We start from the raw sequence: 61,720 nt of genomic DNA, 5'->3' as shown, positions 1-61,720 counted from the left end.
TGACACTTGCGAGGCGCCTTCATATATGCACCCAACTCCCTGGTGTGGCTCTGGGTTCCTACCACAACCACCGGCCTTTAAAAGAAGCTTCTTACTCGGTATCACGGTCCATATCGAGTCCTTCAAAAAACATCTCCTGGCAATTACGTAGTTGAGCCTGTTACGCCCTCTGAGGACTTGCGTTGCCGTGGACGCGAAACAGTTCATGTGAACCGAATCGAGCCCTACTACGATCCGTCTGTTCTTTCGGCTCCATAAGTCGCCAGGATGGCTCCTTCTCTACCCGGAGGGAAAATGTAGTGTGGTAATCTTCGTCTTCGTAGCCACTGCCATGCATCGCGTGCTGGCACACTCGAGGACGAAGAAGTTGGTCGCTGCCTTGCTGATTCGCCACGCCTGACGCTCCGCAGCGAGTTCCTCCTGAGCGGCTGGATCCATTTGGGTTTACCGAATAAACACACCCCTACAGAGCATACTCATGTTCATGTGGAAAGGCGAATTAATTCGCTGCACTTCCGTATTGCAGACTCGCAATCAGTTACAGATATGAACGTGCGCCATGAGGCCGAAAGACTTGCAGCGATTGTTGATTGTAATTACCGCATGCGCTCACAGGAGCGCATGCAGAGATGAAATGCAAAATAAACTTTCATATTTCATTTCATTCAAATTTGAAAAAGGCTTTTTTAATCCTTGATTCAATTTAGCTGGGACACCGCATGCGTATATCAAACTTTGCCTTTTCAACCTTGCATAAACAAATCCTGATTAAGGAGCCCATCCAACTCCTGTATCATGGTACACAGGACCTATTCACAACTCCGATAACTCCTAATGTATATCCCACATGTGATATACAGGAGTTAAAGGAGTCTGAAAAGGAGACTGTGCGTCCTCCTACTAGTCCTGAATGCTTCTTTATGGGTCATTTATGGCCCATTTCGGCTCCTGCATACTCCCAATTTTTCAACAGCCTATTTTTACTTTTTTACTCTCTTTCAGCACTGCCGATCGCATGTCGCTTCCGATCGCAACGCAACTTTTGTAAAGACCGTATAGTCACGCGTACGTTGGTCGGTCACATTTGCGACTCGCGAAGGACGCGCGACCGGCAGTGTGGCTAGAATCTGTACCGGCCGTACCGGCAGTCAACGACTGTCGCTTTTCGACCAAAACGGTCGCGCGACCGCTGCGAGTCGCATGTGTGAACGGGCCTTTCCAATCCAGTGCTGTAGAAAAATAAATACAGACTATTTTTATTTTTCCGCTTATTAATGTCCACAAATGCATATTTCAATATCAAACAAATGCGTGTGACAAAGTGTAACATGGTGTGACATTACAAGCGCTACTCTAATATCTGCTTCAAACACTTTCTCTAAAAGAGGGTGTACATATCTCTATGCAGTTCGAAGCGACTCAGCTTCCATTAACGTTGGCTTCCATCTAGTACTTTCACGTAGTTTTGCACCGGCACGTGGTTATATCCGCGCTCTTTTTGCTCTTTTCGCCCGTCACCGCTGCAAGCTCGGCTAGGTTACGTTCCTAACTTTTTTTCTATCGCATTCGTTGCTTGCACAGTACGTGGGTTGCTACTTTCGTGGTTTGCTCAACGTGTGCCTCGCATGGCAAAGAGGCAGTGCGCAGCCCTTGGCTGCATGAGCACCAATGATTCTGCGGGAGTCTCATTCCATCGCTTCCCGACCGGTGCTCAGCAACGGAAACTGTGGCTCGACGCTCTTGGTTTGCCGAGCCAAACTGCGCGCAGGGTCTGTTCCTTGCACTTCGAACAGAGCGCCTTCAAAGGCGCGCCCGAAACTTTGAAACGAAGACGGCTTCGTTGCGGCGCAGTTCCTGGCGCACCTTATTGTGTTGCTGCTGAGCAACCAACCAAAGTGGTAGAGGTGAGTACCAAATTTTGCAGCTGCTGTGATCATGTTGTTGGAACATAGTACGACACCTGCACACCTGTACCTGCTTGTGTTTTGCATGATTGCTTTGAATAATTCATATAGCTCCCAGTGTTCTGTAATAGCGTGGAAAATTGATGTTTTGTTAAACTTGGTGCAATGGTTAATGCCATTAAAAAAATATATATATATTTTACCATCGATGCACTGCCATCATTCTCATGATCAGCTAAATTTGATTGCAAAACATTGTGACAGCCGATTGGAGTAGGTTTGGAGAAAATGGAGCAGCACTTAATTCCACCCCTGAACTAGCCCAGCATGAAGTTTTTTGTTTCTTACCTGTCCCATGGGTAGATTTTTTGTCCGAGATTTTCGTAGCGTAGTCATGTAAACGAATGTGTGGCCCGGTAACGCGTTGCGTGCTCAACGTGTCAGAAGCCGATTCGTTGTGACTGAGCTAAAGACATTTTAAGTCTAGTCTCACCGGCATGGCGGTCTTGCGGCAAGTAACATTGTTATTTGTGGAGGTATAGTTTTCTATATTTGTTTGAGCTATACAGGATTTTAAGATTAGTAGGCATGTACCAACTGAAACCACTGAGTCAATGAAAAAGAAGAAAAGATAATTTCATGACATATTGCAAATGTAAGCATATATGGTGTACAGACCGCAGTGTGTTACCTCTGCATGGCATATTTTATTAATTAAATGACAAAATTATATGTGTCTTTGCAACAGAGGGAATGTATACATATTTTTTCATTATGCATTGGGTAATTAAGGCACTGAGATAATTTACAGTGGTGCTTTAGGGTTGTGCTTATATAGGTTACACATGGGAAGTTTTGTATTTAGTTGTGCTCTTCATTACAATGTGGAGTTGTAGTGAAAAAGGCAGGGGTGGTATAAGTTAACTATATATACATGCCGTAAATGCTTGTCACAAGAGAAATTTAGAGCTATGGACATCTTCCTTTCCTAGATGTGCTGGTTGGTGTGGGTAGTCCATAGTGTAAAGTATAGCTAGAGTGGTACACATGCAGCCCACTATGTACTATCACCGTCCTAGCAAAACATCCCTCTTGCATCCAAGTCTATAGCCTTTATCACAGTCCTAGCAAAGCATTCCGCTTGCACCTAAGTCTATAGCCTTGTGGGGTGTTTCTGTGTTCACTGCTAGTTGAATACCTGTAATGTACGCATAAATTGCAGCAACAGTGTGAGCTGTATCGAATATAAGCACTAGTAAAAATAGCTTAGTATGAAAGCCTGAATTCATACACAGAACATTTTTCTATGCTCTTTTTACCTCGATAAGAAAACTTTGAAGATGATATTAGTAAAATGAAACATTCTCATAAAACATACGGCATTAAGATTTAAGTATGTTATTTTGGAGAATGTGGTTGATAGACACATTTTATATCATATTGCAGATGTTTCTCTTGCAGGTGTCTCTCTTTCAGGGGTCTCTCTTGCAGGAGTCTCTCTTGCAGGAGTCTCTTGTGGAAGTCGAACTTCATGAAGATGATGATGCTGCTATATCACCATCTGAAGATTTTCAAGTGAGACAGCCTGTGAATGATTATTTCTGAAGCAATACAGGGTTGAACCATGAGGCTTTTTTCCAACAGGAAACTGACTCTGAGTGGGCAACATTCGACTATGGCACTGGTGCCTGTGAGGAAATTTGTGCTGACCACCTTCCATACCATGACGTGCGTTCAGAGTCACCTGACGCAAACCAAGTGGGTAGAGTCACTGGCAGAGTAATTAAAAAAAAATCGCGAGTCATATTAACACTTTATTGCTTTGATTCTTATTCAGTTTGTCGAAGTTGCTACAGGAGACTACACATACTGCAAGAAACAGTGTCACAGTGCCACACAAACTGATGAGGAACCTGCCCGACAAGTGAAGAGCAAAAGTAGGTACTCATTCCTGCCTTCTATATTCAAAATTTGCATTGCCGTATTAAGTATTCTAATACAAGCACAATGCCAGTGCATTTTGAATGCAACCTGTAAGCTGTACTCTACTGCTTTTGTGGCAACTGAGCTTGCACAAGTATGCATTTTTTATTGTCAGCACATATACCTTCTTGGCTATTGCAGATCACTGAAGAACAAACTGCACAGACGTATCATTTGATTTACAGGTCTCATGAATGCAGTAAAGCAGTGTGTGCTTTACTGTAAATTTCTAGAGTCTACGATGGAAGGTTGTAACAGATATTGCAGTTGAGAATATGACAGAGGTGGTCCCGGGGATTGTTTCAAACGTGGGAGGGGGGGGCTTTTCTACTTAAAAAAAAAAAAATAGAAATGAGTTTTTGTTTGTTTTACTTGTACAAGAACTTTCATGCACTTTATTGTTGAAGAATGAATCATGAACGATATAGATACATTACCATAACTCCTGCTTTGAATATCAATGTCTACGTGAGCACTATTCATATATAATCATTTTAAATTTATCGTATTTCATTTGAATGATAGTCTCAGGAAACACGAAAGTAACTAAGCGAGAAGTAAATGACACGGGCATGTTTTCTTATAGCTCTCGTTTTGAACAATGTCGTATATACAAGTGGTGTGCTTTCCATGGACGCTGATATCTCAAAAGAAAATTAGTCCTGTTTTTTTTTTTTATTGTAATGCATCTATGCCACAAGCATCCAACTTTTTATTGTGTTTGAAACACATAATTGCATTTCATCGTGCCACTTAAGCACTGACAGCAAGATTAGAAAGAGTTTTTAATTGGCTTACTTCTCACGATTTTAAAAATTGCTGCTATTGTTTATTTTCAGGTGTGCAGGCTGGCCTCTCTTTGAAGTATGTTACGTCAAGGAGAACACAAACAAAGTTGCCACGATTGCCACATTTTCAGGTGTGCAGGCTGGCCTCTCTTTGAAGTATGTTACGTCAAGGAGAACACAAACAAAGTTGCCACGATTGCCACATTCTTTCTGTGTAGAGGAGGACACATATTGGGGTTCTGGTATACCTTGCAACCATAAGCTGCTCTACACCAAATGCAGCGGGTGCTCTTGAAGAGGCCAGAAACCATGAGCCCTCATTCGAGAAATCGTTCATGTAAGTCTTCTGTTTGCACCTTATTGATATAACAGAATAACTTGCTGAAAGGTACACAAGTTATGCTTGTTCAATGCATTTCAGGTACTACCTGTAAATGTGTAGCAGTCCCACTAAGTAATGCAACGCTTTGCATCAGCACTGGATTAAGGTGAGTGTTAAGGAGGCTGCAGCCCAGAGCCTCATCTTCGAGGGTAAGAGGAGGGGGCCCATGCATTCTGACCTCCTTCATATGTAAAACCACAAATAATGGAACTTCGAGAAATAGGTATAAGAGAAGAAGCCAGAACAAAGAGACAGCTTCACTTAGCTTTTGGGAGACCTTGTCGAGCTGCAAAAACAGGATTTTCCCTCCACTCGTGGAGGTCCCTTTCATGTGAGGTTATCTGTACTTGCTTAGGGACTGGAAAAGAGTGAGACACCCTCCATCTTGTGGTGGAGGGCAACATCTAAAAAAATGTAACTGGAATAGTAGATAAGGAGGAGAATCCTTTTCCACCTCCATCATCACTGTTGCCTTACATCTCTCAAATTGTTCCATCACCCCTTTTCTCTCACTTTGAGAGAGGAAAATAGGCTGAGCCAGAGTGAATCCCAGACTATAGTCCCTTAATTGTTATTTGTTACCTTCTTGTCTGAGCATTAAGTGCTGTGGTTGTGTTCTGTGTACTGCCAAACTAATGCATCACTCTGGCACTAATCACAATGATCACACCTTGTTCCTTTTTTAGGTTGGTGTAGTTAAAATGAAATGGCATATAATTGCAGAAGTGTAATATAGAACAGAAAATGGAAGAGAGAAGGGACTACGAAAGCGGGGAGGGGGTGGGGGTTGCATGCGCTGCTCCCATTTTTCTTAATTTACCCCTGCTTTTGCATTTACAGAATTGAGCCTCCTTCTGAACCCTCAATGCCAGCTCTTGCAGATGCCGATGACCTGACCTATATGAGCCCTCACTTGAGGAATCATTAACGTAAGACTTCAGTTATTTGACTTTGCATACGCAGCAAACTAGCGTTATGACAAAACGCATATGGAAAACATAAATTCACACGTTAGACAAAGGAGTAACTGAAATATTATTTATTACGATCAAATTTTTGCATAAACCAAATCACTTAAAAAACAAATGCGCTTCTCTGGGCTTGTGTCCGAGAAGTTTCACGTGGCAAGAAACTGGCGGGTTTTGGTCTTCGTGATCTTCTTGGAAGCACCTGCGCTGCAAGTGCTTCTAGGAGCCCCTCCTCGGACGCTTCGCATGTTTATGAGGGTCGGGAAGTACAGCTGCTATTCTTTCCCCATTCGTGAGGCCATGAAAAATGCCTCAAAATCCTCAACCGCTGTACTTAAACCAACAATCCCACTGTCTCACATCATGCCCCTGGATTGAACACTGTTGTAATTTTCTTCTGTCATCAAGAGTTCACGGTGTGCTTGAAAAGGTACTGACCTTTTTCGGTTTAAACCGAACCTTCTGAAATGCTTTCGGCGTACCTTTATCAGTGTTTTTCGGTTTAAACCGTAAAGTTTAACCCCTAACTATAGCCCTCCAGTTCGAATATCTCGGCCATTCATGCTTTCGTCATGTCCATGCCACTTCACGTAAAGCGCAGGTTATGCTCATGCCGCGAACGATTGAATGCACGCGCAGTTCGAAGCAATAATAATCGCAATAGCATTCAGTTTCCATTTCCATGGTTAACGATGGTAGCAAAAACTACAAGTTGGAACAAAAAAGAAGAAACGAACCGAACGAGAGCTTATGTAAATCCGCTGCCTCACTCCCTCCCCACGCTCTTCCCTGCAGCTTTGGAGCGCGCTGCGGAGGACGATTCATTTTTCCGTCCAATTGCGCAGTCTAAGCTACTGCGATGGCAAGGCCGAAAATTCTCTTATTGCTACTATCCAAATGACTTGCTTCGCCTAAGCTTTCACGGCTGCGCAAAACCGGGCTGTTTGCGACAACAATGTCCGCTCACGTCTATTTCATACCGAAAAAAAAAAAAGCCTTCGACCAAAAAACGATCTCCATAGTATTGGTGACGCATTTCCCCCACTCCTAAAATATTTTTGCAGGATTGTCTGCATTGCTTTTAGTCATTCTGTTTGCGTACAGTGCAGTGATAATAGAGCAGCTTTCTCTCTGTTGAATGTCTTTTGATGTAGGGAACACAGATGGGCCGTTAATATGACCCCTGTTTACATGAGCGAATTGAATCGTGCACAACTTCTCTAGAGGCTTTGCATGTCCTATGCATTTTTGCCTGTTTAATTTGAATCACGCTGTCCAGACAGTCAACACAGCAAATGTGCTCTTTTGTTACTGAAGAAAAGCTTTACTGATGACGGGATTGCTCCAGAAATTCGACGTTAGCTTCTATAGCGTGTGAGCAGTCCCAGTTTCTACTTGTTCAAATCCCCGAGTCCAATTTGCCTGTCTTTGAGACTACAGCTGTTACATTTACACAACACACACACACACAGGTAAAGCTCACCGGTCTACTTATGCTGTCCAGAGTGTAGTGCAGTGGGAAAGTGTACAGAACATAAAATAGGCTGTATCTGATCGTCTCTTGGGTGGCAGTATTGGTGGCGTAAAAAGCGGCCTGTAACTGCCGGGTCACACGCACTGGCAAAGAGGAGCTGTAGAGTCAGACCTTTGCGCTGCTCACATTTAAATACCTCAAACCAGGAAAGTATGGGATGATGGCTGATATAAGGATGGAAGTTTTCACTGTCACACTTAGTTGAGGGAAGCTGCATTAAAGGAAGACATTTTTCGGGGCGCTTCCTCCTGATGTCGTATACAACAGTGAAATCGTACTCCTGTAGACGGAGAGCCCTGCGTGCAAGGTGACTACTATATTGATCTTGGAGATTAGCCAGCCAAAAGGAGTGATGATCAATCATAATGGCGAATGAGCGGCCAAACATGTATGATTGGAACTGCTGCGCAGTGAAGATCACAGCTAGGCATTCCTGTTCGGTAGAACTGTAGTTGCACTCTGGCCTGCTGAGAAAGTGGCTCGCATATGCAATAACATGCTCTTGGTAATTGCTGCATTTAACAAAAAAGTGCCGATGCCAACACTACCGGCATCAGTGCGGACTTCTGCAGGGGCAGAGAGGCCAAATGTTCGAGGATAAGATGCGAGTTCAAAAGAAAGTTCAGCTGGTAGAATGAGGCACACTCGGGAGTCAATTCAAGCAAAGGTCCTTCGTTGAAAAGGCACGTCAGTGGATAGGTATCGTCTGCAGAGCAGTGAATACAGCATCAGAAGTATGAATGAAACCTCAAGAAACTGCAGGCCTTTTTGACATTCTGGTATGTTTTAACTGACTCCACAACCACAGTTTTCTGAGGATCTGGACTCGCACCGTGTGCATCGACGAGATGGCCGAGCAACAACGCTGGATGCTCGGCACACCCTTAAATTGAAAGCTAGGCTGATTTTACGCTAGTAGTCTAACACAGAAACTAAACGCTTGTTATGTTTGTCGAACATTTTACCAAAAATGACGTCATCAAGGTAGCATAGACAAATGTGCAATTTCATGCTGCTCAATATAGTGTCCATAAGTCTCATAAGCTGCAGGAGCATGCAGATTCCAAGTGGCATCCATAGTGTCTTCAAAAAATCCTTCCAGCACTTTTATCTGCATAAAGGAATGATTGTATAGCTCCTCTATCATTGTGACCATGCTATAATTTTTGCCCGAGTGCCTCTGTTGCTAAGGGAATACTAATTTCAAGGGATCATATCTTGCAGTTGTCAGTTCATTTACCTTCTGTGATTTTGTTTACAGTGATCAAAAAACGTCTCACAACAGAAAGCAAGAAGGCTGCTTGTGCTGCTCTTGTTGACTGGATACAGCCAGTGGTCAACCACCTGTACTGGTGTGCAGCTGTTAGTGTGGGTGATGGACAGTTGCTCGTAGCCATATGGAAAAGTAAGAAAAATTTGTCGTGGCTATGCGTTTAAAAATTTGGAGGAATACTGCTGTGATGTGTATTTTTGTTTTATTTGAGCTGCTGAGTTAGTACATTCAGTATATCTTTATAGGTTTTACATAGTTTTTGAATATCCCCCCCAAGACTCGCAATGCAAACTGTTATTGATCTTCAGATACTACGCTAATCCTCCTCAATTTCCAATCTCTAAAACACACGCTAGAGTGCCAGGCCATGGACGTTGCACAACTGAATAAACAAATTGCGAAAGGTAGACACAGTCATGCTGTTGTGCCTGTTTGGATGGTGGGTCGCACCCACTAATTTCCGCTGTCGGCCGAGCTGCCCAATACATTCAGAAACAAATTTCGCAAATATGGCCGCAATCTTATTCGCTTCAAAAATTTGACTGCATAAGTAAAACATAGGATGTTCGTGCTACTCCTACTAGCTGTCGCTTGATGTTCAGTGCTCAGGTAAGACAGTATTCTGGCAAATGCAGTGTGCCGAAATCGCTTTATCGGCACAAGTGAAGACGCCATCAAATTACCATTGCGTCATAATTAAACTCAATCGTTGACCGATTGATTCATGCAAGGCTTGACGGCTGGCTAGTCGGATTCACAGCGACGGAAGTTAGATATAAAAAAAAATTTGTCAGAGTTAAACCTCGCTAAATTGATTGAGACTGATTAAACGCTGCAAAACTGTTTTAAAGCGCTGACAGGGTTTGCCATGGTTTTGTTTCGCTGCTTAGCATAGAGATACTGCCACACAATTTGGCTAAGTGTTAAATGTGTTTCGATGGTTCGGTTTTTGGTGAAAGGTGCAATATCTGCCTAGCCTCTCAGTGTACAACTACAACGGCAAACAATTCGAGGTACATATGCTGTCTGTTCGAATCCCAATCACAATTGATAGCCTCAAATTTGGCAAGCAGATGGATGCTAAATATGAAGTATATAATGACAACAGCACCCTTAACAGGCAGCAAAAAGAACAGTTGCGTCAAATTTTGATATGAACTAATAATATTTTTGTTGCCACTTCATGCCTACACTTCTCGTTCATGCCACTCATGAGGCAAATAAGAATTTACCTTGGCACTCAAGCCCGAGGATGTCAAATGGCGTTCGTCTCTATGAGCTGTAATAAAAAGCAGTGTTTTGAAACGCACGCCAAAACGTCGTTGGAGCGATGGTGGCTCGCGTACTGGCATGAAAACTACCGCACTTAAGTCAGTCTGGTCGCGAGACAGGCATGTTCAATACAGATGGGCATCTGCAAACATTAGCATATTGGAACAGCATCGAGAGCCAAGGTTACACCTCCCTGAATTGCCGGTGCTTGATTCCATCCAATCAAGAGCTGCCAATTTGCAGCAGTTCGGCGCAAGAGTGGCATCGTTGTTAGTATTTTGTCACAATGGAGCAGCATGTAGCAATCGTATCAGGGCATAGAGTTTCTTACTCTTACCTAGAGGGAAAGCTGTGCTGCCGTCTATGGGAGTTTACATGGAGTTTCCAGACGGCCAGTTCAGCCACCATGGGCGCTCAAAGCATCATGGGCCGGAGAGCTACCGAGTGCAGAACTACAACTTTTGGCCAAAACTAATGCAAAGATAAACGTTGTTCTACCGTAAATAATGTCCTAACATTGAATAGTGTGACTATAAATTGCAAAAAGAGAGAGAAACAGCATGTCAGTGTGAAATTTATCCAATATAAACGATGGCTCTTTCTCCTATTGGCTTAGTTTTGAGCAGCACAAATACCAATATTTCGCACTTAATAGGCAATCTGAAATAAAAAAACATTATGAAAATATTTATAGTTGTGCAATCACTTACGGAAGTTTTTAGTGGCATTACGGGAAACAAACCATTTATTGGCGACGTCTGCTTTTGCGCCTTCGCTACTATGTCTTTCGCGGTCTATGTACGCACCTTCAGATGATGATGATGACGAAAAAGAAACATTGCAGTAACGCCACTCCACGCACCCGAGAAAAACCGACTGTCCCGCAACAAGTAGCACACCTGCCCATGATTCTTAGCGCGCCCATGGTGGCTGAAGTGCAGCGCCCTCAGCTTTCCCTCTAGTTAGTGTAATGAACTCTATGTATCAGGGACCCGCCTTATCAGTGTGTCGGATCTCTCAATTAAATTTCCAATGGCCATTTTTGCTAAGGGTCAACACTACAGTGATTGACAAGGCTTCGGTACACTTTCCTTTTCTTTTGTAATGGCCTTCAGTGCTTGGAAAATACATGCTTTTGAAAGTGCTCATTGTACCGATAAATTATTTAGCGCCCAAGTCGAAATATTCACCTTGACATTATTAAAAGAAAATGAGTACTACAGTAGTGCCTCATTAATATGTACACTTTGGTTTCCGCACAAAACTGTCTATAAAGCGAGTCAACCGTAACAACAAATTCGATTTTTTTTTCTGGAAAAAAGAAAAAGAAACTAAAGATAAGGTCTGCTTTAGAGCATAATGTAGGCCAGAGAAATTGGCATTAGGAGCTACAAGAACATTATTCGAGTCACTGTTATGCTTCAAATGCAATGCAATAGACTGATTCCACCGGCCAGTTTCGCGACGCTGCCGCTGCTGCGGTGCATGCTGGTAGATGTAGTCATTTGGCTGCTCTGCCCGCCTGGAGTGCCTGCGTGCCGCGGAACAATTTTTAGCTCTTGTGTATGCCCGAGTGCATTGGGAAAATTCACCTGTTACGTTACTGGATGCCATAACAATAGCACAAGGGAAAAGCAACTCTGCTTTTAAGTGTAGCTTGTTCAGCTCGTTCACTCGAAAAGCCGTCAGCGTCATCGTCGTCGTAATAGTAGTAGTAGTCGACAGCGCGTTTTGAAAATATTCGGGGGCAGCGAAAAAAAACTGTATCATGCTGATTTTTGGCTGTAGTGATTGATCACATATTGTTGTGTGATTGGTGATGATGAGTTAATAAAATCATTATATTTCATTGAATATTTGGTGAATTGGAGAGAGAACAATTTAGAAAAAGGGGGTTCAAAGGTGCCAAATTCTCAGAATGAAAAGCCAATGCTTGCTGATGCTATCTAAAATATTTAGAAAATGCAATTGATCAATAGTCATTGAAATAAATGCAAAAATGCTAAATACGAAAAAAGTGCTCGGAATAGAAACCCAATGTTTGATGACGTTAATTAAAAAAATTTGGAGAGTGAAAATTGATAAAAATAATTAACGTGCTAGACGGGGTTCTTGCAACAACTTACCCAGGTCACTCTGGCCAAAACTCGGGTAAACTTTCACAATTCCATTGTGTCAGCGGTATCTCTTAAATCTCACCATTTTCGCACACACACAAAGACACGTCACCTAGTCTACTAGAAGTCAGTAGATATCACTGTTGCAAAGGTCTGTTAACAAATATCGGCTATGTGCAAACTGCAGAGGACAATTAAGACACCAAGGACTGACGCCCCAATTCAAAACTGTTGCCAACCTCCATTGCATCCCTATGGCGTTCGTAACGTAACACGCATCGCAAAGCACGCGCGTGCTAAAACAAAACTTCCAAGCAAACGTTTTCCACCTAACTATTCATAAATGGCTCAAAGATAGGATAGCACTTCGTAATCAGTCGGTAACAACAGAAACAAAATTAAGGGATCACTTCAGCTCCGCCGCTACGGATATGACCCGATAGCGTCTCACATACACAGATGTTTTTCGTTTTCATTTTTTATATTGTTATATTTATATTTTTTCTGCTTTTTATTTCTATTTTGTTTTTATTTCGCTTTGTACATTAATACTTAGCATCAGCAAAAATTGATTTTCTATTCTTAGCAGCTTTATAAGTTTGAAAGCATTTTTCATTTTGTTCAATTATTTGAAATAATAAATTCATAACACTCACTGAAATTTTTTCATTAGCATCTTGACGCATTAACTTTTCATTCTCAGCATTTTGAAACCTTTGAACCCTCTTTTACCTTTTTAATTTTTCAATTCAATTATTTCATTATTTGATCAATTACACACACTAACTTTTCTTAATTAGCATAATCAAGCATTGGACTCTGATTCCTATCATTCTGACACCTTTAGGCTCCATTTTCATATTTAAATTTTTCCAGTATTTAAAATAATTTGTTCATAAATTACACAGTCCAAATTTTCTTAATTAGCATCAAGAATTATCTTTTCTTTCCGAGCAGTTTGACGTCTTTGAAGCCCCGTTTTTGCAATATTTCATTTTTGCGACTATTTTAATTAATTGATTAAGCACTGTAAATTTCTGTTATTAACATCATAAACCACTGGCTTTTCATTCTCAGAATTTCAACACCTTCGATCACGTTTTAACAATTTGTCTTTTTTTTATTATTTCAGTGTAAATAATTGATCAATTGCATGCTCTAACGCTTTTTAATTCTGAGAACATTCCCTCCCTTGTCTCTCAATAAAGTTTTTCCGTCAGCCAGTCACCATTCTGAGCATATTGACATTTCTGAACCCCTTTTCTCTAATATTTCATTTCTCAATTATATAAATTGATTTATGAATTACACACTCTGAATTTTCTTAAAGAGCATCACCAAGCATTGTCTTTTCATTCTGATAATTTGACACTTTTGAATGCCCTCATTTCAAATACTTTTGTTCAGTGCTCATTTCTTTGTCAATTAATCAATTAATTACTATAATTTCTAACTCGTCATCGCCTATCACACACTAATCGGTTATCAATCACTAGAACCACAAATTGCCATAATATGATATTTTTTGCTCAGCCCCCGATTATTTCCCACATGTGGTGCCGGCTATGCCAGCGCTTTTTCAACCATACAAAGTGTATATGCCATCGCTAAAAGAACAACAGGATGGTTAGAAAGTTTGCCTTGCATAAAACAGTGCAATTTTCTAAAATAATGACTTGACAAATTTTTCTTGGTGGCGAAGTCCGAGAAATGTGCGATAAGTTTGTAGGAAGCGGTGATTCCAGGAGTGCAGTGCCATGTGCACGCGCTGACCAGCGGACTACAACTAACATGGCGGCGGGCAAACTTCCGGGAAACCGGCGCATGTGCAGATCGGTCGGTGGGATCGGTCTATTGAAAGTATTGTGATGCAGTTGCATATTGTTCTCAATGGCATTTCATTAATAAATTACTTGACTTCTACTTTTCATCTCCCACGAAATCCTGCTACGTATCAGCATTCAGTCGGATGAAAGTTGCTGAATCCAACTTTCTACAAGGTGCAAGCTGCTGTCAGAGTTTTGTTCAAGTGAATTTAAAACAAAAAATCGCAACGTGCATCGACTGGGCAACTTCGCAGCGTAAAATATGAAACCACAAGCGAAGAGGGCAATCAATCAGTCATTGCCACTATGTTCGTGTGGCACCTGTCAACAAAATCTAGAAGAGAAATTATCTTTGAAGCACTGTAACGATTTGGCTTTCATGACTGTTCATATTAACGCAACAAAAATACATGGACTCTAATGGTAAAGTTTGGTACCCAGAAAAATTGTTCATAATTAGAGTTGTCCATATTAACGGTAGTCGTATTAAAGGCAAGACTGCATTCGCTGCAAACAAGAAAAACCACAATTTGCAAACGCCTACTCCCTGAAACACTTATTGACATCCTGTCTTTTAAAGTCATAACTACATCAACAACAGGAGGCTGGCAGGGTGCCATCATCCATGTCGCTGGCATTAGCAATTTGTACTACCATGAACATCCTTGCTTCACAGTGGACACCTCGACCACATTGAAGGAAAGGACGAAGGTTGGAGCAAAAGAGGACGAAGAACATGTTTTGCAGTGAAAGATACATTTTATGTATATGGTGTTGTCCTTATGGTAGTTCATGACCTCTGGCTCACCTTCTATTTTCCTGGATTGCTCTGTTCCGAAAATAAAACCTACACACCAAACTGCTTCGACCAGATTTTTTCTGGCTATCAAGTGGCAGCTGTTCATGTGTAGAAACACAAAAATGGTTCCCTTATGACTCATGACGATACCTCACCAGCTACCAGAAAGTTGCGTGTTAAACAGCAATAACCAGCCTACGATTCTTTTTACTAGATGTTCGACAGTTGAGGGGCTCTCTCGTCATTTTTTACCCAGATTCTTTTTTCTTACCATTAGTACCAGCATTCCTGCTCTTTTCAGCTGAGGATTTCGCAGTGGCACGGTCTAGCAGTGTCTGCAAAATGTTCAGGACTTTTCAGCATTTCTGCTGGCTTCAGTATAAGTGCAGATAAGGAAAAGGTGCCACACATAAAAGTCAACACATTTATTGACCTGAACTCTATGAGTTACATACTGACTTAGGATGATTGTAAGCCGCCCATGCCAACACACAGTTCCTTCTACCATCATGCAAATGCGCCGGCAGCCATTTGTTGCACAACAAAATGAGGATCGTAATTCTGCGTACATCAGGAGGCAGTGCTTGTTCTTTGGCGCTCTGTGCTGCCACACTTTCCGACAGCAAACATCTCCCCACATGCATTTAAACAATTTCATACACGCACATATTCAAAGCAGCCAGTCCACCAGACAACACAACCTACACCCAAAACATTGACAACTGAACTAAACCACTGGTAGAAATTGCAGACACAGCAAAATGAAAACAGCAAGATGTGCCATCAAGCAGGGAGCAGTGGCCACAATGACTGCCTTGCATATTTTGTACAAATGCTCTCACAGCCAGCTGCAAGCAATGACAGCCCAGAGAAAGCACCATTTTTATGTGCTAAGCAATGCTCAAGTGCAATGTTTCCTGAATTCATTGGGCAGCGCATCGCAAAACTGTGGATGAGTGCCGAGCTGAACAGCGGCTTTACAACTCGCGGCTCAGCCATCAAATGTTAGAGAATAATCACTGATTGCTACGAATGCATACTTCGCAGTTGTGCAGTCAGCAAAGTGATGCATCCTAGCTGTCCACCTCATAGCTTCCCATCAAGGTCTACGAGACTCTAATGATCGGCGACTCCTGAAGGTCCTGTTGGTTAATGCAACCTCGATGGGCACATTGCATTATACGAGACAGCACGATTTGAAGATTGCGCGTTACCAAATGCATTTCACCAGTGTGCTTGCGAAGGTAACAATGATTAAAACATGGCTAAACGTTTTTGTTAGTGAGCAGAAATGTTTCGAGGTGCTTATGATCGTTAATGTGTGAGGCCCACAATGCACCACACAGGTAGCTAGTACACAAAAGCACAGGGCCCCGCCCGTGTACATGTCAAGAACAAACATATACAAACATACATATATATATTTATATAATTATGATGAACACAACTAGGCTCCCTGGTGCACCGGCACCTGGTCCGACAGTGCGCGAGGCACAATGAAAACAAGTGCGAAGATTCGAGAAGCCGCCCCACATTTATGTGCAAACTGCATCAAAGCTGAGCAAATCCAGTGACACGCAAATCTGCTGCCACGCATGCACAAGAAGTTTTCAGCCTGACATTGTAAGAGTTGTTTTGATCGTTCCATTGCTTCCTCTAGTGACAAATGTAGCAGTGTTAGCTTCCAGGCTTTTGCAGTGTGCTGGTTGTGATGGGCAAGTAGAAGAATATGTAAGGCCTCTGCCACTATCAGAATGAATGGAATTAAAGTTCTGGCGCAGCGAAGCCAGTCGCACAGAGTGCTACAAGTTGAGAGCTCACTCACATTCTTACTGGAACATGATGCGCAGAGAAATGTTAAAAAAAAAAATCACAAACAAAAACACGTGAAGACGCATGTCCTTGTTTAGTTGACAGAAGTCTTTTGCACACAGAGCCACTCTTGCCCTCACACAAGGAATGCAGAGGGAGAAGAGTGGCACCAGAGAATGCACTTAGAGGGTTTCTAGCTACACCGCTTGCTGCCATGAGCTGTTGGTTTTGACCGGCAAAGGGCAGCATGCCAAATGGCACAAGGAGAGGGGGGAGGGGTGGAACCGTGACGCAACGAGACATGAGGCAAAGCCCAGCACAAATGTAAGGCTTTACCTCACCTCTACCTTTGCCCGCAAAATGCAGTCGTGACACAGGACTGGAAAGCCAGCTGCACTCCTTTCTCAGCTCGGTTGGGACTGCAGAAGATGCCAAGTAGGGGTGCGACACATGAGGCAGTACAACACGCGAGACCAGGTGGTTCGGAAGCCACTTGCTGTCATGTGCTCGCTGCACGTGTCACCTTGTGCGCGGCGATGGCGGACCGATGCATCTCTTCTTTGGTCTAGCCGCGCTTCCCTATTTCCCGAGCCCATGCAGGGTAGCGCCACCTCTGTCCGACCTAAGCTGACACGGAGTGCAGGCATAGCTGCACCCCTATGGGCAATGGGGATGACACTAAGGAGGGACATATGGTGGTGGCTGGCGGTAGGTTGGCGCTGCTTTGGGCCGGCGGTCGGCGCGGCCCGATGCAAACGGTGGCGTTGGGTGCTGGTACGGCGCGGCACTGTCGACTAATTCGGCTCCTCTGGGAGTCGCTGCGCGGCGACCCGTCTGTGGAGTGGCTCCGCGAGGATACTCAGGGGGTGGAAGTGGCGGCCGTTCTTCCTTCATGATTACTGGAGGTTTGGCTGGATCCGGCTTATCTTCCAGCTCATCAGCAAAGATGATGGGGATGCCCTTGTTTATGAATGTGCTGCTGTCTTGCATGCTGAGCTTCCCCTTGCGCTTCTTGCGATAAAGGAGGCAAGCGACAAGCGCTGCCAACAGAAGCATCGCCGCTATCACGGCTGCCGGAATGATGGTGGTTATGTACACGTCGTCGTCGTCGGCTGGTGGAACTGCTTCACCAGAGGGTGGCACACTTGGTGCCACAGCTGTTCCCTGACCCGCACCAAAGGTGGTTGGAATTCCTTTGTCCATGCACGGTCCCAGTGGCATTGTGTCTGCTTTGAGAACGTGGAAATCTGGGCGCATCACTTCTATGAGCCGTTGTGTTGGTTTTTGATTATCATGCACGAGTCGCCGCATCAACTCGAGAATGATCTTGGTTGGACACGTCTCATTGGTCGGAAGCGAGTTGTTGGTCCATGCATACACAACTGAGCCCTTGCTGATGGTGTTGACGGTGATAAACCGTGGGTCCGGATCGCCATACAGCTGTGCCAGCTTCCAGGCTACCGTGACCTTTTGGCTAATATTGCGGCTGAATGCTTCAAAGTCCTCATCCAAGTGCAGGCTAAACTCCACGGACCACTTCTTTTGGGCCCGAGGCTGCACCACCACCACAAAGACATCGGTCACAGTGGCACCAGCGCTGTCCTGGGCAACCATCTGGAATTCGTGCCTCGGTATCTCCACATCCAAAGGCAAGCCATACAATTCCTTGGTCCGTGCATTGAACTGTATCCAAGACGTCTCAGGCAGCTGGAGCCCATCAGCAGAGAGGAAAGTTAGAGCCAGGTACTGAGTACTACCGTCTTCAAAGTCGTAGAAGATGTCATCTGGAATTCTGTACCGCAAGATCTCGCCCACGGTGGCATTAATCTGGCCGATGGAGTTCCGCCGACTGGGTGCCTTGTTATGTAATGGGGGCGCAGGAGTGGTTGGGTCCTGGCACACGCCGGAGTAGTCAGCTAACACAGACTGAAGCTTGAGATTGCCGAGGGCTTTCTTGAAGCTTGGTGTTGGTGCTCCCGAGCTGTCGGCCATCAGGCTGTACAGAGTGTCAAGCTTTGCTCGCGGGCAGGGATGCGCAGGCAGAGAATCATTGCTCCATGCAAGTGTGACGGGGTCAGAGGTCACAGCCTGCACCGTGATCTGGGACTCATCGGGATCCCCAAAGAACTTGGCTATGCGGCGCACAGTGGCAGTCTGCCAATCCACGCTATTGAGATACTCCCATCGCTTGGGCTTCAAAGTGGCATTGAACCTGTGGTGGACCGCCCGGGCACCATGGTGCTGCCAAACATTGACCTCAATAAGGTCATGCACCGTTTCTCCTTCTGCATCCATTGCCTCCAGCCTGAATGAATATTTGCCAATGTTGTCATCCAGTGGCAAGGCTGAGAGCATCTGCTTCTCGGGGTCAAACTGTATCCACGAGCGTGGCTCAATAGCCGTGCCAGCCGAGGTGAGGAACATGAGCTTCAACTTGCTTGTGTCCCCATCTTCCTCGTCGCGGAAGGCATCAGTCGGGATCTGGAAGCTCCACACTTTTCCTGCCGTCATAACAAGCTTCTGGAGTCGTTTGTTCAAAGTGGGCCGCGTGTTGCCAGGTTTTCTGGTCACTGATGGCTGGATGGGTGGAATGGCTGATGGCTCGGGGAAGTGGCTCGTGGGCTGCACAGGGCCGAAGGTGGGTGTCGCTTCCTGAATGCTACTTGGCTGCCAGCCAGTCACGGTGCGAGTCGGTCGGATGGGTGGCAGTGGCGGCGTGTGGCCCGGGGGAAGGGCAGTGGGTAGGGCTACCATGGAGAGTGTGGGCGACGGGGCTACCCCGTGCCTAGCATGCTCACCATGGTGGTGCCGGTGGGCGTGGGACGAGGGCACCCCCATCACAGGCGACGCCATCGTGGGCACAATGCGCGTCTCGGGCGTCGCCATGGGCTGCTCACTCGGCTCCAGGCTGCTGCTGATGACAACAGTGGGAAGCACGGCCGGCAGGAGCGGCGTGCCTGCGACATGGTTGTTAACGTTGTGCGCCCGCGTTTTCCGCGCCTGCACGCTTGACACGTGCCAGCCGACAACGGGATGTTTTAGGATGCGTTTTAGCGTCCCGTCCTTCGCTGCAGTCTCGAGACGGGCCAGTGCGGCTGCGTGTGATGCTTCTATGTCACTGCTGCAGCCCACGCGCCAACGTAGACGGAGGCCTTGGCTGTGGCGCAGCGAGCTTTCACCGGCTCCGGCCAGCAGCGCCGCTTCGTCGTAGGCCGGCTCGCCGGGAGCTAAGGGCGACAGGGCCACTTCGCCGACGGGAAAGCCGAGAAATTGCGCTAAGCCGGAGAGGAGACGGGCTCGTGCCAGAGGTGCCGCATGGTTGGCATCGGCGTCAACTGTAAGCACGGCTACGGCCACTGGATCTCCCGACCCGCAGGGACTTCGGGTGGCAATTCGCTCCTCCTCCAACACTTCGACTGAGAACACGTCCTGGGCTTGGGACTCACCTGCGGCCGAGACAACCATTTCATCAGATTGGCAGAAACAAGCAATAAGCATACTCTTATGACACTAGGACAATAAAAACTCATATGAAACAAAATTGAGGAAGCATTTTATTTATAATTTACCACATGCTGCCGGTGTAGCCTCACAGCCACCCAAGAAACCATTATTCCTTCTATACGAAAAACTGAAATGCTGAGGCATAACACACTGGCTGCGCGTGTGCGTACAGTCATGAGCAAAAGTGGAGAGACTATGCGCTTTGATAAAACTACCCGCCAGCTTTTTCTGACAGTGAAACAGTTATTTCTGAGAAGTGCATTAGGTACCATGCATAAAATACTTGCCTTCTTGCCTAAGCAATTTTCTCTGGCACATCTTTTTATACATTAAAAAAGCAATCGTAGCAGTTAGCGTGGTCTCTCCACTTTTTCTCACGACTGTACATCAGGGATCACAGTACTCTAGGGGTGTGCAAATGCCTGAAATTTCAAGTGATTAGTAAATAACAGTTGCTATTCGATTTGATTCGCACTGCATTCTTAATGACATACACCTCCTAAACGTTTGGAAATTACGAAATTCCCATTCATCGAACTCGTGGCCAAGCATTACAGTGTATCTACCCTCATTAACCACGTAGAATTTACTGCCAGCACGTGGTAATGGAGAGTTGCAGCACAGTGCGATCAGCGATGTGCTACAGTGACACGTTAGCAGATTGGTCCAGAAGGAGCAGGCCTGCATGTCGCCGTCCAGCATATGGCGTCACTTGGCGCCGTCATGACAACCTGGGCACGCGTAGTGGAACACACAGTAATGGAGCACGGTAACGGATTGCTGGTCACTCTATGCTATAACTCTCTAGGATAAGTGCACAGAGCCAATGTGCCAACAGCCACAGCAGAAAACGAAGTGCGCGCAACACGGTGCACTAAACGGTCAACGACTGGCTACGAATGAGTGCCAGCGACAAAAGTGAATGGGAGCCAAGAGTGAGTCTGTCTGTTTCGCACAGTAGTGGGGCTTGCAGAACATAGTGCACAAGGGTGCAACAGGTGAAATAGGATTTGTAGCAGTTTTTGAAGCAGTAAAATCCATATTATGCAGCAACTCACAGGAAAACAAACTGCACTTAGCAGCATCAAATCTTGGAGCCATTAAACGGAGAAAAAACCTTACTGTTAGCACACAGAAAAAAAAAAAAAATGTTGAGATGTTAATATCAGACCGTATGAATGAGATATAAAGAAAATCTAGCAAGGGACATCTATCAGCAGCGCTGGCGTATTTCCTTTTGGAATCTGGTGTGTACCTATTCTTGTAAATAATTTTTTCTACCACTAGGAATGGCATCACACACACAAAAAAAAAGAATGTGAGCCATAAAATCGAGAAAGCTAATTTTTTAAACTTCAGAGTCAAAAAAACACAAAACGCTAGAGAATATGCATTTTGTTTCTGTTTTTGCTTGTACCGCAATTTGACAATCTAAGTCATGGGATCTTCTCGCTCGCAAGACTCGCAAAACAATATTTTACTGTCTGCGAAGTCCAGCTTGAGCCCTGCGAGGGCAGCTCCAGAGGAGCTCAATTCTAAGCCGTGACTGCGATCAGCCTGCACCCAAAAACGAGTGCAGCACAAAAAAAAAAAGAAAAAAAAAAAAGGTGATTCAAAAGAAAATAAGCAAAGAAGTCGTAAGCAGAGAAAATTGCCAAGCGAGCGAGCATGCCTTCGGCCTGTGATTTATGCTTTCTAGGGACTGGTGATGACTCAGCATATTATAGGTTATACATTTTGTGCGCAGCGCAAACATTATAGTTCTTTTAAGGGGGGACGCGGGCTTTGAAAGTCGAAAAATCGCGAAAAAGTCGGCTTTTCAAAAAGTACATATCTCGGCTGTATATGTTATAAACTACCTTTCCTATAATTATAAACGCCTAATTCATCGTGGAACTGCTTTAAATTAAATATACAACTGGGCGCGGCAGCCCCAGAGTCGCGAGCGAACGGCAAAAGTACCCAAACTTCGCGCGCGCGCCATTTCTCTGCCGCTATCTTGGTCTTGTTTTGTTTGTGAATGCTTGCCCTTTTCCATATTGCCTTCGCCGGCGGCGTCTGCGGCGTAGCAGAAGCATGGCTCGCTTGTGATTGGGGGCCTCACAGGAATTGTTGAGCTTCCCGCGTCTCGATTCGGGCTGTGTCACGGAGCTCGCGTTCTCACGGAGCGCGGGCTCCGTGAGAACGCGGAGGATCGCGCGACTGCTATTCGCAACTTTCACGGGCTATAGGCGGCGCCACTGGAAATGCAATATGGCTGCCCTTGAGGGGATCCGGCTGTCACGCTTCAAGTGCGTTGTGCTGGGCTACGTTTTCTGAAGCTCCGTTAAAATACTCGCACGAGTTTTCTGTGGTGCGAAGATATGCACGGTATTGTCAGTCAGCGTACAAGCCCTTTGTGAGCATGCGTAGCAGGGGTGCGATACAAAAGATCCCTCGAGCGTGGCTAGTCAGGTATGTGAAACATCCTGCCGACTGTGTTGTGCGGTAAGCACGACAGGTTCCCAGGAGACTCTAATGCTACGAAGAAACGTTCAACGCAGACAGAATAAGCATGAATATAGATAAAAGTTTCAAGTTTTTTCCATGGATCACTGGCAGTCGCGAACTGCAGCATTTCAAGATGTTGCGCTGTGCATTCACGCGCATAGCACAGGCATGCCGAGCGGCCAACCCCGCATTCTACGTGGCCTAATTTTTCCCTTCACTTCGAAATATGCATAGAAGTACCTACTATACCTAGTTTGGGCACAAGAAAACATCACTACAAAGTAATAATGATGGTCTACTGTGATCACTTTAACCAACTCGTTTTTTTTTTTTTTTACTTTTTTTTTTTTTTGCAGTACATCTGATAGGGATTGACTTTCGCAAGTGATGACCCAGTGCTGACACAAACGTTTTTTCGAGAACAGTTACTTGCAAGCAAGACAGCTACAGTTCTGGCTTCGAGAACAAGCCGCATATGGACTGCGAGTGTATGCTCCGTAACGTTAAATACAAGCTCCTAATATAACGTCCATCTGACAGTTGCTGATTGAAAACACTGCATTCATTCAACCGGGTAGGAAACAAACGTTCTTAATTTCTCAAAGATGTGTGGGCCATGAATTGGTCGGCAATAAAAAATGGTACTATCACGTATGACATCTCCTATCAGAAATGCGCACTGAAAACCGTCATAGCTTTAGTCGCGGTCTATTTTTTTTTTTGCGAAATTTGGGTCTGCTCAGTTTAGAGCTGCAAGGAAAAACGAGACCCATGCATAACATCAGAAATAAGACAGTTACGCCCCTCGTACTCTCATTAAGGGGATGTTTCTTCGTCGAGCAGGATTAGCACGATGCTTTTCACGGTAAAGTAACTGTCTTTCACGGAGATATTAATTAACTTAATTATTCTCTCCTTCCTGGGCATTTAATCTGGAGGTAACGTGTGCAAGCTTATCCCGCCTTTGACCGCACAGTCAGAACCCACCGATGTATAGAAGAGTCGACTGCTTTTATGCTTTCCCATCGTACTGCGTGCCCCACAGACCAAAATAGAAGCTATATTATTAATCTGTTATCATGGCTGCGAGCCAAAGCCAACTCAAAAAGCAGTTACACACTACAAACGCTGCTCGACCGAGCTCCATGCAAGAAGTTCCGCGGGAGACGCAGCACCAAGCTGGAGAAGCACGAGCCGTTCTCCGAGTATCCCCCCAAGGGCGGTACCGGAAGCGGCCGCGTGGCGGCACTGTTCGTGAAAGTTGCGAATTGGCTGCTGCGCGCGCTGACGCAGTGGCCCCTCCCCAGCGCGTCGTTCGCTCCGGCTGCCTACTGAGCTGGCGTTCTTTGTGCGCTCGCTGAATCGCTTCACGTTTCACCATTTTGAGATCGCCGTGATTATCGCTCGTTACGAATTCTGGTGGCGTGTTTTGAACGGTTATGTGCACTTTGTGGATTATTGCACGGTCGGCCACGATGCCAAAGAAGTTCAAAACACTGCATACGTCGTCGTTCTGTGAATGCCGTCCGAATCGCGAAGTTAGCGAAGGGCGTTGTCAACGGGCGCAGAGACGCTTCTATTAGTGCTGCTTCTGCTACATCACTTCTAGACCGCCTGCGCTGCCACTTCCAACTGCGTTTCTTTCGCGCCAACGTAAGGAGCCGGCGTTTGAAGCGTGCCTGCTGTACCGACCATATCAACCTCGGCGATCTCGGCCTCCCGTATCGCGTCTGTCATCGCAAACGATAACGCGTTGTCAGCGTCGTCCGCCGTTCGCATGAAAATGCACTTTCCGAGGGAATCGGGGAGGTGGAGGCACAACGTGCTGCAATGAAAAACAGACTTTAGACTTGAAAATGCTGTTTTAAACTTCAAGGGCCATTTTCTCAGAATGAATTTTTTTCATGGTATGGTTGCTTATTCCCGCAGTATTTTTGGAACCGCTAATCGGATTCCCACCTGGTTTTTTTTATTGTGTGCCTGAATAAATTTCCGAGGGCAAGACAAGCTCATTTTTTCAAATTACTGAGTCTGGAATTTATAATAAACAATCAAAATTAGGCTAATGCAAGTCCAATTAGTAGCACTAAAATCAATGCACTGCTAAAATGTTTCGGCAGGGAAATTAAAAAAAAGGGCTCTGTCTTGACCTGTGGTACCTATTCAGGAACCTTCATAATTAATTTCATAGTGCCAACACAGTTTGCAAGTTCACCAGGCATGGTACAAGGAACCCATGTGAACCATTCTGATATACTTCTCTAACCTGAGTACTAACGTTGCAGTTATTCAAATGGCTGTGCCATGAGTCTACCCTGAAAATTTCATTCAATTATCTCAAGAAACAACAAAGTTGGCATTCAAAGGTAGCCTCCCCCCTTAAAGTATAGCATTTTATAGTATTTTAAAGTTCCGACATCTGTAAATGTTAATTAGTTACCCTAGTTTGGTCTATAGAGTTTAACGCCCCAAAGCGACACTGGCTGCGAGGAATGCCACTACGGGGAACTGTGGAAATTTCAACCCTGCGAGATTCATTAGCGTGCCCTGACATGGCACAGACAATTTCGGGATTTATCCATTAGGTCTGATGGTCTGGCTAATGATTTAGAGAAATAATTCTTCTTGGTTGGTGCCTAGACCTGCTGCCATGGTTGAGAGGCTACACGTGGCAATTATCTTGAATTCTTGTTTGTTTGATAAAATTTTCGATTCCCTTGCAGTCTGAGCTCATGTAATTCAGAATAACAGCGTGAGAATAACAGGCGCAACGTACACAAACACGCGAATAAACAAAAACATGTGCTTGGACGATGTGAGTGATAGACTGGGATGATTGTGCTGCTAATATTTATTGTTGGCTAAACATCTGCTTGGTAAAGAAGAGGTGTGCGAGTAAGATGTACTTGGGTGTAGAAGAGGAGGTTGTGGCCGAGTGTTGAAAAGGAAGTAAATGTTGAGTTTCATATTACTGGTAGTGTGCGCCTGTGTTGGTGTTTCTATTCGTGTGTTTGTGTACATTGCGCCGCATTTCTGGTTACTCATGCCACTGTTTATGGGGACTGGCTAGTGGTTTTGTTGTCATAGTGAGAAAATCAAGCAACCAGCTGCAATGCATCCAATATTTGGAACACTCTTATACATTAGCTCTAAGGTGTGCATTAAGGTGGCGTGAAAAAAGTCAAATAGTCAAGTGTGTCTGAATTTCTTGTTGGCATCCAATACAATAGAACCCCGCTATGGTAAACTTGGATATATTAAAGTGAAATTGAAGTCCCAGTTCGTCTTCCATAGATGACTGTGCATTTTTCAGTGCTGCAGCACTATTACCGGCCTACCCCCAAAAACCCATGTCTGAAGCCGATTTCAGGCATCCAAGAAAGTGTGAGAGATACCACGCCTTTCCTTTTTCGACAGCCAATTATTAAGTCAGAAAAACATCCACCTCTGGTAGCCCTGCTTCATTGACCACAAAATTGTGTTTGCCAAACCATAGTACAAAGTGCGATTCGTATCTAACACCATTGCTAATAAAAGCATCACTTTAAGAAGGTAATATCTTTGAAGCACATGCATAATGTGGTCTGCAAGCATGGCCGCCTGATTAACACCGCAAAATAATGTTTAATAATTGAGACGCAGCAAACACAATCCTGTCAAAATGTCCTGCTGCTGCACAATATTCCATGATTGAGTTAAACCGTCTGTATTTTTTCACCTTTTAAGTTAATACAGTTTAGATAAAAATCGGTTATGGTTAACTGCGTCTGGCCACGGCAACGCGCTCCTTAAAAAATGACATCACCGTACGAGTGCCACCTAAAATCTCGAGAAAAAAAATTTTCTTCTTGAGAGAGAGAGAAAAAAAAAGACGCTTTTGCCACCAGGCTTACCAGCTCTGAGTGGAGGCCAACTTTAAGTAGGCCTTGGAGCCATGAGGGAAAGCATGCGGCATGTAGGAAAAGTAACGCTGGCTATGAATGTGCAAAGGAGGAGGAGCAGTCCATTCAGAAAGTGAAAGAGAATAAAAGTGCAGCGAGGAATAAGGAAGGGAAGAAACTGTAGTACATTCACAGCACTGTGCACCGCGAAGCACAAGGCAATGGTGGCAAGAAGTGAATGTGCGCCGTGCATGACTTTGCTGTACTTGACTGTCATGCGCATTTCTTATCTATTGCCTTTTCGATGACGGCAACAGCGCAAGAATGCGTCTTCATGCAAGGCATTCTTTTTTATATGAAATCAAACTCAGTTGTATTCATAGCCATGTTGCAGTCGTGCTAAAGAGGTATTTGCACAAGATGTAAACTAAAAATGTTACAAAAAAAAAAAAAAAAAAACTGCACAGAGATGATGAGAGGAATAGAAGGCATTTTAGAGCTTTTTTTTTTTTTTTTTTTCATAAAGTGACAACGCATGTTTAGTAAGTAGCCATGTAATTACCGGACAGCATCTTTCGGTCCAGCCGTCAGCAACAACTGATATAGTAGAGATCTTGGTATGGTAAAGATCTTTGCCAGTCTGAGTGACTTTGCTGTAAAGCGGTACTACTGTACGCTATCATACACATAAAAATAAAAACACAGCCCCTGACGGCCTTCCCTGTTTGCTTTAAGTAATGTCAATCTTTGAAGAGCACCACTGCCTTTTTTCCATACCTGTATATGGCTTTTCTGGTTCCGATTTCCGCCTTCTGCTGGTAATTGTCGACCCTTATGTGTCCGATCGGTTCCGCGCCTCTGCGCATCGGCTCACTTCACCTCAGTACTTCAGTTGTCTTGACAAAGTGTACTCCAACATTCAAGCAGACCTTGTAGCATCATACCAATACAATGTTTGTCATCCTCTAGCAGACAAACCAGCTTGTTAGTCGCAGCCATAGACACGCCCTGACAATGTAAAATCGCAGTGCTTCCGTTCAAGACCAGAAACCAGAAAGCTATGTGAAAAGGAAGAGCCATGGTGAGGGGGAGGGGAGTGCTGATGCTATTTAACCTGGTCGATAGAAAATGTTATGGATGGGCTTTAGTAGCTGCCAGGAATGCATATCTACCAGGCTGGCATAGCTGTCCTGGTCAAAGTGATATGCCAGGTATCTTCTCGTACACCGGCCACTAACTTTTAAATATAGATTCTTTGAGGAAAAAAAGATTAATTCTGTGGTAATGTGCCCATGTTTGCAGACATCACAAATGAATTCTACTTTGAGGTTGGTGCATGATAGCCTTAGTTGCTTATGCAAAATAAAACGCAACACATTGGAAATTATATGAGTGGGGCAATGACATAGCTAGTTAACTCATTTCTAGTAAGTAAACTTTTTAACTACATATTTACAATATGTGCCTAAACCGAACAAGGCTTTCTTGTTCAATACCCTTGCATTGATATTCTGAAGCCATCTTCTTCCTCTCGCTCTACCATAAATATGTGCTTGGTATAGCAAGTTAGATTTGTGGTCTTTGTTAACATTCCATATTAGCTTTTATAACTTACAAAATGGTTACCCTTTGCCCCGCGGGGCAGAGCAGTTCTGATCATTTGTGATGCTATTAAAGAATTTCCTCCCTACGGAGCATGCTTGGAGATTTCAAACAAAATGTGTCACGTGATCTCTTTGGCCAAACCTGCGAGCGACAGTGGACACCGTAGCATGGGTGGCACAGAGAACATCACAAGGTGTGTGTCCACCTTGGACCAACACTTTCTGGTAGAGTGTAGGTCACTATTTTCAAATTGCACCAAAACTGGCTGAGCCACAGTATGAAAGTTAACTCCACTTTAGAAATTCAGAAAACTGATGCGGATATTAATAGTGGCCAGCTACAAAATTAACTGCAACTAGGCATGTGTCAGCAATACATAGTTGATAAGTTAACTGTATAAGAATTTAGTTAAACAGCAATCTAGTTGACTTCCCTGCAAGTACTGCCAAGGCTTTTTCTTACCACAAACGTTGATGCTGACATTGTGCTTATGGCGCCATTTGTTTTAATAGAGTGACTCTACATAACACCAACATGTAGAAACAGCCTAATTTTTGGAATTGCAGGGAAGGTGGCCATCACAGGCCACCTTCCCTGCAATTCCAAATCATTTTAGTGAAACCTTCACATCTTTTCGAATGCCATCGGTGGATACCCTGCAAACCAATGTCTTGCTAACAGACCACTCAAACTGACTAAGATGAGTCGTTTACTACACTCTGCATTGCACTCCTTTGCAAAGGAGTTGACCCAGCTTTCATCAAATGTCTGTGTACTACTGACCATGGGCACCTCCGATGGCCTTGACAGCCAGGTAGTGTGGTCCCACGTCGCTCTGCAGAGGTACACCCACTAGGCGTGTGGGGCTGTCACCTTCGTGCACAAGCGACAGCCATGACGGCAGCTTGTCCTCTCCTGCCTCCACCACCTGCATCAGGAAGGGGAAGGGAAGACTGGTTCAGCTTTATAGGGTTATAACGTGCCGAAACGACTCGGGCTATGAGGGACGCTTTAGTGTAAGGCTGTGAAGATTTCAACCACCTGGGATTCCCAGGTGGTTTAACAAGCACTGACATCACACAGCACTCATGTGCTTGCCTTTCGCCTTCATCGAAAAGTGGCTGCCGAGGCAGGAATTCAATCCCGCATTTTCGAGTTCAGGTATGATGCGCCCTAACCACTGAGCAAACGCAGCAGGTGTAAGAAAAGAGCCGGAACAGAGACACCAGCTTAGTTCAAGGCAGGCATCAGCAGCTCCTAGGAATGTGGATTACCTCTTCACAATGCACCCCATATGCACAATAAGCAGCTAGCCAGTGATTAAAAAAAAAAAAAAAAAAAGCTGAGAAAGTAACTCGCTACAAAAGAAAAAGAAAGAAAAACCTTCCAGTCTAGACAGATCAGCAACATGAAAAAAATAAAAAAAAAAAACTTTGCTGCAGCCACTGCCTCTTTTCAAACGGGGACAAACAACATTCCTTGCCCACTGCCAAGGCTGGCGCTACTGTTTTCCAGCACCATATATCTCAATTTGGTCCAAACATGCTCCTGACACCACATCTATGCGCTGAGTTGAACAACTTTCACAGTGGTTAAATTATGGAAGTGCACATTAACTGCACACTGAAGACTGCTGCATACCATCTATGACTGTCCAGCAGAAAAAAAATGTATTTATGGCCTAGAAAATTAGGCTTAATATTGGAGACATTCTCTTCCTGCCGCCCAATTCAGACCCGAGGCAGCCAGACCAATGAGAACTCCACCATCTGGATATGCTTATAAGCGGATTCCAGTGAGACCTGACACATTCAGTTTTGGTCTCGCCGCAGCTTTGCAGGAACGGCCCATGATACTTATCTATAGAATTTCATATATTTCCCAGCTTTTATTACAGCTATTTTTCTGGACAAAGTAGCCGTCCGCCAGTAAGAGGTGTTGTTTCGTTGGTGCAGACGAACTTTAAGTTGTCCTCAGTGTCCTAGAAACGAGAAACTAAAGGCAAGCCAAGTAAGCAGATAGGCAAGAGGAAAGCGCACACATCAGCGACAAAATCAGGCCACATGAAGACACCCCCCCAATCCCCCCATATCTCCCTCTCTAAACTTGAGCAGGTGATATGGCACCAGCTCCAGTCCAACACCTTTCTATCCCCAGCTCACTCTCCCGGGCTTTTCTCCACTAGATGTGCCCTCTGCAGGACATTCAGCACAGACTCTCACCAAGTTCTCCGAGCTCCAGCCACCCTTCATATGGAAACTCACCGACATAGAGCGATGGGAGATAGCTGTGTCCAGCTCGGACCTGGCTGCACAAAAGAAGCTGGTGGTTTGGGCTCTCTCTAAGGGTTGCTGAGAGCCATGTAGCGTCTTTCCACGGGCAACGTTGGTGCAGCCAAAGACGACAAGCGCAAGCAGTGCAGATTCGGCTTCTGGCAGGATGGAACTCTAGCTCTGCAGTCTCATTACAGCCTGACTGAGCAGGCCTGATAAAATATATTTGTTGACACCAGGCAGTGATGTCGGTCTAGTTCTTCTACGCCACAAATTGCAATTTTGTGGACTGTTGTCACATGTGGAATGACGCTACAAGCGCCTGGCCACCCTATGTGATATCAGTCAGTGAGTCAGTTTTTTATTTGCAGGAAATCACTCCTTCCTGCGGGTGGCAGAGATAAAAGGTATGATTGCCTGACGTGGTCTCTGCCCCCGTAACAAACTAAGCAGTCTACAGCAGTACATCAGAAAGCTGGTACAATACATAATAAATATGAACATAGAAGCCGCGATAAAAATACACGCATAAATTCATACAGCATGGCTCTATTCACTCAACCACTATGGGCTGAAGCGGCTTAATTCTATTTCATTTTTTATGTCACACTGAACATTAGCTCATGCCACAAAAACAGAAAAAAGTTCATATTGGCATAATGAAAAGAAAACAAATTTATCAACGTTACTTTACATGTCTACAGAAAACAAAACTGCCCGGAGTTGCCATTTGAACACCTTTGTCGGCAAACAGAAACCCAAAATACAAACATAGCGATTTAGCATGTCTGTTACCTGATACAGTCAACTCCCGATAATTTGAAGCCGCTTAATTGGAATTTTCGGTTAATTAGAAGTGAAATGCTGGTCTCCTCAGTTTTGCATGTAATCCTATGGAAAAAATCTCAATAATTCGAAGTCTTCAGCCAATTATTTTGTTTAATTGGAAGGTTATTTTCAGTCGGGATCCTCGAGGCGACCGTAATTTTTGATGGAACGTGTAATTTTTCAAGCGCTACAACAGCATCCGTGCTCTGCGTTGATGTCATTGCCATCGCAGCAGTTCACAGCGCCGCACGTTTTTCGGCGGCGCTGAGGCCACACAGGTGCCATAGGTGCGCTGCATACTGGCAGTGGCAAGATTGTACGAGATTAGGCGAGTGAACTTTGTGCCGGCATAGTGAAAACAATATCGGCAAGATGAGCTGTTTCCTTTTGTGTGTGTGTGTTTTTTATTATAGAAACTTTAGTGCATCGAGATTAAATCTTTGTTTTTCTAAACAAGACAAAGTTGTATTGCTGCAAGAAAGTATGAGGTGCACGGTACTTTTTTTTTTTTTTTGGCACGGAAAACGAGGCAATCGAGGAGCTCCCCCCCCCCCCCCCCCCCCCCCTCCTTAGGAGGGCTCACGAAAAATAGGCGCGCGTTGCAATCGAGGGCACGTTAGAATCGAGCAAATACAGTATATTCGCTGCTTTTAAAACCTCATTCCTGCATTTTGTTCGATCCCGGGCGCCACTGGCCGCGTTTCGATGGGGGCATCCGTGTGCTGTGCGATGTCAGTGCATGTTGAAGGCCTCCAGGCGGTCAAAATTACCCTGCAGCCCTCCACTATGGCTCCTCTTCCCACTTTCACTCCAACCTTCCTCCCTTTCACAGGTGTTCACAGAAACAACTGTGACAGATCTGAGTCTTTCCCTTCCTGTGATGCGATTAATATTATTATTAGCCCTCACAAAACTGGCAGCGTGAACCCACATAACACTGTAAAAAAAAAAAAAACAGCGGCGCGTTACAATTGAGGGCGCGTTAGATTCGAGTAAATACGGTATATTCGCTGTTTTAGAACCTCATTCCTGCATTTTGTTCGATCTCTGCCGCCACCAGCCATGTTTCGATGGAGGCGAAAGGAAGAGGCATGGGTGTGTCAGTGCATGTTGAAGGCCCCCAGGTGGTCAAAATTACTCTGCAGCCCTCCACTATGGCTCCTGTTTTCCTTCTTCCGCTTTCACTCCAACCTTCCTCCCTTCCCTTATGGCACAGTTCAGGTGTTCACAGAAACAACTGTGACAGATATTGAGCCTTTCCCTTCCTGTGACCAATTATTATTATTATTATTATTATTATTAACCCTCGCAAAACTGGCAGTGTGAGCCCACATAACACTGTTCAAAGAAAACAGCAAACACTTCAACCTTTCCCGACCACTTAAGTGCTGCTTCTCCACACACGTAGCAGTCTATGGACCTTTAAAGAAAACTGAATGTGGTATATTTCTCTTGAGCCATCAAGGAAAACTGGCTTTGCTGACTTCTTTTAAAAGGAGTTTGCAGCATGCATCTCTTCATAGCGCTCCCAGGGGCCAAGGACTACTAGTTCCACAATAGCCAGAGCTCATGCGAAGTCACTGAGTTCACCTCAAGGCGAGAGATGTGCCCTTGGAAAGCGTCAGCTGGTATGGAGTAGTTGAAGAGGCGCCCCACAACCACAGAGGCATCTGGGACGCCCCATTGCCGCCGCACAGCCCCGCTAGCCGATGTGAGAGCCACAGCCAACGCTGTAGCCACGGCTAGCCGCAGCAGTGCCCCTGCTGCCATTGGTTGCCGCCTGCAAAAGAGACATGATTGCTTCAACTTACACAAAAAGTATTTCACAGTACTACAGTAGTATTTTAGTGCACAGGCATACAAACATTATATATATATATATATATATATATATATATATATATATATATATATATATATATATATATATATATATTATGAATGAAGTGGAACTGATTCCACTTCATTTCTTATCTTACCTCCCTTTCATTACTGGTTGTGACTTGATGCCCCCCCCCCTTTTTGTAAAAGGACAAGCAACATTGAGGAGCAGCTACTGTTATGCTATTCCCAGAAAAATGCAATCATACACATGCAATCTGAATGGTCATGAAGTTGTATTGAAAAAGAAATGGGGGAGAGGGCTTTTACCCTCCATCTTAAAGTGTGTAACACTGACAGCATTCGTGGCTCCCATCTGCAGCTCTCCTAGCAAATCCTCATTTGTGCACATGCACATGGCTTCTCACTTAATCGCTGATCCCTTAATTTATGCCTCTACTATTTCAACACATGCTCATTAGCATACAGGCATAAGCTGCCACATTACGTGAAAGACTACCCTGCAAATATATATAGCTGTATGAATGCATCTGCTTGGTCTACGGATGGTGCATCTGACTTGGGATCTAAGGGTTCGGGAGGGTTCGATCCACATCTCACACTTCTACCTGAAAGTAGAAGCCTCAGTTGCTGGCTCTCGCCAATTTGGCCATGTCATGTGGTCTCGTGATTTCACGCAATCTGCTGACCAGTGCTCAGCCACACCACCTGTCAACTGCCACTTGCCAGGGGCATGCTTGTCATTTTTCGCTTGCAATGGCGCCGTCTACAATGCCAATGCTAGATTTTTTGGACGCCAAGGCCTTTAATGCTTTCGCATTATTAGTGTACCGTCAACAGCGTCTGTCGCTGTGATCTTATGGCCATCACACGTGTATAATGTGCTATATACACATTTTATACAATGAGTTGCTAGCTTTCATTGAAGGTCAGAAGTTAGCCAAGTATGCAGACTTACTGTTGAAGCCTGCCTTCGTGTTGCTGCTAATGCTATTAGTGTTTTCTCAATCAAGTGCCAGCGCAACAAAAAGATGAAAAAAAGAGACCAAAATACACAAAACCAAGAATGAAAGGACAGATTTCGAACACAGCTGTGTTAGACTAGGGCCATTGTAATTCCCTCAAAACGGCAGTACCATGACTACCGGGCAAGGTGGCACAGCACACAGTGAATGTGTACCAGGCAGCCCCTACAGTGTAGCCACATGGTGCTTTCTTTGCATGTATTTGCTTTTACATTCACTTCATAAGTTCATATACTCTCAGTCACAAAAACATCAGATAAGGCAGTTGGTCACAAAAAAAAGCAGCAGAATATATGATACACAATTTATATACATCTACAAGTAATTAGTAGTGTGATAAACCAAAGGGCAAGTGAAACGAAACATGATTAAAAGAAGACACCAAAAATATTAAGTAAAAGCAAAGAAAAAGCAGCATTAAAAGAGCAATAGCACCACAACAATGGTTGCACAAAAGGCATTTTATCTGACGTCGATGCGGTAACTGAGGCATGGTAGTTCCAGTATAAGAATGTGTATGCTGGAATCGAAGGATTCATTTCTCTAATGCCTTACACGAGCTGCGACAGTTCCACTGGTCGAGGCCCGAAACGGAGAAAAAGTTTGACAAAATAGTGCAAAGAAGCAAGCAAGGAAGGCTGTACATTTAATTACCTTGTTCACGCAAATCGATACCTACCATAGAGTTAACTTCAATTTGCCACTACATATGGAATTAAAGGTTCAGAGTTTGGCTACTTGGCGCAGAATAAATGTTTGTGACATGGTAACTAACGCGGGAGAACACAACGGAGAGCAATAAGGAACCGACGAGACACAGTACTAGATATCAACGGAAGTTTATTGCACACATAAGAAAGGATTTGTAATTCACATTGCCGCATGCTTAAGAAACATCGCAGTTTCTCATTATCATAAATAGCAAGCGATAAAAAATCATACTAGAATTCACAACATACTGATGCAGATGCTTTGGTAAGGTAAGCAATGGAATTATTTTTTTTCGCCATGGGTACTAATGCTCATGTACCCGAGACAAGTGCGCAAGAAATCCTTCTTTCACAAGTCTTTACCAAAACACTGGCAGCCTGCCCCGCTATCAGGATACTCTTCTAAATCCAGTCAACTCCAAGTTCAGTGAGAAGACCAATAATTTTACTGCCTCCGCCACAGCATCTGTGTGAACGAATGCGCACCTTATTTATTTTTTGTAACTTCATGCCAACTATCTTGGTCAATTATAAGTTCCAGGGTTCGCACAGGATACCTCGCACTAACTGTAAGAGAAATCAAGGGCTTTAAAGATATGAAAAGGCACGAACTAATCAAAGAGGACAAATGTTTTTCAACATTAAAAATTCTTTGGCTTTCATTTGAAGGAGCAGAGAGACCAAATACAGGCCACATGTTTACTACTAGTTATCGATGCGTAAGACATTACTGTACAATGGATCATACCATGGTACCCACCTAGGACCGTTAAAATTGGAATTTTCCCTCTTGATTGGTTCAGTTTTAACAGCAGAGCAACAGCTGCAATGTCGAAGTTGCATATAGGCCACATGAGGGATGAAAAAACTTTCAATATAAATGCTCCTTCATCATTCTGATCCACTAAAACGCTACCTCTAACCTGCCACAAGAGCCAGAATTAAACGAGTAAAGAAGCAGCAACTCTATCACTTTGTTTTTTAATTTCTACTCTATGTCATAGACATCGCTGAGCTGTTGGAACCAAAAATGAAGCAGATGAGAGAAAAAATTCAATTATAAATTATTTAGTGGTCGTAGGCAAGTGCCACACAGTGATCTATGTATAGCAGGGGTCTCAAATTTATAACACTATGCAGGTTGCATTAAGCAAATTTTGGCCCTTTCACGCCAGGAGCTGAAAAAAAACAAAACAATAGAAACGATACACTGAAGGCTAAAATACTGATTACATAAAAATCAACAAAAATGTATCGCCCACAAATCAGACTTCCATTTCTCCTAAACCTAAACCTAGTCCTACACACTGGATGGTCGGCACGTCCAAGATGGCTCAGAGAGAGCTACCCATGATGAAAAGAAAAAAATTCATACATCAAGCTGAAAGATAGGGCGAGTTGTCCAGCACCTTCTGACAGAAGGCAGTTGACGTCTGTCTGAAGTTCCCGCATATTAAGGTGCCTCTTTTTAATTTTCACAAAAAAGGACAATGCATTTTTTTTTAGTTCAAAAAAGACTGGTGGTAAAGCACTCGTGAAGTTGGCACATGCAACAAAGCACAAAATTTTTAGAGCCGGCGCCCCACATCACACACCTCCGTGGTCAGTGTATTTGAGACCCCTGGTTTATAGCAATGCATGCCGCATCATTACAAAGAATAAAACACGCACCCAAAAATTACATGTCCATACTATTCTAACACTGAGTTGCCTCTTCCTGGCCACTACCTGTTCGCTTTTCTCTGGGCTTATGGCAGAAATTGTAGGCCATGACAAGGAAAGTCATGTCATTCTTAATCTCGGCAATCTTGAAGAGATTAACGACTGTTTACACAAAAATTCTAGCATTTCTTGCAGTTTTCTTCAGACAAACTCTCAAGCTCCAAGTGCCTTCCTTTCAGATGTGCCCACTGACCTACTGCTTTTGACTTTCTACTACATTCTCCCAGTCCCGTACATGCATTCAGGGCGACCCTTTTCCAGCAAGCTAGAGATTCTTCGAGCTTCCTGCACTTGTTTTCAGTACCGAATTTCCCTCTGTTGCCATATAAATTGTTGTCAGGCACAACAGGCACTCCACAAATTACACTATGAGTATGGCTCCCAATTCCCCTTTCACCCAAGCAAATTAATGCATCTGCTCAGGCTAGGCAGGCTGGAACTTGCATTTTCCATCCGGCATGATATTCTCATTTGCTCACTATTCTCCACTGTCTCTTCTGAGGAGGATTCTTAGTTGTCATGTGGCCTTGGCTTGATCCTGGCTTCAAGGAGTTTAAATCAAAATTTAAGGGCCCTTGAAATTTTTCAAACTCAATCAAGAATACTGAAAGATTTCTAGGGCCTGTGCAAACTCTGCTTATAACTACTTTTGGTGTTTCCACAAATAACCAGCCATTTTGAAATTCCCATGCATGCGACCTGACCTGAACTGAGAAGAGTAGGTGGGCTGCTGTGTGTCCTAAGGGAGCCCAACCTGAAGCAAGCTGTCTGATATAGTACACCAAACGCCCAGAAGTTCTTAACAGCAAGGAACAAACAAAAGCTTCTTTCCAACAAAGGCAGCAGTATAGCACTGATAAAAAAAGAAAAAAAAAAGACAGCCTGTAGGTAGTTAACTGACTTGAATTACTAGGCAAAAGAAAGCAAAGGTGCTAAGATTAGTCTTTGCAAGGGCACAGTGTTCAACTCAAGGAAAAGGAGTGAGCAGAGAGTACTTGGCTGCCAACTGCCTGACAGCGGCTTCTCAAAGATAAGGCAGGTGCAATGCTCTCTTCACTACTCGACTTGCTCCTGCAAGGCACACACTGCCGGAGACGGCAAGCAGATATTCTGCTCAATGTCTGTTTACTCGTAAGAAACACTAGCATTGCTGTTATTTTGATGCTTCAAACGTCGGTGCCGACGTTGGATTTCCGGTGAACGAGGCATTTAACACTAACGGGTTGGGTTAAACCACTCCGCAAGCTGCAGGAAATTTCTTATGTCGAGCAAAGTCAGACACGATGATTGAAAACATTTACCAAAAGCATTTCCATACACTTCACTCCAGTATTAAGCACCCAGGACACTGAACAATTTCAATTTCGTAAGATAGCACGACACCGAGTGAGCTGCTCTGCTAACTAGAGAAAAGATGCTCAACTGCGAGTTCCATGCTTACGACAGAGCGCACTATATAATTTTGTCGTAGAATGTGAAAAACCAAATAAATGTGAGGCGAATACGCTAGTAAGTGTCATCAGACTGAGGACGTAGTACAGTCAAGCCGGCGATCAACTCGACGCAAGAGCCGGTGGTCCACTGTTACCTACGAAGCTGAAACCGTACGAAATCCCTTACAGGTCGTTTCAGCTTGAACACGTGCTCAGAATTGCGTACGTTGTCATCGAAAGGTAAGTGCTCAGATCCCCCGAACAGCAACAAAAAGAAATGCATAGGCAGAGCCAATGCCCCGCAGTGGTAGCTCGCCGCGATATCGGCCGCGATAAAAGAGGCGCGGCCCAACAGAAAAGCGTGCCCCGCCATGTCGAGATCTTCCGGCCCCGCGCCCACGCCTCGTCCGCCCCCGAATGTTTATTCCCTGGTCGCACTGCAGGCTGTGCTGCGGAAAGAGAGCAGCTGGCGAACTCGGCTTCGGGTTACGGGGCACCCGCCGCGGCGCCTCCCCTCGCGGTCCGCGCGGCGACGGTTGCCGACTAGAAGGGGCATACTTTGCCCGAGGTCATCGCAGCCGCGGTCCCGAGAAGTCGCCGGCGCATTGCACGGCTTCCCCGGAACCGCCGAACTCGGCGGCGGGCTGCTAGCGCACTGGCTGGAGTTCGAAAATGGATCTACTCATAGCGTAAGCAAGCCTAACACGCATGCCAAGGATTGCCGAGGGCGGCAGGGGCTTCGGTGCGGCTCGCACGAGGAGCGCGTACTCCACGTGCATCGAACTTCCCGTTCAAGGAGGTCTATGCAACACTCACCCGCTGCTGCCTCAATCCGTTCGATCCGCCATGAAGCGGTAGCTGAAGCGGCACATTACAGACACAAGCACAAGCCGTCGCGGCGATGGTGACGGCGGGCGTCGGGGAGGACCGGAAGGGGTCCCCGTTTCTGCGGCGAAAGATCGACAGCGGCCCCACTTCGCGGAGAAAAGGCACACCAGTCCTCTGCTTATGCCTCCGCTTGCGCTGGGAGGCGCTGGCCGCGTGGAGAGGATAAGGAGCCTCATGGAGGATGGAAACAACTTGGGAACCTAAATGTTGCGCGGTTGCGCCGTGGCGCACGTAGGTGCGTAGGCCCGTAGGCTCCCTAGGAGAGAGAGCGATACAGAGAGATTTAGAAATGTAACAAATGCTGCCGGTGGCATGCGCCGATGGAAGGAATGAAATGCATTCGTGACTCATGAGTCCCAAAACGCTCGAGTCAGGCGACGTGGGCTACAGCCTACAACTATGTGAAGTAGATTACAGTTAACTGTTTTTTTTTTTTTTTTGCGAGTTCAATATTTCACGAAGCAGATGGAGTTGGCCCCTTCTCATTTTCCCAAAGTCTGCGAGGTTTGTAAAGGTGCAGGTACAGCTAGCCTGCATGTGCGATATGCGCGAAGGATCATCTGCAGTTAATTTCTATCGTTTTAGGCTCTGCATGCTACATAGACATATTTGGTTGGATTTCTAAAATACGTTTTTTTTAAACCCTAGTTAGGGTTAAAATTTAGAAGTTGTCAAGCGCAATGAGAGATGCCTAACATAGGTTCTCCCAATGAGGTATCATTACGTCCTTACCGCAGCTACAGGTAGACTCGTGAAGTAGCTCCAAACGTTTTCGCAAAGAATGAGAGTCCGCGAAATTTAAATGCTAGTTGAAAGCGCGCTCAGAGAGCCCAAATGCACCGCAACTGCAGCGCTCTTGCTAGAAGTGGGAATTTATTTGGACATGGATATCACTGAAAAAGCAAAGACTAGGAATACATTTTGTCCAAACATGCGCACAGCGTTTTACGCGACAGCTCGTTCAGTCGAAAAGCGTCGCCGGCTCCGTACCCTGACTGAAAAACGAATTGGGGAAAAAAAAAAATATATATGTATGTGATTTCGTATCAAAATTGTGACGCAGCCGCTTCTGTCATACTGATTTGCTTCAGCATCTGTCTGGTATATAATCAACCTGGAGGATTCGACGACAGGAATTCAAACCGACGACATGTGTACCTCTAATTGTGGGCCGTTCATTGTGAATGTATATGTGTCCACCGAAAAGCGAAACTTCGAAGATTAACGATGCGTAAAAGGCGTTTCAGACCTTGACGCCCTTAAAAAAAAAAAAAATGCGATTTGCCAATTTACACTGATCGAAAAAGCCAACACTGCCTCCCGTGACCAGCTTCCACGATCTTGAAACGCGTACAGGAGGGAAAACCAATCCGACTAAAGGGGTTTCGCACTTTGCCAAACTGCGAGTACATATTCGTAGTTTATACACTTAGCCGGTCTCTCAAGGCCCAAAACTTGTGGAATGGAAAAGAGGTGTTAAATGCACTATCGCGTCTATTACTAAGGCGTAGCTTAACTGTCTATTTTGCTCAATTGGTTGGTTGGTTTATAGGAAAGGCGTAGCATTTGTCATGCTTAATTCCCCGTGAGCACCTTAACTGCGCTGTAAGGCAAGGGAGGAAGGTGGAAGTGAAAGCTGAAAGCGAAAAATAGGTACCGTAATGGAGGGCTTCGGTGTAGTTTTGACCACCTGGGCCCGTATTCCGACTTAGCGTCGGGGGGCGAGGCGGTGATTGATTGAATGTCCTTTATTGAATGGGAAGGCTCATGGCCATGGATGGGGATAAAGGCGAGTAGACAGAATCTTCATTGTTTAGGTCGTCACTCAAGGGTGTCAGTTCCTGGCCCTACGGGGCTGGGGCCGGTAGGTCAACGCCGCTTTGCGGCGTGGGCTAGCCAGCCACCGAATTTTATTTGTTGTAGGCCGTCATTTGCACCCACCACTGCTTCGGTGGTGGATGACGGCTGTTGTTGCGGCGCGCGTCTTTCTCTCCCTCTTCTTTTTCCTTTCTTCTCTATTTTATCTTCTATCCGCACGAGACTTGCCTGATGGGGCTGGGACAGGTAGGTTACCGCCGCTTGCGGCGGGGGCTAGCCTGCCACCGAATTTTTATCTGTTGTAGGCCGTCATTGCACCCGCCACCGCTTCGGTGGTGGACGACGGCTGTTGCGGCGCGCGTTTTTCTCTCCCTCTTTTCTTTCTTTGTTTTCTCTTCTGTCTGCACGAGGCAGCGGAGGTGGCTCAGCTACAGAGCCAGTAGCAGGCCCGTTCATTTTCTTTTCCTTCGTCCTACAGCCACAACAACAACAGTTCGCGTCGTTATCGAAGTGTCGCTATCTCACGTGACCTCGAGTCATCTGATTGGTCGAAAAAAAAAAGTTAAATTGGTTCACAGGAAGGGAAAGGCGCAGTAACTGTCACACTTGCTTTGTGGACACCCGAACCACGCCGTAGGGGAAGGGAGGAGGGTGGGAATGAAAGTGGAAAGAGAGAAAGAGGAGCCGTAGTGGAGGGCTACGGAGTAATTTCGACCACCTGGGGATCTTTAACGTGCGCTGACATCGCACAGCACACGACGCCTCTTCGTTTCGCCTCCACCGAAACGCAGCCGCCGCGGTCGGGTTCGAACCCGGGAACTCCGGCACAGTAGTCGGGCGTCTTACCACTGCACCACCCCGGCGGGGCGAGGCCGAAACCGGACTTTACCACTGCGGAACTATGGTGGCTAGAAAGGTCACCATAGCGGAACCGAAAATGGTGGCAACATCGTGTTCCTGCATTTCCACCAATCGGATGACTCGAGGTCACGTGAGATAGTGGCACTTTCGATAACGGCACAAACTCGGAATACGGGCACTAGGGATATTTAATTGACATTGTACAGCACATGGACGCCTCTCCGTTTTGCCTTCATCAAAACGCAGCCGCTGGCGGTCGGGTATGAACCTGCGGTTCAGTAGCCGCCCCGGCTACTGAACTCTCTCTTAACCGCTTAACCGCTCAGATATTGTTAACTCGTAGCACAGGAAAAAAAGTTAGCATTCTCTCTCTATCTCTCTCTAGAGGTATGACATAAATATACAGGCACAGTATTTTGTCTCAGAAGCGCGAGTAAAGTCCCGTTTCGCCCAAGAAACGGCAAAAAGCACGGATTGACTGTACAGCTTTCCACCTGCCCTGCCAAGCGCTCAGTGTCCAAACGCTCTAGCATTATGATTTGCGGGTGCATACACTGAGCACACCACTAATATATGCTGCGCGGTTTCCGTAATGGCACAAGTTGAACATCCCGGGGAGCCCGCCTGTGCAGTTAAATGCAAGTATTTTAAGCGTGAAATCCACATTTAAACGCAGTTTATGGATCAAGCATGAATTATGGCGTGGAATTCCCCGCGGAACAGGAAGTGACAGTGTCTGATCTAGTCTTCTGTGACGGATCTTTCAGGTGTCTGGCTGGGCCCATTAAGCCGCCGTCACACTCCTCATACAGTTCGAAAGAAGACACGTGGTATCCGTTCTTGAAAAATACACAACTGTTCGGACGCCATTGCAGTGGGCGTGCTCCGCTTCAGCGTCTGCCTACTCATTTCCATCGAGCCCGCAGTGTACAGGGATCCACTGAAATATCATGTGGCCTTCGGCATGGGCAGGTATAAGGAGCTCCGTGATGTTTAGTGCGCAAACTGACAGGCGGTGTTGCGTAGGAAACTCTCCAGAATCTATAATGATATACACGACATTTTAGGTGTTCCCCTACAAATGTAGCAAATGGATTCCCGAGGGGACACGAGCTCAGCAGTGGTTGATGCATGTTATGGCCTAAAACGAACCGTGGAGTCGTCTTCTGACTCTTCAGTTGATACTTGTGCTGATTCAGATCCGTCAGTATAGACGTTGTATAGTTCTGATATTGTGACCTGATGTATACCAGAGCAAGCCGCTTCAGCCCACTAATTGGCATCATCGATTTCTTCAGTGTCCTGGGTATTTGCAGGCGCACCAAAGGCTTATCCATCATCCACGGCGGTTAGGAAGGATGAAATGGGGGAGCATAACCTGATTGCAGTTGCGACTGATAGCAGCGGGGTGCAATCGAAAATTTGCTGTCCGGCCTTCCATCTACAATATTCATCAGTGGGTGGTAAGGATTGTAGTGTTCGCGGCGCCACTCAGGCACCTTTCCCGCGAGGCCACTCGAAGCCGTACCGGTGCTCCGCTGAGTGGCCAGGAACACGTCCGCTCTCAGCGAGCGAGGAAAGAAGACTCCTCCGTTTATTGGTTCCTCTCGGGATACATGACACGAACAGTAAACACACGTGACACCTGCTGGCTGCTGCACCCAGCACGCATGGAGAGGCTCCCAGTACATTCCCCTTTTCCAGAATTTATGGCGACAAAACAGCGCAAGCATTTCGCGGCACACACTGTCGACCACAGAATAACAGAAAAATTCACTTCTACACATTGATGCCAAATCGTATTGGTTTTCTTGTTATTCTGCCGCCGGACCTTGTCACGGTTTGACTCCGAGGTATCTGCGTTTCCTGGTTCTCTCCTGCAGTCTCTGCGGAAGAGCTTTCGCTACAAGAAACCGACTCGGCGGGCCGATCAGATTCATTTTCGCTAACAGGAAAATCGTACAAGCCGAGGTCGAGGTCCTCCCTTGGCAACTGATTGAGATTTCTCCGATTTTGCCGGATGATGACCCCATCCTCCGTTTCGAGCAAGTATGATCCTGGATTTGGTGCTGGCCTCACGACTTTAGCCTTTACATTAAGGTCAGTTACTACAACTAGATCGTCAGGCTTCAACTGCGGGAGAGCTTTGACTCGGTGGTGTTGGTTAAAGTACCGCGTCTGTTGTTCTCGTTTAGAGCGGTCTTTGCCGTTATGCGTTTCTGGATCTCTTGTCCAGAGGATCCGAGTTTGCGGCAACATGGGCACTCGGGTCCGGAGGCGTCTGCCCATAAAAATTCCAGCTAGACTGAGTCGAAGAATTCCTGGCGTTGCACTGTATGCTAAAAGATCCAGGTGTGTGTCTTCGGATTTTTGCACAAGGTGCCTAACTGTCTGTATCATCATTTCGAACTTTCCGTTGCCTTGAGGATGCCTCAGACTCAGTTACATGTCGGAATTCCATACATGTTCGCAAAGCTCTCAAATTCTGCGCATGTGAACTGTGGGCCATTATCCGTGACAACACGCCCGGGGATACCATGAGGCGCAAAAATGCTTCCTCAGCCGTTCAATCACAGCAGTTACTTTTGTTGACGACAAATGTGCTACTTCAGGGTATCGCGACAGGTAATCGACAACCTCCAGGTATGGGCGTTTCTCAATCACACAAAAGTCAACACCAACCTTGTCCCACGGAAAACAAGGTGTTTCAGAAGCGATCATTGGTTCTGTAGCGTTCGCTGCATGTACTGAGCAGATATTTTGTAAATTTTAACCCCCTGTGCTAATTGAGCACTTAGTCCATCCATGCCACCACACTGAACTTTTAACCTTTTCTCGGCATTGCGAAATGCCTTGGTGACCGTCCTTCCGGAGAACTTCATCTCTTAGTGAGTGAGGCACGAGAAGCCTAGCTCCTTTTATCAACAACCCATCAACAACTGTAATAGGTGCTCTATCTTGCCAGTACGGTGCGGGAAAGAAGGGAACGCTTTGTTTTCTGGGTCACTCATATTTTCAGTTTTTGTAGCGCTTTACAAACGTCGCCCGTGCTTGAAATTCCCTCACTCCTGCAAGCAGGCCGTCCCCTGTCTCCAAGTCCATTAGGCATGCTTTAGAATATGACGTGATTTCAGATGCAATCAAGCAATTGCCTTCATGTTTCGAGAACACGGGAGCTCGTGACAGAATGTCAGCGGTAGGGATGGGTCGCTCCGGAGCGAGCCGATCTTCGGATCCGCTCCTTTCAAAGAGCGGGTGAGCCATTCGGCTCCGCAAAGTCAGCGCCGGATCCGCCGGAGCCGTCGGATCCGGAGCTGTCGGAGCCATTGGAGCGGTCTTGAGTCGTCGGATCTTTCGGAGAGCTGGTTGCTGGTTCTCTTGTTCAGTGAACTTCTCCGTCACAGGCGAGTGCGACATCCGCGCCATCTATTAGGGACATGAGAAAGCCCCCTCCTGCCCTTTCTCGCAAGATTCGCAATAATGTCCTCGCCCTCGGCTGTCTTTTGAGCGGAGTGCGCCGTTCTTTTGGAGAGCGAGTGAGGTGGTTCTTTTGCTTTTGTTCTATGGATGGAGATCTGCTCGATGGTTCCAACGGCGGTTCTTTAGAAAAGCCGGTTCTCTCTCGTTCAGTGAGCCTTGTCTGTCGGAGCCGGATGAGATTTTCCAAAACGCAAAGCGAAAAAGCAACTATAGCGCCCTTCCGAGTCAGTGTCACAACCAACCCATTGCCTTCGGATCTTCCCGCGGTACCGCGGGCGCACTGCTGCTGGTGCCCGCATTTTTTTTTTGTCTTGCAGTTTTGTCGTTTCGTTGCAAGTCGACGAGTGGGGACTGGCACTCGTACTCGTCCGCTGTGTAAAGCGGTCCGCGGCAATCCCTTTGTCTCTGTATGCGTAATATAGTGTGACATCCGATGCCACTGAAGGGGGAGTAAAGAAGCCTTAATTTGCAAAGAATGGCGCCGTTCATTGCCGTGCTGCTGTTCGAACGATGTCTCACGACACTCATCGGTCGTGCATTGTTCGCTGATGCAAGAACACCATTTGAAGACGAAGTCTTTCGTGTCTAAAAAGACAATCGAACGTGCAGTTCGCTCTTTTGATGAAATAGCGCGTAGGACGAGGACGAAGATAGAAGAAGACACCGACAGCACTGACCACAACTATTATACACGTGATCGGAGGAGAGGTAAAAGAAGTCAGTGGGAGGTAAGGAGAGGAAAATAATGACCATATTCCCGTAGCGCTCGTCGCACAACGGCCTTCGAAACACAGAGGAGCATCGCACCGGCAGGAACACGACAGTTACCATTCTGCCATCGAATGCTTCCTTACTGACTGCGCGCGAACAAGGCGAGGCGTCGAGAAGCCAGCGTGCCGAAGCACAGTAAAAAAATGAGAGAGAGAGAGATAAAATGTAAACCAGCATTAAAATGCTAAATGCCACCGCTTGCTGTGTCACGTGAGGGTGAAAATTGATTTTACTTTTAATTACTATATATATATATATATATATATATATATATATATATATATATATATATATATATATATATATATATTGTTACGGTGAAATAGCAAAGGGGCGTTTATTTACAGTGATATGGCAATGGGATCAGGGATAAGGTGAAACCTACTAGCCCCCAGGCACCAACGCTTTTTCCTCTTCCTCTCCCAGACCAGCACAATTCTTCCTCGTCGTCAGTGGCGTGACATTTCCCCCCTCTTCAGCCTAAGCCCCCTGGGCGTGTTCCTGAGTTGTGCGACGCTGACACGGCTTCAAGCGGGCAACATGACATAGTTCGGTTTTGGCAGACCGACGATCCGATGCTGTCAGGCGTGCTATTGCATAAGTTAAATCACTGATGCGTTTGACAACCACATATGGGCCGTCATAGTGGGCCAAGAGTTTTTGATGTAGGCCACGGCGCCGAATTGGACGCCACAACCAGACTAAATCACCTACAGAGTACGTGACCCGCCGGTGACTGGCATCGTATCGTTCTTGTGAAGCACCAGACCGTAATCGGGCGATTCTCCGAGCTTCTTCGGCGAGACAGAGGGTCTCAGACAGGCAGGGGTCTTCACGGCTTGTGAAGGGCAGGATAGTATCCAGGGAGTAGCGTGGCGGTCTGGCATAGAGCAGGAAAATGGACTGACTCAGTCGTCTCATGCGTGGCGGTATTAAACGCATACGTGATGAAGGGTAGTATGGTGTCCCAGTTCTTGTGCCCTGCGTCCACATACATGGCTAGCATGTTGATAAGCGTTCTGTTGACGCGCTCAGTCAAGCCATTTGTCTGGGGATGGTATGGCGTGGAGTGTCGGAAAGTTACAGCGCATAAACGCATGAGGTCTTCAACAACAACAGCAGTGAATTGTCGGCCCCGATCAGCGATGACAATTCGTGGCGGCCCGTGTCGTAAGATGACTGAGTGCAGCAAGAAAAGCGACACCTGATGCGCCGTAGCAGATGTAAGAGCGGTTTCACAGTAACATGTGAGATAGTCCACGCCGATTACAATCCAGCGATTTCCATCCACGGACTTCGGAAACGGACCTATGAGGTCAATGCCTACTTGATCAAACGGCACTGTCGGGGTCTTCACAGGGTGCAGCAAGCCAGATGGAGTTGCAGTTGGACGTTTGTGGGGTTGACATTGCTTGCAACTGGCAACATATTGTTCAATCGTCGAGCGCATTCTGAGCCAGTAAAATATTTCTTGAGCACGGTGGAGTGTTTGAACCGATCCCAAATGCCCAGAAGTTGGATCATCATGCATAACACGCAATACGTCCGTGCACAGCGTCTTGGGAACTACGAGTAGGTATCGCTGGCCGACAGGCGCATAGCTCTTTTTCCATAGGAGGCCATCACGCACACAAAAACGGCTTGTAGGTACGCTGGCTTGGGCGGCGGCAAAGAGAGGCTGCAGACTGCTATCATTTTGCTGTTCCGTTTTGAAAACATTCGGGTCGGGGAACGCTGGCTCGAGGGTCGATATATAATTGTCGAAATCGTCGCTGTCAGGTCCAGTCGTGGCCATTGGCATCTTAGAAAGACAATCTGCGTCTGCATGATGCCTCCCGCTTTTGTACACCACGGCAAAGTCATATTCCTGTAACCGGAGGGCCCAGCGTGCGAGGCGACCACATGGGTCTCGAAGGTTCCGCAGCCAACAAAGTGAATGATGGTCAGTTACGATAGTAAACGACCGTCCGTACAAATATGAACGGAAACGCTGCACAGCGAAAACTACAGCCAGACATTCCTGTTCGGTGACTGTGTAGTTTCGCTCCGGCTTGCTCAGGGCACGACTTGCTCAGGGTACGACTTGCGTACGCGATAACATGCTTTCGTTCATCTTGCCGTTGGACAAGGACTGCCCCTATATATATATATATATATATATATATATATTCATTTATCTGCTTGTAGCCTACGGGAGTCTCGGTTCTGGCAGTCTTGAAGCCATAGGTAGCGTAAGAGGGTTCTAGCACAGCTTTCGGCCTAGCTCTTGATCACGTTCTACGCGGCGCTGGCGGTAACACAGGATGTTCCGCTTCCACCGCTATGGCTGAGGGCGGCGTTGGTGAACACTCTCAAGGTTCGTATACTGACAACATTAATACCCAAGAAAGCAGCAGGTGGGACAGCGGCCGATGTAGCTCAGTTGGAAGAGCACCGGACGCGATATTCGGAGGTCGTGGGTTCGGTCCCCACCATCGGCACGTTGGTTTTCCTTCTACTTTGCGTTTATCTTTCCCCTAAACAGATTACATTACTAATTTATGTGCTTACCGAAGTAAAAATTAAAAAAAAAAGACAAAGTACAATCCCAATGCTTTCCTTGGCCTCGCCGACTGTTGGCTTTTTGCCTTCATGTATTATAACGAGTACCCTCATTTCCCCTTCATTTATCTGCATATATATATATATATATATATATATATATATATATATATATATATATATATATACCCACTCACCTCTACACATGTGAGCCAGTGAGCCGTTCAAGTGAGCGGGCTCACTGTAGTGAGCCGATCCGATCCGCTCACTAAAGTGAGCCGTCTTGTTCATCTCTAGTCAGCGCTGATTATAGCGCTTTCCCCGGCATATACACCACACTGTACTGATAGCGCATCAAACGCAGTCGAAAACGCTGCACTCTCGGTGGCATGACATCGATTGCGACCTTACCCAGCAACGAAACCAAAGGCTTGTCATCAGTTTAAAACGTCACTAGAATTCCGCGTATGTACTCATCAAATCTCTCGGCAGCACAGGTTAATACAAACGCTTCTTTTTCGATCTGGGAGTAGCGCTGCTCGGCTTTGGTGAGTGAACGAGACGCATAGGCAATTTGGTCGTCGTTGCCCGTCCTTTTGCTTTTGGAAAAGGACAGCTTCCAACGGATCCGCCGAAAGAATCGTTTTTCTTTTGGGATCATACATTGACATGCAGTGCGTAGACCATATGAGCGCTATTAGGAAAGCTTTTTCTTGGTCTCACCCCCAAAGCCATTTATTTTCTTTACACAAAAGAGTGTGTAGCGGTGCTGTAGTCTGAGCCAGATTAGTCAAGAAGTGGTCCAAGTGGTTGGTCATGTCTAGCAGACTTCTCAGTTCAGCCACCTTCTCCGGGTCTGGCTGTATGCCCCTTTTGCTCAGAACATGGCCCTAAAACCATACCTTTTTTGCTCTAAACATGAATTTCTGTTTGTTGAAAGTTACATTTGCGTCCTGTAGACGTCTTATTACGGCTGATAGTCTTTTGTCATTGTTTCTTCTTCTTTTTTTGTGTTCGCCGAACACCAAGATATCATCCATGAGGTATACAACACCGGGAAGGTCGCAAATAATTTCCGATATTCTCTTCTGGAAATATTCCGGAGCGGAAGTGATCCCAAATGGAAGTCTGGAAAAATAGTATAAACCAAAAGATGTTATGAATGTCATCAACTCTTCCCGAGTCTCTACTTAGTGGAAGCTGGGGAAATCCAGAGTTAGCATCGAGCTTTGAGAATCATTTTGCCCCTGAAAGTTACCTAAGAGCCTGATCAACTGTTGGTAGTGTGAAACGCACCCGAAGGACGCTGCTATTCAATTTCGTGAGATCTACACACACTCTCACTTCTCCTGATGGTTTCACAACTGAGACAATTCTTGCACATCACTCGGTAGAGAAATCTACTTTTCTTATGACGCCCACTCGCTCCATTCTTTCTATTTCGCGCTTCAGTGATTTTCTTGCCTTTAGCAAGTTTAGAAACCTGGGAATACACTAGGAGCCACATAGTATGACTCTGATGTAGACCCCCTGGGCTCTAAACTTTTGACAAAGACTGTACCTCATAATGCTATCTCTCAGAGCCAACCGACTCCACGAACTGAACTACGCCAAGTGCCTCGAGTGCTGGCAAGCCAAGGAGCGCATCCCTGAGTGAGCTAACTACGTAACACATTTCGTTTGAAGTTCTACCCTTCCAGCTGATTTCTGCAACTGCGAACTTGCCTGGCACGTTGAGGCAAGTTCCGCCTGCGCCAGTTAGAACTTCTTGCACGTTATCGAGTTAATTCGGCACCAAAGTCGACGTTCGCAAATACTGGCACCGCATTTATTCGGACCTGCACATAACGTGCCATACTTCCCGTGCCTTCTACAGTGGCCAGTAAAATTTCTCCCTGACTGCCGACACGTGTACCTTTTTCTAAGAAAACGCAGCCTTCTTAAGGGAAACCTTTCCAAAATGTCCGTTGTTGCCACATTTGTAGCACATTTGGGCTCGAGCTGGACACACAGACCACGAATGAGTGTTTCCACCACAGCAGTTGCACTCTCCGCCAGCCTTTGCGTTCTGTTGCTGTGATCGTTCGCCGCCATGCTGCTGTCGCCTACGCCGGTCGACGGAATCCACGTAGGGAGGATTCTGTCCTTTTTGAAAGACAACAATACCGGCTTTCACGGCGTCTTCATAAATTCGTGCTTGAAGCCTTGCCTTCTCTAGTGTGAGCTTTAGACTGCTGCACATTTTGTCCACCAGGTTTGTGTCATAAAGACCGACGACGAATCTGCCTCGAACCAGACGTTCTTCCACATAGGCAGGGTCGTAGCTGCGCTTTTTTCTCGATCGCGCGTAGCGTGGTGTAGAAGTCATCAATTGATTCCCCTTCCTTCGCACGCGTCGGTGGAAAAGGGTTCTTTCGTAGACCTCATTGACCGGGTGTATAAAGTGGCCAGGGAGTTTTTTTATCACCGCTTCTAGCGAGCTCCATTTTTCCCTGGTCAGCGCTAGAGTGTCGAGGAAGTGACGGGCTTCTTGGGAACATATTGGGTAACGTCCTAACTTGAACTTCGTCCGGTGCTTAGTAGAGGTCCGAAGCATAGCGATAGTCTTAGAATTGGAACTCCCATGCTCAGGACCGCAAAGTCGAACTTTAGTGGCGGTTGAAGCCCTGTGCCACTCAACTGTGGCACTTTTTCTTCATCTGACATGGCGGCTTTTGCAGGCAACCCCCGTTGAGTCTTTGCTGCCGTTTTCACGTGCTAACCACTCGGCTACCACGATCCCACTTCTGATAACCATGTAGTGTTCGCGGTGCTGTTCGGGCTCCTGTCCCGCGAGACCAGTCGACGTCGTACACCTGGTGCTCCGCGGAGCGGCCAGATACACGTCTGCTGTTGGCTCGGCGAGCGAGGAAAGAGGACTCCCCGTTTATTCGTTCCTCTCGGGATACATGACACAAACAGTAAACACACGCGACTCCTGTTGTACGTAGCACGCATGGAGATGCTCCCAGCACAACGATGTCGTGTAAGTACGCGTAAATACACGCGAACTTATTCTCGCGATAAATTTATCGATATTGGACAGTCAAGTGGCTCTTCAATCGTACCTTTGTTAGAGGTGCATCGTGGGCCGTGGCAAACAAAGACATCTCTTGAGTGCCGGCGCTTGTTCGCTTTCTAAAGTCCACAAGCAGGAAATTCTCATATCAGAGACTATCGGGAGGTTGTACCGCAGGTAGCCTACGAACAGTCTCAAAAAGTTGTAGCTGCAAGTGCTCAGTTGAGCCCCTTCTGATGCTTCTATAAAGCGAAGAACATTGCAAACATTGCAAACCTTTTTCTTCAGTATGTTGATATGCTTCGTTCACGAGAGTCTGTGGTCAATAATAATGACCAAGAATCTGTGATTAGAAATCTAACGTATTGTCACTCCATTAAGGGATGTCTGGTGACAACTGACATAGTTCTGTGAATGCTACCACTGCACACTTCTGTCTCTAAGAGCAAATCCTTGAACCCGCATGTACATCGGTAGCAACCAGCAGGCACATAATGAGGAAGGAGGCTCCACGAATTGTGAATTGAGACCTGGAAATCATATTAAGCGCACGTTTGCAGAGAAAATAGACTGCAGGTGCTGTTTCGCAGCCCTGGATGCTGGCATCTACATATACAATGATAGAAACAGAGGGCAGCAGGCATCGCGTTCCAGGATACTCTCGCGAAGAGATGACGCCGTATGAAACGAGGTTGGTCGACGAAGAGCAGTCGATTTGTTGTAGCTTAGCTGGACAGACTTCATGGCGGAAGAACTGGTGGTGGCAGCGGCAGTGTGGTACGTGATGAAGGATAATCCCGTAGTGCTCGGGTGCAACAGGGTGGCCTTAAAGCTACGAAAATTACGCTGCTGCTGCATCATGGCCATTAGTGTGATAAGCTGAGCATTCTTTGAAGTGCCACGATTAGTGTGATGCGCATGGGGGAGGGGGGGGGGGGGGGTCAATTGATGGCTTCCAGGCGATCCCACTGAGCACTGGCTAAATGCTGGAGCTGTGCTTGGTAAACGACGCGCGGTTGTAGCATTGCTCTCACCAAATGTTTTGCGATACGGGAGCTAGCACCACCAGTTTTGGGAGCAAAACGTCTGATCGCTTGCTAGCCTGAGAAAGCCAGGCAGTCCCCGTTCCCGATTAATGAATGAATGAACCAAGAATTTTCGAAGCTGAATTTTAATTTTTGATGTGGGGTTCCAGATAGTTGGAGACGGATTGGCGTTGCAGGATGTTTACGACGCCTCCAGCGGTTGGCAACTAATGTGAACGTAGTTTTGCTTACGGAAAACTTCTGTTCTTCTAACTTATTTCGGCACGTCGACAGATTTCGCGTAGCCTCTCGAATTCCACGTCGATGGTGGGCACTCGTATAGAACACGCATATATAGCGCGTGTTTCCTGTTAGAGAGGATGCAATCATGCCCGCTATTTCAGGTGTTGACGGAAGGCCCAGACATGAAGTCTCCGCTGGTGTCCTGAAGGTATAGACCAGTCTGGGAATCGCACACGAGACGAATTGTTCGGTGAGAACTACTTCATGCACACGTAAGCTGGTATGTGATCATTCTAATGCGTTTCCACATAATTGCACGAGATAATGGAGGGCCTGAGACTATATACGGAAACAAACGCCAGATCCAAGCAGCTACTGTGGATATCCGATGGAGAAACGTCGGTGAGCCGTCCTTTATACCGACTAAATCTTGCGAATGTATAAAATCGGCCAATTCTCCTCCTCGAATTGTTCATTTCGGCACTACCCCACTCAGAGTGGTGAGAATTAAAATCCGCTACAATGATATGAGGAGCTGCGAAATCCTCGATGGTTGAAAATAGATATGATTGGTAAAAACCATTTATCGGGAGAATTATAAGCGCCAATTACAGAAAGACGCGTCCTTTTAGCTTTAATGCCAAGTAAATGTAGTGATTCGTGCTGTGGGGCTGTATAGCATGGCGTATGTGCGCAGTGTCTCGGCATATCCACACTAACACTAACAGCGACCATAGGAAAATATAGCCAGGGAGTGCATGTTGGGCTATCTCAATCAAAGGAAAGTGGTACTTCTGCACCCGCTGTCGGAAGCCACTCAACCACGCAGGCCTTGGGAATTCCACTGCATTACTACGCTGCGGCACATGGGCATCAGCGCAGAATGGGTGTTTGTTGCGTCATATCAAATTGCTACAGTTACACCAAAAGATGCTCAAATGCATCCTAAAACTGTCCAGCAATAGTTGCTGTTTGCGTGCTGAGGCCAGACAACAGCACACGCGTTGAATGCAAAAGTTTTTTTCAGCATTTCGTTCACCTGCTGTCTGTCGGAGTTTGTCGGTATTGTCAGATGTTGTGGCAACCAAATTGGGAAGGGCCATGGCGACGTCCTTTGATGATAGAGGAGGCAACTCGACCTCAGAGGAAGTGGTTATTACAAATCGTCTGGCTGAGCCTTCGCATCTGTTTGTGACACTGCATTTAATGTCGCCATCTTGGGTTTTGCCTGAAGCTCTAGCGACACCTGAGCTGACATTAGCTGCAAGTTGACCTATCTAGACTTGGCTTGCTGGGACTTCTCGTGTCGGCGTAGGGAACGGTGCTTGCGGCTACGAATAGACCCAGATGCTTCTTGGTTAGCTGAATTCTCTTTCACCATCTTCTTGTGGATGAGTCTCTCATTCCTAATTTTAGGGCATTATTTAGCCATCGCTCCATGGGCATCCGAGCAGTTGGCACACTTGACAGTCTTTGTCTTGCAAGTGCCATGCTGGTGTGCACCGCCGCATCGATGGCAGGATACTTCGTTGAGACAAACGTACGGCACTCACATGTCCAATCTTGTTGTACTTGTGGCACTGAAGAGGTCGGGGAACATACATTTGAACTGGATGTCTCACAGCCCACTTTCATGTGCGACGAAAGGGATTCAATCTCAAAAATTAATTTAACATACTTGAAGCGTGTAAATCGATGAACGTAGCAATAGCCGCCGTAGATTATAAGGGTCGACATCTGTAACGACACCTGATACCGTTTTTCTCCATGGACTAACAGGAACGGCCGCCACGTTGCCTAGCGCAGGAATTCCGTTCAGTTTCTCTACTGTAGCCTGGACTTAACATCAACGGCAAGGAAGCTCATCTAGGGATTCATTCTGATCTCAATTCCACTTGACACGCAACCAGCTGGTCGAAAAACTGGGTTAGCCGTCGCCTGTATATGGCATTAATGACACAGAAAACGTCCCTGTTTTGTCAACATCACTCTTTTTTGTTGATGCACTCACTGTTGATGTTCTGCGCAGTTACTTTCTGAGCAGACGCGATTCAACAAGTGTGAAGCTGCTGTCCGAGTCCGTTTCCGTCACTATAGAGTCACCCCTCGAATCTTGAAGCTCTTCTTCCGCAGCGTGGAAGTAATCCACGGGGCATGCCGCAGCCTGCTCGAACGTTTAGAGTTTTGGCTTAGTGTATTCTATTGCGTATCTATTGCGTATCGTGTTGATTTGACGCTCTTTTCTAAATTATTTGTACATAGTACATGCACATAGGACATTGTTTCAATGTAATAAATACCAAGTTTAAAGAAAGAAAACGCTTCTGTGGCGCATTGTACTAATACTTGATACTATTTTCTCTGCACTCAAAACACCTGTTCGAATCCCATGAGTGTAAAGTTTTGTAAACGTTGTTTACAATTCACAACATTAAAATAAATTACTAACAGCTTTCCTGGGGTGTGTTCCCATTTATGCTACATTATGTGATGCTTTTAGTTTTAAATCGACTAAAACCCAGCCGTGAACAGAGTCACGAGGGGATGGTATGAGAACGGTTAACACTATGCAATTACTTTCATCATAATCATTTCCTGCATTCAGTGAGTGTATGTTAACTTTAGGTTGCGTTCAGACCCACCTTTCAGCTACAATGGCCGTTTAACTCGCTGAGAGCGTTGAGTGCTCCGTCGGGACATGGCTTGGCAGTACGCCGCCCATCGTGCAACGCACATCATAATTCGCCTTGTCTACCGTTAGGATGATAGTAACGGGATTCTACGAGTGACAGATACTGCGCCTTTTCTTTCCCGTAAACCAATTATAAAACACCGGTGAATTTTGATGCTTTCAACGGAACACTGGTTGTGTTCAACAAGGGACTCGCGACGTACCCTGTTCAAAGTAACGCTCAGGCTTTCACATTTCTTCACTGCAGATTCTGCACTGCCCACGGAATTTTTTGACGCGAACCTTAATTTTAAGCCGAGATAACCACCTCGCATAGATTTGTGGACAAGATTATGGATGACGCTACGGCGTGTGTGTGGTAGTTTAAATGATGTACCCTCCCGCCGAGTACTTGACCTCTGTGATAAGAGGCAGCAGTCCTTGCCTGCTTTGTCCCTTCTGGCGCGGTCATGTACGTGGGAGTGACTTATTGTTTTTTATTCAAGTAAAATGTCTCTTTCTGACTGTTCTTGGTTATTGCGGCTTCCTGGGTCGCACTTCTCTCTCGCTCTGTCCATCGCGAGATGAGTGTGCCATGAGATGCAGTGTCCATGTCGCACACTTCATATTTCGATTCCGCATTCTAAGCCCCGTTGCCTGCTTCAACGGCCTCAACCACCACTCGTTTCGCAAACCTGTTTTGCACGGTTCCCGTTCCCGTAACTGCTCCCATGTGTCAACGGATATTAGGAAGTCAGCATACGATCCTTATCCTTCTGCACCTTCTGCTTCAATAATTTCAAGACAGAGCGAAGAATGAGGACGAGAAGAAACACAGAGACGCACACACAAAGCGCGGAACGTTAAACGGCATCTATTTCATGAAAGCAGGGCACTCGTAAAGGTCTTCAACATATAAACAACACAAATAAGTTACGAACCCTTAAGCTCTCCGTTTCACTAAATTGATTTCAAGCTCTGCGCTTTGTGTATGCGCTTTTGTGCCTCTTCGAGTGCTGTCTTCTTCACGCGAAGTTTTGGAATTTCCGAATCTAAAGGCCGACCAGCCCAACTTTATGTCTTACTTTTCCTTCTCTACCAACGATTCTTCTTGGAGGCGGGTACCTGTCACGAGGGCCAGCTTGGCAGCACATTTCCCACGGAACGCTGAAAAGAGGTCGATATTCCCGTGTGGATTGAGGAGTTCAGTCGAAATACTGCCTCCGAGGAGCACCGTCCTATTGAACACGATTGCGTCGATCACCTTGTCTTTTTGACAGCTACGTTTCACTGTCTGCCGTTTACGTGCGGCGTCTAACTCGACATGCGCCGTTATGTTTGGCGCTACGGGCCTATCACTCCTTCTCGCTACAATCGCCGCATGCATATACGGACATTGCGCTGCGTAAGGGTTATTCGAACTTTCACATTGGAAGCACTGCCCTTGCCAGTCAATTTTATTCTCTGGTTTGGGGTGTCGCTGATCGGCTATTTTGCCCTTTTCTACGTGGGAATGGCTATCCGCAACTCGTTCTCTTGCAATGTCCGCGCATTTAGAGTCTGCACCCAGATGAGTTCTGCTCGCACTCCTTTCTCCCGCCGCCTCCCGAATCGTTTGAAGTCGACGAGCCAGTTTGTCCGCCCCCAAGCCAGCTCTCTCTCTCTCTCTTTCTCTCTCTCTCTCTCTCTCTCTCTCTCTCTCTCTCTCGCGCGCGCGCAGCTTCTGTAGCCTCTTGGTTTGGTCTTGGGATGTTAACGTCCCAAAGCGACTCAGGCTATGAGAGACGTGGACTCCGAAAATTTCGACCACCTGGGGTTCTTTAATGTGCACTGACATCGCACAGCCCACAGGCGCCTGACTTTTCGCCTCCATAGAAAAGCGGCCGCCGAGGACGGGATTTGATCCCGTGTCCTTGGGCACAGCATAGTCGAGCGCCTTAACCACTGCGCCTCGATCCCCGTTGGGGATTGTAGCCTCTTTCCTTAAGCCGGCTTTCAGTTGGTCATGGACAAGTAGAGCGATTAACTTGTCAAACGTTCCGGCTTTGTACGCTCCTGCAGAAATGTAGCTGTAAGCGCTCAGTGAATGTTTTCCAGGCTCTCTATTTTTATTTGTCATGGTCAAATAATCGTCTGTGACATTCGGTCGCTGAGAGCCCAACCTCGTCGACCAGTACAGATTTCACCTTGTCATATTCGCGATGCTCTTCTGGTGTAAGACGGGTTGAGAGGTAGGCGCTATAGGCTACATATTATCTCTGCAATTGTGGATCCAGGTAGAACGAGAGGAAGAAGATGGCTTAGACAGTATGAAAGAGCACTGAACAAGGGTAGGGGGGGGGGGGGGGGGGGGAGGCCTCAGTTCGTAGGTCGAGCCAACGTTTCGACAAGGGGACTTGTCTTCGTCAGGTCAGACTTATCATCACTGGCAGGGGTTTAAATACGCTTTTGCTTCCGAAGAAGAAAAACAAGGGAGAGGGAGAGTGGGTGAGAAAAAAGTAGGCCAAGGAGCGAAAAAAAATATAAAAAATTATTCAGTATTTACTTCTCTGCTTAGGACCGGTGATCCTGTGGCCTCAAAATAAAAAAATAAAAGTGGCAGACTACAATGCGGAGTGGAGGACTAGTCAGCACCTAAAGCAGGTTCGGTGCAGACTCACTTTTCTTGAAGAAGGACAAAGAAACAGAGTAATAACAGCACAGTGAACCACACCTTGCACGCAAAAAAAAAAAAAAAAATGTGGGGAACATAGTTTGACCCTATAACGCTTTCGGCACTTTGAATGCTTTTAGCAGGCTCTCACTTGACGCGAACGGGTTGTGAACATCCCCTGCGGCTGCTCATTTTAGTAATTTAAGTAGTTTCGTAGTTCAACAGAGCCGGCGCAGGCCTCGGCGTCGCCCGCGTCGTCAACAGCACACAGAGACACACCCGCATTAGAGCGCATTCGAGCCAATTGAAGCTCGCGTTCAAGGGCACGTGCCGTTCTTGAGCTAATTTGGGGCTGTACTTTTCCCTCTGAATAGTGGCGTGTTTGCCATATGCACGCTGTCTCCTCTGTTTGTCATGCTCTCGTTGGCTCTCGTACAACTTGAATTTCTTTTGAGTTTCAAGTGAGTCTCGGTTTCGCTAACTTGTGACTGTTTCATATTTCGGTCAATATTAATGACGGCCTATTTAGTTCCCAAAATACAGCTCGGCTCAGACTACCATGCGTTCCCCTGGCTGCCGTTCTCCCTCGTGTTTATTGTTTCTGTTGCACCCTGGGCTGTAGCTGCGCTGTGGTGCTATATATAGGCATATAGATCGCCGTTGCTTTCCGCTGCTGTCCTCTTTGACCTGCTACTCACTAGTGCTGCATCATTGTAGCAATGCGATGAAAGGCTTCCTTTAACGACGAACCAACCTCAGGTTCCGCCAGGATCTTTTCGCTGTACATTTCATTGGTCTTTGTCGATTGTCTTCTCGAGATCTCTAAGATGTTACGTCCTGTTCGACTGCGCCAGTCGTGGTTTCCTTTAGAACTGTGCCAGCAGGATCGATGTGTTATATATCCGGTTATCTATATTCTACGGCGGAGTTGAGGGTTGTGCGGAGACTTGAAAAGGATCAGAGACTAATTAGTTACAAGCAGTAAATGTATAGATATCATTATCAACGACTAATGGACAAACTTTCCGGACTTCTCGCGGACCCTCTGCGCGCATCTCATTAGTCGGCATGGTGTCTCGCTCTGACGCGTCCAAATCGTAGTCGAAGAAACATGGCAGTGTTTATCGTTAGAGGCTGACACAAAAGCTATATAAATGACTCAGAAAATTAAGCGGATGTTCGCTAGTTAGGGAGAGGCGGTGGTGAGAAAGTGAAATGCACGCTTCTCGACAGCAAGCGGAAATAAACATGTTTTCGGCCATTTCTTACCTCGTGCCGCACGCGCACATAAGAGAAACATGCACCACATGTGTGTATGCTGCATAATCAACCAAAACCAAACTGATGATAGCCGTTAGCCGTTCTGAATGTATGGTTGAAGGCATATGTTTCGGACTCCGGCGCTTTGGGCGCAGCGCATCGTCCACGCGCAAGCGCTTCTACTGGCGGCTTTTCGAAGAACTTGATTTTGCACCCGAGAAGCATGCCATTTTGAATGTAGGGATATGAGTATGCAGTACAGCACTAATAATTGGTTTTCCTCTCAGTTATTATATGGCATACTAGACTCCCCAGAAGCAATCGCTTGACAACTGGACAGCTTCGGCGAATGGGAGGACTCTAAAAAAAAAAAAAAAAAGCTCTTTCGCGGAACCAGAAGAGCACGGGTTGTATCTGAAGATGTGCCCGAAGGTGCCGGTCAAGGCGTGCTCCTTTGGCGCTCGGCAGCTCTGTCGTTGTTTATAGTTTCCGCTCTGTGCATGGGTCCAATCGAATGCCTGTGCATATGAGACCTCTGACAGCGCAGTGCTTATAAGAAAAGAAAGCATGGTTCCGCAAACTCCACAGCGCGTGCTGTCCTGTGGTTTTAGGACCATCGATATTGTCGAGACGTATTTAAAAAAAAATAATTGCTGGATGCGCAGTCGGGAATAGTATGACGCGAAGCACGGGTACGAAGTGCGCGAAGAAGCTTACTGCACATTGGGGCCCAGGGACATTTTCGAAAAATGCGCTGTCCAGATGAAAAGCTTCTGTACGACGTCGGGATGGAGGTTAGTTTTATCTCCACAACGCAAGCACGTCTTGAATGTAGGCAAGGTAGGACTCCATGGGGGATTGGGCGCGAGGAGAGAGTTCTGTCTTTGCTACGAGAGCCCGCTCAATGGTCTTCCCGAACAAGCCTGGAAGCTTTTGCGTACAGATTTTCGAGGTCACCAGCTCTTGTTCGTTATTTTTGAACCACGTGCGAGCGGTTCCCGCCAAATAGAAAATGGTCTTAGCCATCATGATGGTCGCATCCCGGTGATTGTTCCTGCTGCAGCGCTCGTACTCATCCAGCCAGACGTCAACGTCTGGCTTGTCTTCGCCATTGAAGTTGGTAGAGTGGCGGATTTTCGTAAAGGATACGGGCTGAGCAGATGTCTCCTCGATGGTAGGGAATGCCTCGGAAATCACAGGGGCCGTTTCTGACGTCGTGATGATCCCAAATAGGTGGTGGACACTGCGCAAATCCAGCTTGTGGCAGCGTAAATGGACTAATCTGTGCGCACTGTGATCTTATGTAGTTACCTCCACCAAGATAATACGTGGCGAGAAGATTAGCCCAGGAAACACAACAGCCGATGACTTGCGTAAATGTTCTGGCAAGCGCCAACCTTCTTCTTAGCACTAACCGTTGCTTCAGCTTCGTCTTCTGTCCCTCTGTTGTAAATTGTTGCTTTCTTCAATGGATATTCAGGGGCGCAGGGCATATATGTAACAATATTGGCGCATGGGGTAAAGGCGCAAGAGTTCAGACTGTTCCAAAAGAAAGAAAAAGCGAAGAGCTATTGTACGCTTGAGATAAATTTGTCGATGAAGAGGAGGGTTTACTTGGAGCAATGGCCGAGGCAATCACTTGATAAAAATTGAATCAATAATCTTTGGATAGGCTTCAGTCGTCGTCTGAGAAGCGATAAACTAGCTGCACCGAGGATAAATCTGAGCCGCTTTGCAAGAGTGGCGAAAAGGTCACTACATAGAAGGTGACGGCATAGTGTACTTCAAAGCTCGTTGGCTTCCAGATGTCCATGGTTGATGGGGAAGGATTGCATGCGAAATACTGAGAGAATAAGACTATTGTGAAAAGTCATTTTTGAAATTAAGGCACAATTCACAATCAAAGCCCATATTATGGCCCATACTTAGCAGAGCGCTGAAAACGGTTAATAAATTGTCTTGCGGTACGAACTGCGAAACGAAATGAAAACGAGCGTTATTTGCCAGTCTGTAAAGGCTCTTGCACTGGATCCCCACTGAGTTCATGATGAAGGTGTTTTGTGGCAAGAAAGCGCAATAATAATTCCTGGTGAGCGAGTTATTTCATATTGCTCTTAGGAATGCCTGTCGTCCGACAGAAAATGCGAGGACCGAAATATGCAGCGTAAGAGGCAAGGTAGAAAATGTGAAATAATCTATCCAATCTGCTTGACAACAGGAGAACCGTCACATATTCAACACCCTGTATTATAATTAGCTCACCCAATCGTATAGCTTTCTTTTGAAGTTTGAACATAGCTATGTTCGGTGCTCCTGTTTGTAAAAGGGTCCAACATGTCTACGGCAAAACAAGCGGCGAATTATTCCTTTGAAATCTAAACAGAAGCTTTAAATTAGGCCTCATCAGATAACACTGTCAGCGTTTTTATGTTTTCCATGCGTTTCATTCGAGTTCTCAGACCAGCGCCATGACGATCGTG

At 46.1% G+C, this 61,720-nt stretch overlaps 2 protein-coding genes across 2 annotated transcripts; one reads left to right on the top strand and one right to left on the bottom strand.

The window, feature by feature from the left end:
- Positions 1-1,454: 1,454 nt before the first annotated feature.
- LOC146208907 (uncharacterized) lies at positions 1,455-14,904 on the top strand. The gene is made up of 9 exons (XM_084596413.1): positions 1,455-1,904; positions 3,366-3,479; positions 3,549-3,662; positions 3,742-3,841; positions 4,727-5,012; positions 5,097-5,163; positions 5,898-5,986; positions 8,821-8,964; positions 14,724-14,904. The coding sequence occupies exons 1-5, from the start codon at positions 1,626-1,628 to the stop codon at positions 4,828-4,830; spliced, it is 711 nt and encodes a 236-aa protein (XP_084452539.1). The 5' UTR covers positions 1,455-1,625; the 3' UTR covers positions 4,831-5,012; positions 5,097-5,163; positions 5,898-5,986; positions 8,821-8,964; positions 14,724-14,904.
- A 352-nt stretch (positions 14,905-15,256) lies between these two features.
- Dg (Dystroglycan) lies at positions 15,257-38,946 on the bottom strand. The gene is made up of 4 exons (XM_084596403.1): positions 38,788-38,946; positions 32,830-33,019; positions 28,922-29,066; positions 15,257-20,104 (listed from the first exon to the last, which is right to left on the bottom strand). The coding sequence occupies exons 2-4, from the start codon at positions 33,007-33,009 to the stop codon at positions 17,337-17,339; spliced, it is 3,093 nt and encodes a 1,030-aa protein (XP_084452529.1). The 5' UTR covers positions 33,010-33,019; positions 38,788-38,946; the 3' UTR covers positions 15,257-17,336.
- Between the last annotated feature and the right edge of the window lie 22,774 nt (positions 38,947-61,720).

This window comes from Amblyomma maculatum, chromosome 1 (assembly GCF_055883805.1).
Source record: "Amblyomma maculatum isolate TAMU_Amacu chromosome 1, ASM5588380v1, whole genome shotgun sequence".
In the NCBI taxonomy this organism is placed as follows: Eukaryota; Metazoa; Arthropoda; class Arachnida; order Ixodida; family Ixodidae; genus Amblyomma; species Amblyomma maculatum.
Note: the sequence above shows the minus strand (reverse complement) of the source record. Positions and strands in the feature narration are given on the sequence as shown.

Coding starts and splice junctions, on each gene's coding strand:
- LOC146208907 (XM_084596413.1), top strand. CDS start 1,626: ATGGCAAAGAGGCAGTGCGCAGCCCTTGGCTGCATGAGCACCAATGAT. Junction 1,905..3,365: donor AACCAACCAAAGTGGTAGAG/GTGAGTACCAAA, acceptor TTTCTCTTGCAG/GTGTCTCTCTTTCAGGGGTC. Junction 3,842..4,726: donor CCGACAAGTGAAGAGCAAAA/GTAGGTACTCAT, acceptor GTTTATTTTCAG/GTGTGCAGGCTGGCCTCTCT.
- Dg (XM_084596403.1), bottom strand. CDS start 33,009: ATGGCAGCAGGGGCACTGCTGCGGCTAGCCGTGGCTACAGCGTTGGCT. Junction 29,067..32,829: donor GGCACATCTCTCGCCTTGAG/GTGAACTCAGTG, acceptor TTCCTGATGCAG/GTGGTGGAGGCAGGAGAGGA. Junction 20,105..28,921: donor GGCCATCGGAGGTGCCCATG/GTCAGTAGTACA, acceptor TCTCGGCCGCAG/GTGAGTCCCAAGCCCAGGAC.